The sequence below is a fragment of the Aegilops tauschii genome, chromosome 1 (assembly GCF_002575655.3).
Source record: "Aegilops tauschii subsp. strangulata cultivar AL8/78 chromosome 1, Aet v6.0, whole genome shotgun sequence".
Classification (NCBI taxonomy): domain Eukaryota; kingdom Viridiplantae; phylum Streptophyta; class Magnoliopsida; order Poales; family Poaceae; genus Aegilops; species Aegilops tauschii.
In genome coordinates, this window is record NC_053035.3 from 106,909,850 (window position 1) to 106,981,938 (window position 72,089).

Below are 72,089 nucleotides of genomic sequence, written 5' to 3' on the forward strand. Positions count from 1 at the left end.
CAAACACACAACCACAACCATATATTCAATATAAAAACAACCATGCCAAACACAGTACAAACACAAAGCAAAAGTAAAGCCCCTACCTGTCAGTGAAGAAGCTAGCAAACTAATAAGACCAGAGCGTGCCTTGCCTAAAACAAAAACAATGCCTCCCTGAACAGACGACCGTGCGCTGCCTAGAATCACGAAAGTGCACATCTGAGTGCTCCCCTTAATACATCTCATCTTATACCAACTCGTAGCAAAAAATCATAGAGGAAAATATTCTTGAAGGCACCCAATCAAGAAAAACATAATGGAACGAAAATAAACTTAAATTTCCAAACTAGTCAACTCCATCCGGTTCAAAATAAAACAACCACAATTACAAATTCATCAGTCTATGTAATATTACCCCATACAATAACTATCAAATAACCAATTCATCACACAATCCATCTTGCCAGCACTTCCACCTGGACTACTCCTCAGAAACGTCCTCGCCATCTGATATCAGGAAGACAGCGACGATGCAGGATGTCCCTCATCGACAGAAACCAGCGGTATAGCTCATAGCTCACATACCCTTCCTAAAGGAAAATCAAATGAAAACATGAATATGCAAAAAAAACAAGTACTGTTCTAGCAACAAAGGCAGAAACTAACGAAAATGAAATCTTCACTTACAGTACCTCCATATTTCAGGTGATCAAAAGTAAGTGGCTTCCAATCCCAGTAGTGACGAAGAAGTTCTGGAAAATATGACTCCAGCTTCGAATAAGATTCGTCAATGATGGCTCCTGCTAAGTCCTCCATGGAGTCCCTTTCTTCGCCGCCTTTGATCATAAACTTCTCTTGGATGTCGATGTGGTACCCTTCTGGAATTCTGATGAAATCTTGAAAAAGAGCATCTCTAATATTCCTGACGCCCACACTAGAGAAAGTTATACCTCTATTCTCAAGGAAATCCTTCAGGGCAGGGCACTCCGTCCTGGCCCTGCAGAAGTGATAGAGCAAAACATGATTCCGCATAGCCAGTTGCATGACAACGACTTTTCTACACCCGTAACAATCCTTTCGCGTGAACTCCATGCCGAGACCAACAAACTTGTGCTTCTCCTCGCGCATCCAGTCCTCGTACAAGCCAATGATCTCCTCCACCTTGCCAGGCTCGTTGGTGTACCACACGTCGAGCTTCGTGTTACCATCGGCAACTATAGGATGGTACTCGGTGGTGTTCAAAAAGTCGTCCATGGCAACGAGCAGCAAGGTGCCAATGGAGATTCCTAAGACCCTGCGACAAGGTTGGGGAGTGGCGAGGAGGGTGGGAACTGACTGATGTTCTGTGGAAACAATACGACGTGAAGACCTCACAAACACGACCACTATTTAACCTTGGCGAGGGGCCTTTGAGTTACAATGCACATTAACGTGTGAACTAGGAACATCGAATAGACGGTTGTGCTTCCGAAGCTCATAAAACCATGCACTTCGTAAAGTCACGGTTGTGCACAAATATTTGATGCCGTGGAGAAATCGAGGAGCCTCTAACTTTATTTTACGGTAACTGACACACTGAATAGTCACATTGAACAGCCGACACATCGGTCACCAATTCCTCCTTTGAACAAAGACCATCAACGGAAGAATCCAATGAAGCAAAAAAACAGCCAGCCGTACACCTTAGATTCGAAGGCCAAAACTCATCCGTGCCTCATCTAGCTAGATTCTCTACATCTGTCCCTCGATAGTCAAGGCTGGTTTCAGGTGAGGCCCGGGTATGCAGGCACAAAACGCACATACGTGTCTATCAGGCACGGGTATGCAGGCACACGATGCACATACGTGTCTATTCCACAGGCACGGGTATCACCACAGGCACGTAGAGATACAGGCAGCAACTCGCCGGAAACACGTGAATGCAGGCAACAAAGGCACGGAAACGTAGCCTCTACAGGCATGTGCTTCGGCTTGGCAAGGCACGAATACGGCCTTGCAATTAACGTTCTCGAGCCACGGCTAGACACCCTCTGCGTACAGACATGGAATTGCAGCTTCTCCGACGCACAAGCACGGTTTTCGAATTGGCATTCTCGAGGCACAGATACAAATCCTCTGCATACAAATCCTCTGGATGCAAAAAAGAGAGGTGGCAGAGGCATCGGTAAGAACACTCTGTTCGAGAGGCACGGTTGCAAGCTCTCAAGAGGGACAGCCATGTGACACCGCAGACACATAGACACGCGACGTGTATCACATGAGGATACATCAAATACAAGCAGCGAATCAACGGTAGAAGTGAAAGAGCCACAGTTTTAAAGTGTCTAGAGGCACAGGCGTGTAGAAGCACAGACACGACGAGTCACAGCCACCGCATCCCCTCACGGACAGGCATCTGGCACCACAGGCACGTAGAGTCACAACCAGCGTGTCTCCTGAGACAAGCGAATGTAGGTACAGGACGCACGGAACTGCAGCGTATACAGGCACGGAATTGCGACTTTTGTCGCACAGGTATTTCGAATTGGCGTTCTCGAGGCACAGGTACAAACCACCTGGATGCACAAAAGAGTGGTGGCAGAGGCACGGTTGTGTAGTCTGAAGAGAAACTGTCGTGTGACACCACCACATAGAGACATCGCGTGTGTCACGTGAGGTACATGAATAGCGGAAAAGAAGCCACGGAAGTGAAGCCTCCACAGACACGGATGCGGGCTTCTAGAGGCACGGTCCCGAAGAACACAAAGACAAGAAACTGAAAAATGTTGCCTCGTATGTTACCAGACGTGCCTCTCTTGTGCGAATGTGTAAAACACAACAATACAAACACAAACAAATAGCGGTGAATATAAGCCAAACAAAAAACACGCTTCTCCCAAACAATACATATGCGTCCCCTCACGGACGGGCGTCTGGCACCAAAGGCACGTAGATTCACAGCCAGCATGACGCCTGAGACATGCAAATGCACATATAGGAGACACCGAATTAAAGCGTATACAGGCACGGAATTGCGGCTTCTCATAGTTATCGAAGCACGGGTACAAACAACCTGGACGCACAAAAGAGTGGTGGCAAAGGCACGGTTTTGTAGTGTCAAGAGGAACTGCCGTGTGAAACCAGCACGTTACAGACATGGCGTGTGTCACGGATGTACATGCATAGATGGAAAGAAGCCACGGAAGTGAAGCCTGAACATACACGGATGCCCGGATTCTCGAGGCACGGTCCTAAAGCACGCAAAGACACAAAACTAAAATGTTGCCTCGTACGTTAGCAGACGTGCCTCTCTTGTGCGAACGTGTAAAAGACAACAATACAAACACAAACAAACGACACTGAATAAAAGCCAAACACAAAACGCGCTTCTCCCAAACAATACATATGCGCCACTTCAACAGGTTCTCTAAATATACATGAACTCGCGCAAACGTCAACAATGAACTTGTAACATGAAAAAACATAAGAAATTATATTCACATAACATGAGACGGTACTCCATAGGATTGAACTAAAAGTACTCATTAATTATACAAAAAAAGAAATGAAAGTCTTCCAGGAGTCCATTCTGCTCAAACCACCAGGACCATTCTACTCAATTGGAGTTCTGCTCAAAAGCATCAACGGCATCCGGGGTCGAGAAGACAACGAGGATGCATCATGTCCTTCATAGACAGAACTCGGCGGTAGAGCTCGTAGCTGACATACCCATCCTAAAATAAAAAGCGGATGAGAATGAAGATATACGTAAAGGGGAAAAAGTACTATCGTTGCAATAAAACAAAAATATAAAGACGAAATTTTCACTTACAATTGCCGCATATTTCAGGTGTTCAAGGGAAAGCGGCTTCCATTCCCATTAGTCATGCAGACCTTGTGGAAAAGACGACTTCATACTCAAGTAAGATTTGTTTATGACGGCTCCTGCCAAATCTTCCATTGAATCCCTTAGATTGCCTCCTTTGATCATGAGCTCCTCTTGAAGGTCGATGTGACACTCTCTTGGGATTTTGAGGTAACTGTTTGCGAGAACATCCCTATCGTTCCTGACGTCGACACTAGCGAAAATTATACCTTTGTTTCGAAGGAAATCCTTCAGAGTAGCGCACTTCGTCCTGGCCTTGCACAAGTGATAAACAAGAACATGCTTGCGCATCGCCAGTTGCATAACGACAACTTTTCTACTACGATCAAAATAATCCTCTCGTGTGTACTCCAGATCAAGACCAACAAACTTGTATCTATCCTCACGCAGCCATTCCTCATAGAGAGTAAGAATCTCCTCCACCTTGTGGGGCTCATTGGTGTACAACACATCGAGCTTGCTATTACCATCAGCATCTATAAAGAGACGCTCAGTAGTGTTCCTGAAGTCGTCCATGGAACCGAGGCTGAGACGACAATGGAGTTTGACTGTGCTTCTCGTACGAGGCGAGGATGACTGGGGCTACCTGCACTTCTCTGGAGGGAATAAGACGCGATAACCTCCAGGAATAGACCACTACTTAACCTTTGGGGAGAGACGACTCAGTTACCATGCGCCCATTTAATTGCTAAGGAAACGGTGAATGGACGATTGTGCTTCTGCAGCTCGTGAAACCATGCACTTCAAAAGTCACGACTGCCACGCTGTAATCGAGGAGCCTCTAGGATAACTCTAGCACGGTATCTGGCACAATTAATACTAACAATAAATAGCCATCCCATCGGTCACCAGCACATCTTTTGACCGAGAGAACAATGCGAAGAGGCAAACGAGATGACCCTGTCGTACAAATTCTACACTGGGAGTGAACAAAAATAGAAGCACGGTTTGCCAAAACAAAAGCCACACGCGTGCATCCACTTTGGTTAAAGACAAACCTCACTGACATCAACGCACCATGTCTGCGTACCACCAGAAACATTGACAAAACAAAAGCACGTCCATGCTTCTGACATACATATAACCGTGGGCTATCATACATATTCCCGCCTGAAGCCAGCGTACATAAAAACAGTGACTCCCCTGGGTCAACGACTGCCTGAAAAAAAATTGCAATACCAAAGTCACGAACCGTGACTCGATTTCAGATGCAAACGTGCCTCTCATTAGCAACCATCATGCCTCCCGTCAATTTGCATCCCCCGACATATCGACCATGCCTCTCCTGTTACAACAACCGTGCATCTAATAACATCATCACCGGTCCTCTCCTAAAGAAACACCTAACCATATCTGATTAAACATGTGATTAAAAAAACACAGAAGCACGAGCATGCTTTTCAGCATGTATAACCGTGCCTCACAGAAAGTATGTGAGGCAGGATAGGCACGTAAAAGACTCCGCTCGGAGGCAGCACAGCTGGACAACCATAATGGGAGGCAGCTGGACGAGTCAAACATCTCGTGTCCCCATAACACCTCGGAATGCACGCACACCATCTACAACCAGCATTCATTCCATTTCGCACAATAAAAAATAAAACAAGAAGCACTCATTACTACTCTTGCTCTCTCCCATCTCCTTTATATTTCAATAAGCTCCGACTCCCTCAGCCACAACACAACTCATTTGCCTTCTCTGTCGCCTGCTTCTAGGGTTCGTGCTTCTTCTCCGTTTCCTGCTTCTAGGGTTCATGCTTCTAACCCGCACACAATCCCTAAGCTTCCCATCACAACCCATCTGCCTTATCTGTCCGCCTACTTCTAAGGTTCGTGCTTCTTCCCCGCACACAGTCTCATTTCAAACAAGTTATTGCAGAGTTTTTATTGGGTCTCTTGATTAACTTCCAAGCCGTGCTTCTCTCGTAGATTTTGCTAGCCGTGTGCGCTTGCCCTAAGCTTCCCCTACCCAACTCTCCGTTCGTCAACCCTCGTTCTTCTTCTGTCCCAGGTAAAAAGCATATGCATAAGCAGCATGCTCCGACCCGTATTTACGTTTTATGTTTAGGTTTTTCATTTGATAGTTACTGAAGCATCAGATCCGGTACAGCGACTTCATTCTCTAAAGGAATATAAAAACCATTTGAAAATCTAAACAAGTGTTATAAACTCTGTCATACTGTTTTTCTCGAAGGAGTAGATGAGAAGATTTATGGTAAATTTGTAGTTGTTGCCTGCCTTCAATATGGCTAACATATTTGAAGCTAGTCGTTGTCTACCTTCCACGTTGAAGCTTGTTTTTAAATTGTTATGATATTCTTGTTTTTTTAACATAGTTTTTCTGAATTATTTAGGTATGATTTGCCCTACCTGCCGCCAACCAGGCGACCCTTGCGAACCACACCCTGAAGTTCTCCAGGAGTTTGAGGTTATTCTTGATGAAAATTGCTGGAGCCGCATGGTTAGTAAGCATCACTAACAAATTAGTTGCTTACAACACAGTAAAAATCATCACTGTCACTCATACCCCCTTGCAGCTACACTAGGTTCCCCTGCTGCCACTTCTTCGCAACTGCCTTGTGTTTTCATTTTCCATTAGTTTGCTTGCCTATGCCCTGATTAATATAGTCCATTAGTTTTGCCTGCCTATGCCTTGATTACTATAATGCATCTTCAGTTCTAATTAAAATTAGTCAACATATGCCAAAAATCGGTGTCCATTAATTTATAATACAATTATGTTGTTATCTGTAATTCTTATCAAAAATTCATATCCAATTTAAGAAAACTTTTAACATTAATAGTACGTGAGTTCAAATTTATACTTACAGGTTGTTATTTGCACTATTTTTTCCAGTATGTACCTTGTAATGTCAGAGCTTTTCTCGTTGAATACATTGAAGAGAAGAAGAAAGAAGCAAGAAAATTGCGTAAACAGCAGGTAGAGCCAGCCCTTCTTACACATGAAGGAAGGTCTTACAATGCTTTATTTAAGCATAGGGCGAACTACACAAAGTTCTGCGGTGGTGAGTGGAACATCTTTGCGGCTGATTATGAACTTTGTGCTGGAGACCGAATAGAATTTGAACTACCAGACGAGGGTCTCAATCTCGAAATACAAACATATCGAGATAACAAAAGGCTGCTTCCATTACCCCATGTTGGTAGGTATTTAAAATTACAAACATTACAAACTTATCTTCTTTCGTTATATTTTTATATTACAAACTTATCTTCTTTCGCTGTAATTTTATATGCATGAATCGAACTGAATAATATTAACCCCGTGTTGGATATAACTTTATCTAACTTTAAAAGCTTTTTCTTTTTCTAGCTCTCAACGAACTTTCTTCTGACGATTTCGACCATGTTCACTGCTGTGTCTACTCTAAGGATATTGAGCTTACCTACGACCAGACACGATTCTTTCTACAACGCCTTTTCGGAGATACTTTCATCTGTTGCCGTCCATTTGTCCATGTCTTGACTCACACTAACACCAAAGACTACGTCATGGTTGGTTACAACTGTCCTTGTTAAAATACCAAACGTATTTTGCTCATATGTAATATAAACAATACTGACGTAATATTGCTTATATGTAAAATTATAAAGAACCTATTTATTCAAACCTAAAACAACAAAACTTCCGTTGTCCTCTTAATATGTTGTTTTACCTGTTTACACACAAACCTGAACATGCCAGGAACTATATTACTTCCAATATGGAATTTCTTAATGTTTGTGCACTCACCATATTCAGACATTCTTTTATTTATTGTCCAAGTGGCAAATCAACGGTTTTAATTTCTATTTAATTTCGATTTTCTTCTAGAAAATTCCGAGGAGTGTTGCCTCAACACTAAAGAGATGGGTGGACATGCCAACCAATGGCAGGGTAACCCTTGAAGCTCCTGATGAACCTACACATGTCATCACTCCTTCATCGTACTACATCTCCAAAAACGACGGCAGGATGGTAATAGAAAAGTCTTCTTTCAGAGACTTCATATCAGCTGCATCCTTCGTTGAAAAGAACGTTGTTATAATCACTTTCAAAGAGCGCCATGACCGTTCTGTGTCCATCATCATTCAGCGCATTATGTAGATTCCGTCGGAACCAGCACCTAAAATGGAAGCAAACAGTGTATCTCCTAGAATGTTCAACGCTCGTTTCATGATGATGCCTCCAGGAGCAAAACACTGATTACTATAATTTTGCTAGTTAGGATGGTAGAGTAATTTAATTATTATGGACCATGTGCTTGCTTGAACTATCGGAATGATCTTTTGCAACTTATGTAGCTCTTACGGACACTCAACTTGCTGTTTCAACCATCGGAATGATCCTTTGAAACAAATGCTGTTTGAACTATCGAAATGATTCATTCGAAAAAATGTAGTTCTTATCCTTTGAAAAGTTCACAATTCAAAAAACCAAAAAACAAAAAGATTCATTTTCAAAAATCAAACGAAACAAGAATCAATTTGTGATTCAAAACCTCTACCAATGCCATGTTATCAAACTTATTCAAACCATCTAGTGAAACATATCTCAATTAAAAACCAAACAGGACTCCGTTTTCAAGTCCAAACTATATTTACTTCAACTTTTCCTAAACACACACTTGTGCACCGAATAACATAAAAACCGTGCCTCCCTAACCAAGGAAGATTATTAATTGAAAAAAAACGTTTTCACAACAAAGGCACGACCATGCATCTGCTGAGTGTTCTACCGTTTACACGACTACTTTCACAGCCAAAGATGGATCACGCAGGCAGCACGCAACGAATAAAAAAATTCAATGAACAAGACAAGTGAAAATCTAAAAAAAACAGATAAAACAAACCCCTGTTTCCGAAATTCTACGCCTGGAACCGCCGCGTGACTAGCAACTGCTCTTTAGCGATTTCCTTTTTTGCACGACAAAATAACCCTTTAACTTTTCCGACTCCATTTCATCCTCTTCCTCGAAAGTTTCTCGCCGGCCGCAGTTCACCACCGCACACCTCCAGCCATGGACGACGGGAAACTAACAACACTCACCGAACACATCACTACCCATGGTATAACCGTGCTCGAGGTGGTGTACACCAACGACCCAAGGACCGTGGAGCGGATCATCAAAAAGTACGAAGAATGGCTAAAGGAGGAGAAGAACAAGTTCGTCGGCCTCGACCTCGAGTACACACGTAAGAGCAGTTACATACGACAAGGGATCGTCGTCGTCCAACTTGCCATGCGCGAGCATGTCCTTGTATACCACTACTGCAGATCCGAGCGCTCCCAGGCGTTAGTTGACTTCCTGCAACGGAAAGCGGTAACTTTCACTAGCGTCGACACCAGGAACGACAAGACCATGCTTGCCCGTGCATGGATCAAAATTCCAGACGAGCACCACGTCGACATCCAGAGGCTATTCTGCATCAAGGGTGGTGGAGAAAGGGACTCCATGGCTGACCTTGCAGCGGCCATCATCGACCCCTCATACAAGAACATGAAGAAATCATTCCCAAAGGAGAAGCACCAGTTCTGGGAGTGGAAGCCACTTTCACCGATACACCTTGAGTACGCGGCAAAGGACGGGTATGTTAGCTACAAGTTGTACCGTAGAATCCTAATCATCAAGAACGGGCTACGTCACCTGCACCAACAACCAATGAAAGAAAGACTCCGCCCACATAAGAGCAATGACGAGGGATCTTCCAGCGGCTGGAAGCGCCGGAAGGGAAACAGTGGTTGGTAAATTGCGAGAAAATGGATGTCTACATTAAACTAGTAGGAACTACTATTATCATAATTTAGATTGTATGAACCTATGTTGTAAATATGTTTGTTATTGCTCAAAGATGCTGTGTGTATTGTATTACTATTTTACGTTTGAACTTTGAACACAGTGGTGTGCTCATGTACAAATGCATACTACGTTTTGCATGTCTCAATGCAATTAGTAAGTTATGTCCCAGTACTGAGCAAGCATATATTGTATCCATGGTTATAGAATGAGAGATATCTCGCACGATATTGTATTATAATTTTCATACTCAACCTTTACAAGATGCATCGTGCATTTACAAGAATATGTGATGATATCGTTGTAAACTTTCAGTACAATGCTTATTAAACATTGGCGTGAAAAATTCATAAATATTGCAGAAGATCATTCGGTACACAGTCACAAGCGACGAGAACTTTGTTACTTTAACCACATTGAAAAAAAAATCCTTGCCTCCATTTCACATCAAACACCGCTCCGTCCATTCAGAACATCCTTGCTATTGCACACAGGTTCCTCTCCGTACACCAGTTCTGCACGATGCCACAAGACTACACTACTGTGTGCAACTGACCTATGTACAAGCGTGACTCACTAAGTGTCTACTCAATCCATGCCTGTGGTGCCACGCACCCGTGACCCTAGAGAATACACACATGTGCCTCATTAACTGAGCCCCTCTAACCAGATATTCGGACCGATGCCTCTACTGTCGTACATCCGTGCCTCTAGAATCTTGACAGCAGCAAGAGGGTTCAAAACCGTGCCTCCACACAACCGTGCTTGTACTGACTGCACTTTCGTGCCTCTGTTTGCTTGATCAACATGCCTCACATGAAACCCACAGTAACTCTACGTGCTCCGCACGCGTGATCGCCAATGCAACTTTGGTGCTGCACAGACGCGTCTCTCAGTATACCCGTACCTCCACAACCGTGCTTGTACTGACTATAATTCCATGCCTCCGTTTTGCTCAATCCACGTGCCTCACATAAAACCAACAGTAACTCTACGTACTACACACACACGTGCCTCTCGCATGAAACCCATAGTATCTCGCCCGTACAACTTTGGCGCTGCACACACGTACCTCTCAGTATACCCGTGCCTCCTCATGACCATGCCTGCACTAACTTCAATTCCGTGCCTTCATTTGCTTAATCCACGTGCCTCGCATAAAAGAGATGCACAGCCGTGCCTCAGAGTAAACAACACACGTGCCTCTACTGTATTGATAACTATGACCCCGATTAAATAACATCCGTCCAAAAAACATATTTAAAAGAGATGCACAGCCATACCTCTTCTACAAACATACAACAGCAATGAACACTTAGGTTCATATCGTTTCATGTATCTAGACAACATTAAACCGTAGCATAGATTTTTAAACAAAATCCATTTATGTTCAAAGGCTATAACTAACATCACTGCGGCAGAAGATTGAAGATAACAACAAGCCTACCATCACGCTCTTTGAAAGTTATCAGCACCAAGCTGTTTACTTCAATAGACGATGCCTGGAGAAAATCACTGAAACCTTCCTGTTTGAACACCATTCTACTACCCAAGCCAATGAAGTAGGAGCATGGAGTGCTCACATATATATCATCATCACCAGATTCCAAAGTAACTTCAAGGGTTAAAACGCCAGTCCTAGGAAAAGTCACAAACTCCTTCAAACTCCTCACAACAATACCAGGAATAACCTGACAAAAAACATCAAGCTATCAGAAATAGAAAAAAATTCAAAACTATAAATAGAAGAGATAATAAAAATAAATAAATAAACAGAAACAAAGAAAAAACAGTGGAAAAAAATCTGACCATATGATGACCATTAACATTCATGGAATCAATCCTGTGAACAAAAGGACAACACGGTATGTAGACATCATCAAAGAGTTGACACCTCCTGAAATACATCTGCTGATAATTAAGAAAAACACCACGGGTGTAATAACAACTCCCAACAAGTTCCATCTCAGAGTCGCTCAAACCATCAAGAGCTACAAAATATAATTACACGGGCTCAAGGGAACAGAAAAATCATCATCTGCAATAAAACAAGCTAAAAACTTCCTTAAAAATAAACCTTGCCAACAGACGGTAAAGGAGACAACGCATCTCCACGACCAACACAATAAAAATCAATACCAATCCATGTTCCATAATGTTCAAGCCTAATGGTCATTATATCACGAGGACGAACACCATAATCACTGACCAATCGTTCCCGGGAAGGACCATGGAATTTGCTCCTCAACCGACCATGACTAAACAGAACACCATACAAATAACCCTCATTGCACTGAAAAGCAAGATCAGTATCTTCGTCACCCCTCCTTATGGCTAAAGCCCTACACTCCTCGATGTAACGAGCAAGATGAGCTCTAACACTACACGAAACATACTGCACAACAAATCAAAACAAGGATCATAATCAAAACCTAAACAGCATGAGCAGCACCAAAAGAAATAAGCGTGTGTGCCAAAAATTGAACAATTATAAAATGATATTCTTACAACACGCCTCCAACAACGCCGATCCAGGACCACACTGAACCCATCTACAGAAGAATCAACAGAAGAACACGGGCCACCAGGCATACGGCAAAAAGGACAAGCCATAACTGCAAGGAACACAATGATTATCAAGAACTAATCCCACAAAACCCAGTTGAAACTTGACATCTGATAGTGTTGGTAGTCCCCACCCGTAACTACCCCATAAATCTCCATATCCCGGAAATATAATGGGAACAAAAAGAGAAACGAGAAAGGGAAACAGGGAACCCACGAAGGCAACCAGTAGGGAACGGCGATCACGCGAACGGGGAAGCACGGTCGACGCTAAAGAAGGACCACCGTAAGAGCAGGCAACAAGCGCGGCGGCCGGGACAGGGGCCGCCGTAACCACGCGACAAGAGCGGCGGCCGCGACGGGCGGAGACGACGGCAAAGAAAGAACAGTGCTCCACGACGGTTTGCCCACACCAGAGAGAAACAGATCTCAAAACAGATCAAAAGGTTTTACAAAACATTAAAAGTATAAGGACTAAAGTGAAAAAAGGAAAAACCAGAAAGGGAAACCGGAAACCGGAAAACACGGGAGACGCCGTGCGCGCGACAAGTGTCGCGTGCGGAGCGCCTCAGAAAAGTCTCCCGACCGCTCCGCGCGTGACACTTGGCGCGCAGGGAGCGCTCCCTGACTAATCGTTGCGAGGAGCGCTCCTCAATTAGTGATTTCGACTAACATGCCAAGCTGGCCATCGTGGAAAACAAAAAGGCCCTGTTAGTTATAGACGAATCCACGCAGGGACGATTCTAAGGGGGGACGAGGGGGGTGAGACCCCCCTAACGATCGAGTGCTCCCTCGATAACGATTAGCGATCCACTAATTTTTCTGCTTGCCTCCATGTACGTAACCTGCTTCGGCCCCCCTATCCTCAGCCCATGTGTACAGCCCATTAGATTTTTTTTGAGTTGGTAGAGCCCATTAGATATGGAGCACTAACATGCCAAGCTGGCCATCGTGGAAACAAAAGGCCCTGTTAGTTACAGACGAATCCACGTATCGCTAGTAGTCCTCGCCAGCTGAGGCCAACGATTGCTTTGTGCAGCTGAGGAGAAGGGTTTCTTCCCCTCTCGTTAGGGTTTCTTCCTCCTCTCGGGCGACGGCGGTGCCCTCCCATAGAGATCTGCTTCTTCCCCGGCCTCCCCTGCTCCGCCGGTGACTGCCGGGGCTCTCGGGCCTTGGTGGCAGTGCGGAGCTAGGGTTCGATCGGGAACGTACCGCCCGCGGATCACAACACCTCGGGCTAGAGAACATGGATAAAGCGGCGTCGAGTTCGGGAACGGCTACTTATGATCTCGAGGCTATGATGGAGGAACTAGGGTTGAAGGAGAGCGATCTCCAGGACGTGGTGGTGGATGATAGCAAGCTGTCAACGGAGGCAATCCGCTGGATGGCCCTGGCTAGGGTTCATACCGACAAACCTTACAGCCAATACTGGTTCTGTAGGAACATGAGAGTGGCCTGGGATCTGGCGCAAGAGGTGAAAATCCGCCCCCTCGAAGATAACCTATACTCTTTGCAGTTTTCTTGCCTTGGTGACTGGGAACGAGTGATGGATGAAGGACCTTGGAACTTCAAGGGGAAAGCGGTGGTCATGTCACCATATGACGGGTTCACCAAGCCATCTACTATTGAGCTCAACAAAATTGATATCTAGATGCAGATTCATGACCTCCCTGATGGATACTTCTCCAAAATTAAGGCTTTGCCAGCGACTGTTGGCGATTTCATATATGCCCAAGTCACAAGACTTTGAAGGAAATTTCGCACGTGTTCGTGTGAAGATAGATGTCACCAAACCTCTGAAGAACGCTGTTTCTTTGGTGTTCAGGAGGAAGGAAACGCTCGAAAGAGTAATCTTCAGAGTCAAATATGAAAGGTTGTCAGATTGGTGCGCTGTGTGTGGTTATCTCGGTCATCAGTTTAAGGAATGTGGAGACGGGATTCATCCTCCCAAAGCTCTAGTCTTCAAAGATCTGAAAGCAAGTTGGTCAAGAGGACCTGGCAATGGACCGGGTGAAGGCAGCGGGTCCAGAGGAGGACGAGGCAGAGGCCGCGCTGGTAGAGGTGGGGGACGTGCAAGAGGACAGAACAACGTCTATACCAACCAGAGCCGCGACGATATTGCTGCCATGGAGAATGACGTAGCGATGCATGAAGTAGATGGAAATAGGAAGAGGGCTGCCATAGTATCAGGTGTGACTCAGAAGGCGCCATCTAACACAACTCAAGCAAACAAACCATTGCTGTTGACGGCGCCGGAGACCCCGATCAGCCCTTCCTCCAAGCAAGAGCCGAAGAGGAACAAGCCAAGTTCATCAACGCATGAACCAAATCTGCATCTGCTACCAACAAAAATTCTGATGCCCGACTGGCGGGCCCCCTAGCGGGGTACTGCCCAGCGCAATGAGTCTCTTATGCTAGAACTGTCGCGGAATTGGCAAGGCCGCGACAGTTCGAGAGCTTCGCGATTTAGCGAGGCAATTTGCCCCTTCTATTCTTTGCATTCTTGAAACACAAATAGAGGGTTCGAGAGTTGAGAATTTGGTAGGAACTTTGGGTTATGATAAAAGCTATGTTGTAAGCAGTTCTGGTAGGAGTGGGGGACTTGGTATTTTTTGGAAAGATGAAATAAAGGTTGAAGTTATTGGTTATTCCAAGTATCACATTGATGTGTTAATTGACGAGATGATTGATATACAGGTCAGGGTGACATTTGTTTATGGTGAAGCCCAGGTGCCAGAGAGATACAAAACATGGGATACCCTCCGAGGCATCTCTGAAACACAAGGACGACCATGGGCGGTGCTTGGTGACTTTAATGAAGTATTACACATACACGAGCATGATGGAATCGGTAATCGGAGTCAAGCCCAAATGGATGGGTTTAGAGATGCAATTGACACTTGCGGATTAACTGACATAGGATATACAGGGACAGATTGGACTTTTGAGAAGAAAGTTGTGGGAGGCACCTACACGAGGGTTAGACTTGACAGGTGCTTGGTTAACCCGGAGTGGTCGCTAGCCTTACCCTCAACAAACCTTGCTCACAAAACGGCTGCAAGTTCTGATCATGTTCCTATCCTATTGACGCTACGTGAAGTGCATGCATGCAATGTGGGGCCGAAGCCATTTCAGTACGAAACCATGTGGGAACGGGAGGATTCTTTATTCACGACTGTGACTGGGCGGTGGAACATGCAGGCTGCAGATTCTGTCGCTGCGCTGCGCACAAAGCTAGATGGCTTGGCGGGGGACTCTCGATGTGGGACCGTACCCAGTTTGGGTCAGTAAAGACAGAGATTCGTCAACTGAAAACTGCACTAGAGCACCTGCACTCTATCCCAGGTAGATCCGGTCCAACACATGAGGAGGCAAAAGTAGTGGATAGGCTGGTTGAGCTCTTCCACCGAGAAGAGATGTTGTGGCGCCAGAGGGCGCACTTGGATTGGCTCGTACATGGAGACAAAAATACATACTTTTTCCATTTAAGAGCTAGTAGACGGCGCCGCAAAAACCAAATTAAAATGCTTCAATTGCCGGATGGGAATATGACCGAAAATGCATTAGAGATGGAGGCTCTGGCCAACGAGTTTTATAAAGGCTTGTACACCTCGGAGGGAGTGCATAATATGGAAGAAGTGCTACAAACAGTGCCTATGAAAGTAACACCCGCTATGAATGATATTCTTAACGCACCATACACTCAGCAGGAGGTCAAGCAAGCACTGTTTCAAATGTTCCCTATCAAGGCACCTGGCCCTGACGGTTTCCCGGCTCACTTCTTTCAGCGTCATTGGGAAGTATGCGGGGAGGATGTAACCAGAGTGGTTCTCAAGATAGTTGACGGAACGGAGTCAGCTGCATGTATTAATGATACTGTGTTGGTTCTGATCCCAAAGGTAAAAAATCCCACACTCCTTTCACAGTTCCGTCCAATTAGCCTTTGCAATGTTCTGTACAAGATAGCTTCAAAGGTCATTGCCAATAGACTCAAGCAAATATTACCAGATATAGTTTCAGAAGAGCAATCTGCATTTGTCCCGGGCAGAATGATAACTGACAATATTATAACTGCTTATTAGTGTTTGCATTTTATGAAATGGAACAGGGCAAAAAAGCACCAATCGTGTGCGTTGAAGCTCGACGTGATGAAGGCTTATGATAGAGTTGAGTGGGCCTACCTCCGGGCCATCATGCTTAAGTTGGGTTTCACTGTTAACTGGGTGGACATTATTATGAGTTTGGTCACCTCTGTCAAATTTTCAGTCATGTTCAATGGGAGGAAGCTAGAGGAATTTCAGCCTTCGAGAGGGATCCGCCAAGGGGACCCGATATCTCCATACTTGTTCTTGTTAGCAGCAGAGGGCCTGTCGTGCCTTTTAAAATCAAAGAGTGAGTCATCCAACCTGAGTGCGATTCAGGTGGCGCCTTCGGCACCCCTTGTAAACCATCTCCTATTTGCTGATGACAGCCTGCTGTTCTTCAAGGCAAACGGTATGGGAGCTACCGAGGTGAACCAGGTATTGGATACCTATAGCCAAGCTTCAGGTCAGCGTATAAACTATGCAAAGTCATCTATTTTTTTCAGCAAAGGTGTCCCTGACAGTAGGCGAACTGAAATAAAAGGACTCCTCAATGTCCCAAATGAAACACTTAATGAGAAGTACCTTGGGATGCCCTCTGACATTGGGAGTTCAAAAAATGGAGCCTTCAAATACCTCAAGGACAGGTTATGGAGCAAGATCCAAGGCTGGATTGAAAGAACCTTGTCCACGGCCAGAAAGGAAGTTCTGGTGAAGTCGGTTGCACAAGCTGTACCTGTCTATCCGATGTCTTGCTTTAAACTTTCGAGAGGGCTATGTGAACACCTCAATATGCTTATAAGAAAATTCTGGTGGGGAAGTAAGAACGGGTAGCAGAAGCCTCATTAGGTCTCTTGGGAAGCAATGACGAAGCCAAAGCCTATGGGTGGACTAGGGTTCAAAGATTTTGAACTTTTCAATATGGCAATGCTGGCTAGACAGGCATGGCGCCTGCTAACAGCCAGATTCACTATGCTCCCGGTTATTAAAGAGTGTTTATTTCCCTCACTCAAACATCCTGGAGGCGCAGTTGGGTTCTCACCCGAGCCAGATATGGAGGGCCATTATCGAGGGGCGCGATACACTCAAACTAGGGCTCATCAAGCGAATTGGTAACGGAAATAGTACGAAGATATGGGAGGAGAACTGGCTGCCCAGGGAGGAAATGATGAGGCCTTACGGCTGCATCTCAGCAAACCCACCCGAGTTGGTCTCAGAACTCATAGACGCTACTATGGCCACATGGGACAAGCATAGGCTCAATGCTACCTTCCTCCCGTTCGATGCAAAGGTGATCGCGGGCATCCCGCTGTGCACCATGAACCTATCTGACTTTTGGAGCTGGGCTCACGAGAGAAGTGGACAATTCTCAGTTAAATCATCATATAACATGTTAGTCACAATCAAGTAAAGGAGGGAGGCTTGGCTGTATGGATCGGCAGGGTCCTCTAGTAATCGCCTGGAAGAGGGATCGTGGAAGCCATTGTGGAAAACCGAGCTGCCTTCTAAGGTGCGCATGTTCTTATGGAGGTTGTCGAAACAATCACTACCCACAGAGGATGTGAGGGCGCATCGCAATATGACAACATCAAGTAGCTGCGGCCTATGCGGACAACCAGATTCATGGCGCCACTCTCTTTTGGAATGCACGGTATCTAGGTGCACTTGGGCCCTAGTGGACGACGAGCTAGCTTGCACCATGGCGACGACAACAGAGACGAGAGCCAAGAGCTGGCTTTTCAATCTGCTTGACTCGCTAACCCATGATAAGTTCATCCTCTTGGCAGTCACACTTTGGGCGATCTGGTTTTCCAGGAGAAAAGCAATACACGAGGCGATCTTCCAGACTCCTCACGCAACTCATGCATTTATCACTCGCTTCATAGCTGACTTGGAGTCAGTTCGGGTGGTAAAACCCTCAACCAACACCATTGCAAGGACTATGCAACCACTTCCGAGACCTAGTGCCCCACCGGTTAGCTTCGCAAAGATTCACATCGATGCTGCTGTACGTTCTAACAGGGAGGCGCGGCTGCTGCAGTGTGCCGCGATGACCAGGGAGCGTTCCTGGGCAGTTCAGCTTTGGTCATCGAAGGAGTGTGCGATCCAGCCACACTTGAGTCCATTGCATGTCGCGAGGCTTTTGCCCTCGCGGAAGATCTTAATGTTCACCGCTTCATTGTTTCGTCCGATTGCAAGCAAGTCATTGGCGACATCGCAAAAGGAATTCAAGGTTCCTACGGAGCTATCATTAGTGAAATCAAAGCTAGGGCTGCACACTTTTCTTGTAATTTTATTCACGAAAGTCGTAGAGTTAATGTAGAAGCTCATAAGTTAGCAAAGTTTTCTACTTCGTTATCTTTGGGTCGTCATGTGTGGCTTGGCCAGCCTCATGACCAACGTTGTATCCCACCCATTGTGGAATTTGAGTAATAAAGTGGCTTTCCCCTAAAAAAACGTATCGATAGTAGTCTGTTCGTTTCCAAGCCGTCGTCCGCTGCTGAGATCGAGAGTTACCTGCTGCCTGCTGGCCGCTCAGATCAGATCTCTCCATCGCGCCACTATCGAGGAGCGGAGAAGGGTAGGGGACGCTGGGACAGGGAAGCACCGTTGCGCCGATCCACAGACACGTTGTCGGTTGCCCGTTGCCCATTGCCGGCGGCCCCGACACACGGCGGCTGAGCGGCAATCATACAAGGGGAAAAGGTAATCTGTTCTCACATCAGATTGGTTCATGCCTTGAAAAACTATAGAAGTATAATCATACAAATTATAAGCATTAATCATCAAGTATAGCATTTTCATTTATTTATTTGTGCTTGTGTAGACATGAAGAGAAAAGGAGCCGAATCTCCATACATAAATTTTTCAAACCAGTTGGTCCAAGCTATCAACCATCAAAACATTATGCTACAGTACAATCTAGTGAAGTGAACCAGCCTAGTCCTAAATAAGGCTAAAGACTTCCATTGATGCTATGAGGCAAGCAAGAATTGTTTATTTTTCAAACATTTATAATTTCTTAATACATGATCTCTAATAATTATTTTTGTTGATTGCATCAGGTGGTTAATTTTCCAAGCATGCCCCTTTAGAGAAAATGGTGAATATGATGATTCCAAGCACCAAGGTAATAGCTCGAGCATAATTTAATTTATATGCAAGCTCCTAATAAAAAATTGTCACTAATAAAATTTGACGAATCTACATCTCTTGTGTCGTTGTCTTTCTATTAGTACTCAGATTTTCTCTCTTTTTCCTCTTATCACTTTAATAGGCTGGTTAATTCTATTAAGAAATTAGTGGAAAGCGTGTTAACCTAAAAAAATCTCTAGTGTCGTTGTCTTTGCCCCCCCTATGGTCAAATCCTGGCTCCGTCCCTGAATCCACGTATTGCTAGTAGTCTGTTCGTTTCCAAGCCGTCGTCCGCTGCTGAGATCGAGAGTTACCTGCTGCCTGCTGGCCGCTCAGATCAGATCTCTCCATCGCGCCACTATCGAGGAGCGGAGAAGGGTAGGGGACGCTGGGACAGGGAAGTGTCGTTGCGCCGATCCACAGACACGTTGCCGGTTACCCCGTTGCCCATTGCCGGCGGCCCCGACACACGGCGGCTGAGCGACAATCATACAAGGGAAAAGGTAATCTGTTCTCATATCAGATTGGTTCATGCCTTTAAAAACTATAGAAGTATAATCATACAAATTATAAGCATTAATCATCAAGTATAGCATTTTCATTTATTTATTTGTGCTTGTGTAGACATGAAAAGAAAAAGAGCCGAATCTCCATACATAAATTTTTCAAACCAGTTGGTTCAAGCTATCAACCATCAGAACATGATGCTACAGTACAATCTAGTGAAGTGAACCAGCCTAATCCTAAATAAGGCTAAAGACTTCCATTGATGCTATGAGGCAAGCAAGAATTGTTTATTTTTCAAACATTTATAATTTCTTAATACATGATCTCTAATAATTATTTTTGTTGATTGCATCAGGTGGTTAATTTTCCAAGCATGCCCCTTTAGAGAAAATGGTGAATATGATGATTCCAAGCACCAAGGTAATAGCTCGAGCATAATTTAATTGATATGCAAGCTCCTAATAAAAAAATGTCACTAATAAAATTTGACGAATCTACATCTCTTGTGTTGTTGTCTTTCTATTAGTACTCAGATTTTCTCTCTTTTTCCTCTTATCACTTTAACAGGCTGGTTAATTCTGTTAAGAAATTAGTGGAAAGCGTGTTAACCTAAAAAAATCTCTAGTGTCGTTGTCTTTGCCCCCCTATGGTCAAATCCTGGCTCCGTCCCTGAATCCACGTATCGCTAGTAGTCTGTTCGTTTCCAAGCCGTCGTCCGCTGCTGAGATCGAGAGTTACCTGCTGCCTGCTGGCCGCTCAGATCAGATCTCTCCATCGCGCCACTATCGAGGAGCGGAGAAGGGTAGGGGACGATGGGACAGGGAAGCGCCGTTGCGCCGATCCACAGACACGTTGCCGGTTGCCCGTTGCCCATTGACGGCGGCCCCGACACACGGCGGCTGAGCGACAATCATACAAGGGGAAAAGGTAATCTGTTCTCATATCAGATTGGTTCATGCCTTTAAAAACTATAGAAGTATAATCATACAAATTATAAGCATTAATCATCAAGTATAGCATTTTCATTCATTTATTTATGCTTGTGTAGACATGAAAAGAAAAAGAGCCAAATCTCCATACATAAATTTTTCAAGCCAGTTGGTTCAAGCTATCAACCATCAGAACATGATGCTACAGTACAATCTAGTGAAGTGAACCAGCCTAGTCCTAAATAAGGCTAAAGACTTCCATTGATGCTATGAGGCAAGCAATATTTGTTTATTTTTCAAACATTTATAATTTCTTAATACATGATCTCTAATAATTATTTTTGTTGATTGCATCAGGTGGTTAATTTTCCAAGCATGCCCCTTTAGAGAAAATGGTGAATATGATGATTCCAAGCACCAAGGTAATAGCTCGAGCATAATTTAATTGATATGCAAGCTCCTAATAAAAAAATGTCACTAATAAAATTTGACGAATCTACGTCTCTTGTGTCGTTGTCTTTCTATTAGTACTCAGATTTTCTCTCTTTTTCCTCTTATCACTTTAACAGGCTGGTTAATTCTGTTAAGAAATTAGTGGAAAGCGTGTTAACCTAAAAAAAACTCTAGTGTCGTTGTCTTTGCCCTCCTATGGTCAAATCCTGGCTCCGTCCCTGGTCGGCATTCGGCACACCTATTAAGGACGTGGAGAGAGGATGGGGGCGCCGTTGCCGTGCTCGTCCTCCTCTTCTGGCCACGGTTCTCACCATGGAGGCAGCGGTGGGATGGGAGCCAGGCGTAGGCAGGATGGGGCACGGGCGCCCCGGTGGATTTCCTGTGGTTTTTTTAGGCGTTAAATTTTGGATTAGCGCTAATTTCAAGGTGCGATTAGGTGGGCGGTTAGCGATAATTGAGGGTGGGATTACGTGGTTGCCGATTGAATATCTCGTCTGCTTGTTGGCAGAGTTTTCGTCCGCCCGAGCATATGTTCTCTTGTTTAATAGTAGTAGAGAAGTAGAGATTCTCTTGTTTAATAGTAGTAGAGATTTGGCGTCCAGCAGCTAACACTGTAATCAGCGTAGCCAATTTGGTGGGAAAATAAGAAAAGGCTGGTTAGCCAAATGATAAATCAGAGAGATAAAGAAGCAAGATTAACATAATCCACAGGTGCCAAACACAGCCTCACCGTGATGGTACTCTGCTGAAGGCCTAGAGACGATCATCCATACTGCATTTAGAAGTCATGCCTTAAGAGTGACAATTTGCTACACCACGAGCTTATTTCTAAGGCGGGTTTGCACTCGAATTAAGTCCGAAACTAAAGTAAACATTAACCATTCATCACCTCATACAATTCTCCCAGTCTAGAGGTTATTATTGGCAACGATAGTCTTCTGCTTGGCCATCCAGGTCCAGGCAGGCAGCAAGACGCGCGAACCCGGAATTCAAACTCAGAGGTGCTTGAAGATGAGGCCGCCGTGCGCGGCGAAGAATGGCGCGAAGACGAGCGCCTCGACGGCCATGAGCTTTATGAGGATGTTGAGCGACGGGCCGGAGGTGTCCTTGAGCGGGTCGCCGATGGTGTCGCCGATGACCGCCGCCTTGTGCGCGTCCGACCCCTTGGGCCCCAGCGCCCGCGCCTCCGCCGACGCGCCGGCCTCGATGTACTTCTTGGCGTTGTCCCACGCGCCGCCGCTGTTGGACGCCGAGATCGCCACCTGGACCCCCGACACCAGCGCGCCGGCGAGGAGCCCGGCCAGCGTCTCGGTGCCGAACAGCGTGCCGGCGACCAGCGGGCTGAGCATGACGAGCGCGCCGGGCGCCAGCATCTTCTTGAGCGACGCGTCGGTGGAGATCTTGACGCAGGTGGCGTAGTCCGGCTTCGCCGTGCCCTCCATGAGCCCCGGGATGCTGTCGAACTGCCGCCGCACCTCCTCCACCATCGCCAGCGCCGCGCTCCCCACGCTCCGCATGGTCATCGCCGAGAACCAGTAGGGCAGCATGGCCCCCACCAGCAGCCCCGCGAACACCCGAGGGCTCAGCACGTCCACCGCCGCGACCCCGGCGCGGCTCACGTAGGCGCCGAACAGCGCCAGCGACACCAGCGCTGCCGACCCGATCGCGAACCCTTTGCCGATGGCGGCGGTGGTGTTGCCGGCGGCGTCGAGCGCATCCGTGCGCTCGCGGACCACGTGAGGCATGCCGGACATCTCGGCGATGCCGCCGGCGTTGTCGCTGATGGGGCCGTAGGCGTCGATGCTGAGCCCCGTGGCGATGGTGCTGAGCATGCCCAGCGCCGCCAGCGCGATGCCGTACATGGCGGCGAGGCGGAAGCTGGCGTAGATGGCCGTCGCGATGGCGAAGATGGGCACGATCACCGACTTGTATCCCACCGCCAGCCCGAAGATGACGTTCGTCGCCGCGCCCGTGCGGCACGAGTTCGCCACCGCCTGCACCGGCCTACGCACGTCGCCACACAAACCAAACACTAATTAATAACCATTATGCCGGTTCATCTAAAATTCGTGCAATTTTAGCTAGTTATACTCAAGTTCTATAATTTTTGATTTCTTTTACCTGTAAGCGTTGCTTGTGAAGTACTCTGTGACATAGCCGATTACAAGACCTGCCCACAAACCGGCCGACACACAGATGAACAGGTACCTGCATTTTGCGAAATCATACAAAACCAAATGTCAAATCTATCAATAACTAGTCATGAATCTGAAAATGGCGTAGTATGACGATTGAGTTGGCGTGTAGCGGCGTACCAGTTCTTCACGAGCTTGCGCCTGCCGAAGTCGAAGAGGGTGAAGCTGTGCGGCAGGACGAGGAAGCTGACGATGGCGATGCCGACGGTCATGAGCACGGTGGAGATGAGGATCTGCCGCTTGAGCGCCGGCCCGATCTCCTCGACGGTCTTCACCTCGGCGACGTCGGTGGCGACGACCGTGGTGGCCAAGCACACCACGATGCCCATGGCGCTGATGAGCAGCGGGTACATCATCGCCGCGAAGTTGTGCTCCGTCCCGAACGAGGAGATGGACGCCACGAACAGCGCCGCGCACGACGACTCCGCGTACGACCCGAACAGGTCGGACCCCATCCCGGCGATGTCGCCGACGTTGTCCCCCACGTTGTCAGCGATCACCTGCATGCGCACATCATCGATCGTCTAAGGGTCAGGGACATGGAAGACATAACTTTTTTCCAACTTTGCCAGTGATTCTCAGTACGTACCGCGGGGTTGCGAGGGTCATCCTCGGGGATGTTGCGCTCCACCTTGCCGACGAGGTCGGCGCCGACGTCGGCGGCCTTGGTGTAGATGCCGCCGCCGACGCGGCCAAAGAGGGCCATGGACGAGCCGCCGAGGCCGTAGCCGGTGATGGACTCGTAGAGCCCGCCCCAGTCGTCGCCGTAGTAGACGCCGAAGAGGTTGATGGCGACGTAGAGGACGAACAGCGCGCTGGACGCGAGGAGGAAGCCCATGGCGGCGCCAGACCGGAACGCCACGACGAAGGCTCGCCTCACGCCGCGGCGGGCCTCGAGCGCCGTGCGCGCGTTCGCGAACGTCGCCACGCGCATCCCGAGGTACCCGGACATCACGGAGGTGAGCGCGCCCAGGAGGAACGCGATCATGCTGAAGGTCGCGTTCGCTAGCGCCGGCCGGCACATGCGCGCCGGGTCGTACGTGCACGGCTCCGGCCGCGTGCTGAAACGCTGCGCCGACCCTAAGAACATGAAGATCACCACCGCGAACCCAGCCATGAACACGGCGAGGTACCTGAATTCAATAGGATATTTTTTTTGACTATCTGTCAAAATATTCGCTTGACACACGAGTTCAAGCCAGACTCAATACAATTCTTATTTTAATGAATTTCTTCAAACTTCGGTAGGAATCCACCCATTTCAAGTGAAAATCTAGTTCATCACCCGGTAATATTTCTTGGGCATGCTTAGATGCTGGCCAATTCAATACCCATCATACCATTTTTTCGACAAATGTTTTTGCTTGTTTGGATGTTTGCAATTTTTTGGTACAGGCCAATCCTTCTTTTCTTTCTTGTAAATGTTGGCCGACAGCGGCAAGCAAAATCTTGATGAATTTTTTTTCTGGCTAAATATTTGTTAGGAGAACGTTTGCTAAGACAAACATATACCCCTGGAAGTACGGCATTTATTAGTGTTTTTTATGGCAAGTTCTTCAAACACACATGGCAAATTCTGGTAAACAAAGAATTTTGCTGTGAAATTGCCATGTTCGCTTGAAGAATTGCCATGCTACCAACACATAAATTGCCGCGAAAGACGTTTGTTTGGTCATGCACCCCCTGTGACCGTTCGCTGAATAACATTACCCAAACATTTTATTAGTATTTTCTGCAAATAATATATCTTTTGTCATTGTACCTTGATTTCAGTTATTCATATAGTATTTTTTTAAAGTTTAACCACCACATAAGATAAAAAAACATGCAAATGTTAATTGCTAAAAATAACAATAAGAGAAAAATATTATATTACACTCCTTCTGTTTATAGTGCCAAAAAACGTCTTATATTTTGTTAGAGTACTATATACTAGAAGCCAAACAATTTTTTGGCATTTTCCGCAAAAAGTGTTTTTTTGTTGCATTGTACCATGATTTTTGTTAGTCATCTGTAATTATTTAAGTTGAATCAGCACGCAACCTAAAAAACATGCCAATATTACTTGCTAAAAATAATACTAATAGTAATAAAGAGAAACAATATATTATTATGTAGCGCGTGTTTTTTTATTCTTCATCTCTATGCAAGTGGCACCCGAAGCATTTCGGAAAGCAGGTGTGTATACCTGTACTCCGTGAAGAGGAAGGACGTGGCGCCGATGGAGATGGCGTGCTGGATCTCGGCGCACCGGGCTTCCACCTGCCGGTAGTCCACGCCGTCCTCCGCGCTCTCATCGTGCCCGCTGCGGCCTTTCTGGGCGGCGCCGCCGCCGCCATCCTCGCCGTCGTGGGACGGGACCGGCACCTTGGCCACCACGTACCACTGGAACACCGCGAACGCAATGCCGATCACCGCCGCCAGCGGTATCAGCACCTCCGCCCCCACCGTCCCGATGACGGCCATCCGAACAGCCTTTGGTGGACTAGTGGCTACAGGCTTTTGCTCCTGAGCTCCAATGGCAGGAAAGAGTTCAGGCGAGAGCAGTGGCTTTGGTGGCTGAGATGAAGATGCGAGCCCCCGTTAAAAACAGGGAGCGAGTCCAGAAACTGCAACCAGAACCCTCACTTCACCGCTTACCACACATTGGTCATCGACTCACTGTATATCTGCTAGCGCGAGGGCGGGCCGAGGATGGTTGATACCTGCGAGGGCTGGGACGAAAAGTTGCCGCGCGCCTTACCTCATGCTCTGCATGCATGCATGACGATCACGCAGAAGCCATGCACGTACGTCCAAGCATGCACATGTGTGCTCATGTCCACCTCTGCCGTTGCTTTGCTGTGCAGTGCACAGCTAGCTAAGGCTGTGGGTCCGCCGGCCATCTGGCTCATGTCCTGCTCGGCCGCCGTTGTGCTGTGCACAACAGCTAGCTGAAGCTATGGGTTCGCCGGCCACGTATATACGTTGCTCACGTCCTGCTCGGCCATTTATTGTCGTGAACAGCTAGCTAAAGCTCTGGCGTCGCCGTCGGCCACCGTAGATGCATGGGTGTGCATGCTTCACGGCGTGTCAATTTTGGCAAATGTGTGTTGTTTTCGCAACGTATTTTGTCACTGCCTTCCGCTTTATGGGAAGAGCATCCAAAGACTCCCAACTGAAAGCACCCAGAGACGTCCAAGAAAAAAAGGGTATCCAAAGACTCCAGGCCAGCAGAGGATGTGGCCAGCGGTCTAGAGTTCTCTGTTGTCGCTTTGGGCCGGATATACGATGGTGCGTCGGCGATGAGGTGTCCTGCCAAGGGCGGGCATGAACGGGCGATGGAGAGACCGATGGCGTGGCCGGAGGGAAAATGCAGGCAGGCATATGTTCATCCAAGAAGAGGTGCCGTCGAGGCCGATAGCTTGCATGGGGTCACGTTTCTTTTTGCCCGGTCCAAGGAACTATATTGGAGCCAGATGCAGTTTAATTGTCTGCTTCCTCTTTCTTTTGAAGAGCTTGTGAAAAAGAAACACGCTGGGAAGATCATGATGAAAATGTGAACGATGATGCTATTCAGTGAACGTTCGCAGAATATTCATGTCAAAAGTCAAGGTTTTTTTTTTTTGCAGTGTTGGGAGTATGGCAATTCCTTCAAGTGAATATGGCAGTTTTCGCAGCAAGCGCTCTGTTTGCCGGAATTTGTCATGTGGTTTGGAAGAAATTGCCATAAAAAAAGTTCATAATTGCCATGCCCTCCTCTCAACGAACGTTCGCTGCTATTGGGGTCTTGACTAATTAACCTTAGGATGAGGAGATAAGGCTGAACCATAATAATTAACAATAGCACATCCTCTGCATAGGCGTCGGCCCCATGCCGTTATCCCATCTTTTGTTTTCCTTTTCTTTTCTTTTTGCAACCCCCTCCCCCTCCCTCAATACTTTGAAATGGGTGTCGGTACGATAGTTGGCGGTCACACACAATTCCAAAGATGCTGAAAGCTTAAAGATTTGACAAAGTCCTTTTGTATTTCATCTTAGATTTTACTATAAGGAATCTTTTAAAGACAAGTATACTGTGAGGCACAAGGACCGAAAACTCAGAAACCACCGGTGCATCATCATCACTGGACCCAAGTTCATTCAACACCAGTGGACACGAACTTGATACATACTTCTATAAGCAACATAGCCTTATACAAAAATGTTACTATTGTCACTCGAAACTGCTCCAACGCGCCCCTATGACGACAACCACTCCGGCCCTGCCGCACACCTCCACTTTTGATGTGGTCGCGCTTGCCATCCGCAAATCCGATCCTGCCATTGGAGGATGGATGGTGGGACACTCGCTCCTTCCCTAGGCTGCAAAGGCACCAACTCTGGACCCACTACCCTAGCCAGTGCCTCCTCCGGCCTACTACAACTCCCCCTTCATCGATCCCTTTAGGTGCAGTCCAGTGACGACCCGTCTTCCTCCACCACCCTTGCCCGTTCCATATTGGGAGGAGCTAGACCCGATCATTGTGTTGCCGCTGCCATGTCTGGAAATGGGGTGGACGCCGAGCTCTGCCCCCTCACAATATATAGGTACATGTGTGTCAACTCCTAGGAGGCTTGGGTCCGCGCTGCCACCTCTGCATGGGCGCCCCTACCGGCCCCGCGACCTACCTCCTCTGGCGTTGGCTACCCCAGTTGCCGCACCACATTTGGAGGCCGCCTCCGCCGCCTCAGGAGGGACGTGCCCCTGACCAGATTGAGCAGGTGCTTGGGTCTCCACCACCTTCTACGCCTGGCCATCCACGCCGACCCCACGTCTGGCTTCCCTCAGCGATGACAACTCGGCCTCAACGCTGACCACTCCTCGAACGTTGTTGCCACCTCCTACATCGGTCGTCCTCACAAGTTTGTCGCGCGCCATTGCTGAATGTGACATGTTCACCCTGGTGGCCTCTCCCATGCGCCTAGGTTAGGGTGGAGGGTGTAGTTGTATCAACCGAGACATGAAGCCTGCTACTTACTTGTGTTGCGATCCAACACGTCGTGGGGAACTGTTGGGGACTAGCACCTCGTCAAGGCAAGGCGTCATGGCTCACCACCTTCACCGGCCTTCCACCGTCCTGCTTGCAATGCGTAGCTGGCTCCTCTGACGTGGATGAGGGACCAACGCTTTTGGTGCCTCTCAAAAGGTCGTTGAGCCTGCTCCCGCAGGGGCGCAATTCGGTGCATGAACTACCTATGACTCGGTGACATCGTCCGATTTGGCCATGCAAAGCTCTTCATCAACCTAAATACACAGCTTCGATGTGTTGCACTACCGCTTCCCACAATGCCTAGATGTACCATTGCAGACCGTCCTCATGCAACAAGCGAGCTGCAAGGCTGCCTAGTGAGAGTTCGGAGGATTTTGGTGAGTCGCAGGCTCTTCTTGGCAGGCTCCTAGTTGTGCCTCTGCTGGACTAGCTCTTGGGTTCCGCGAGTGAGGGGAAAACATACCTCTATGGTTGTTTCTCACCTTGTTCAGGCCTTGAAGTCACCGTCTGTTGTGCCGTCTGCCTCTGGAATTGAGGCCATCGTCGGGTCGTTGCTCCGGTTTCGCAAACCATGTTAGAACTTCAGCAACTACGTGGGGTGGCTGATTTGCCTCTTTTGATGGTGCATCTAGGGCCAGTCTTGCTTGAGACCTCAGCGCACACACCGCCATTACCGGAACCCAACCAACCTCTCGCCTTCATGGAGCGTGTAGGTTCGGATGTTGTTATCTTTCACTTGCTGGAGTCCGTCGGGTAAGTGGTTCAGAGGGTCACGAGGTCATTGCGTCCGGTGCATTTGCACCTACTCGCAAGGCTCTTTTCACATTAAAGCTTTACGACTTTATTGCCAGCTTGGAGGCCGCTAGCCCTAAATTTGGCAAGACAATTGGTTGGTTCCTAACCGTTGGGGCAATTGAGAAGAGGCGCGCTGGCTGATCCGCAGCCTGAAGTAGAAGTATTTTAGGATCAAAAGCAAGAAGAATGGCGGTATTAGGAAGGCGTTTGCGTCTGCTTGATGGATGCAACGTCGATATTAGGAAGGCGTCTATGGCTGGTTGATGAATGCACCGTCCATTTGGTGTTGTCCGATGCCTTGGTCTATGTATTTTCGTTGGGTGTACGTTTGGTGATGTCGTGATCCATGTGTCAGGGCTTTCCCGCACCTCCCGGGTCGCCTCCACTTGGGCAATTCCGGAGGCTCCACCTGAACATAGACAAGCCTTCCCAGCCCGATTCCCCTGGCCGCTGCCGCCGCCGGCGCCCGGCTCGACGAAGGTGGAGGGCAGAGGAGGCACGCTATTGTGGTGCATCTATGCGGGGATGCACGACGACAGATGCACGTGCGAGGTGGTCTGTGGAGATGAAGACGAGGTGCGGCGGCGCTGGGTGACTCCGGAGACAGCGAATCAGACGTGGCCGGCGCACGGCGGCGTGATCTGCCATGGTGTGTGACCGCGGCGGCAGGCCTGTTCAGGGTCCGATCTGGGCCGACGGGCCACGGCCATTGCGCCCTTTGGACGGGCGGACGACTGTCGACAAGTCAGTGTGCTGCACTAGCACGATGCGGCGCAGCCGCGCTCGGGATGCGGCAGCGCTGGCCCTGTTTGGGTCTGATCTGGGTCCAACGGGCGGTGGCTGCCACTCGCGCAACGCCGGATGACCAGCACGGTCGGCGCGTTCGTCTTCTCCTCTGCAGCCGGCCGGTGGCATGGGGGCTGCTGGCTCGGCCAGAATAACGCTGGTTTGGCCCTGCCGATCTTCGAGTGCCAAGTCTTCGATCTGCTTCATGCTGGCCTTCTCGATCTGCACGCCGACGAGTTCTGATCTTCCTCTCGAAGATTTCCGCTATTTGACGCATGGCGCCGCTGGATATCTAGATCGGAGTCGATCTGGTCGTGTGCTCCCTTATCTTCGGCCAGAAAGGCTTCATGAGGGTGTGACGCAAAGCTTTGCTATCTTTCCGGTGCCATGGGACATGTCTAAGCATAGATTTCCATGCATTGATAGTGGTGAGGAAAGTCATGGCGGCTGCGATCGGAGGCTTGTAATGGTGGAGAGGAGTTTTGGTCACGATGAAGACTTGGGGCACAGGAGTTTCCTGTGTGTCGGGTGTTGAGTACTTGCAGCAGCGGCCTTGGCAGAAGGGGGCGGTAACACAGGTGGAAAGCATTTCTGGTGGTGCTCTCAACTACCGAGCCGCGATTTCCAGGGTGAAAGCCCAAGGTCTGGCCTTCATTAGTTGTACCTGGCAACGGCCCTGCCAAAGACATTGTTTTGGGACCTCGGTCTTTCTTCAGGGTGAAAACTCAAAATCCTTGATCCGGCGACTACAACGCTTGTGCATTGTTTCCTTCTTAGAGGCGTTGCTTTTGAAGAACCACTTTTGCGGTCCGAGTGTTGTCTTTGGTAGTGGTTAGAGTGTTGTTGTTGCGAGTGTCGCATCACTGCGACAGTGCCTTTATTTTTATATTTCTCTTTTTTTTATTTTGCTCTTGGCTATGTGCATCCTGGATGCCTTTCGATTTCTTGTTGGTGCAGAGGCTGGGTGTAATTGGTATCCTCGCGATATTATTATATTCCTCTTTTTAAAAAAAATGCGTCGGGGCTTTCCGATTGTAGCATGTTTCAGATTAAGATACAAGGAATTGAGAGTGCCCTAAAAATATTGGAATGCAAAATTAATTGTACATTTAGTATTCCCCAAAGTTGGATGTCGGGTTGATTAGCTACCAAGCTTTCCTTTATTTATTATATGACAAAAAATCACGGTATCTATTCGTATTGACTCAATTTTAGCATAAAATAATTATTTGCATGTATGCAAGTTTGCACTATAGCCAAATATATGTTTTTTTAGCGGGACAAAAGATATGGACTTGATCTTCTGAAGCATTGTCAAGTCTTTCCGATTCTAGACTTAGCAGATTAGCGTATGGGCACTTAGTTGCAGTCGGGAGTTTGTTCCCTAGAAGCTTCTGAAAGAGCAAAATAGGGTAGCAAATTGTTGGGCATTATATTATCGTGATGAGCGGTGTGTGGCTTGGTCAAGGACCTCCTTGTATAGAGCAATTACTGCCTCTGAATTGTAACCCTATCAATATATGGAATAAAACTTCCTTTTTCCTCGCAAAAAAAGCCATAAGTAGCACGATTTTAATGCATTCACACATAATGCACAAATGTTGCGCGTCCTGCCTAGTCCGTTTGAGCCAAAGATTTGTTTTTTTCTTTTCCTTTTTGCGTTCGAGCTGACTTCAGTCAAAGATTGAAACAATTAGCAACACACCGCCTTGGCATTATCAAGCACGGATTAATTACCCTATGCCTATATATTCACCTCTCTCCGTCAACTAAAACATACCACCAGTTCAGTAGAAGTGACATATCACTGGAAAAAAGAAAAGAAGAAGTGACATACACACTGGTGGTTACCATGGGGAAATTGCTCACTTTTTTGCTCTGCATTTCGCTGTTTGAAGGTTTGTTTTCCCAAGTTCATTTTACCACAGTTTGTATTTCCAACACCAGGGAAGTTCCTTGCGGTTTGCTGTGTGAAGTTTCCACCGATTGCACATTGGAAGATATACTAATGATGTATACGTATGTAGGGTGGATGGTCCAGTCGGTTCCCTATGATTATACCGCGAGCATTAAGGCAAGTACCATTTTTCCTGCCAATTACTGGATATATTGTTGGATTTGTGTTCCTTCTTCTTGTCTTGCAACTAAAGGATGTTGTTTTCATCTTGTTATCCAGTGCTTGAGCAGCCCGATACGAGCTCTGTACAAGGGCGGCATTATCGAGAACAGCGAGTTCAACAGCGGCCTGACGGGCTGGTCGGTGCCGTGGGGCGTGACGGCCAACGTGAGCAGCTCGCCGTCCGGCAACAACTTCGCGTTGGCGTCGGCGAGCAACAATGGCCAGCCGTCGCGCAGCGTCTACCAGAAGATCCAGATGGAAACCGCCCACCACTACTCCCTCTCGGGTATGCAAACTCAAGCATACGTACTGCACCATCGTCATTTACTTGTGATCTTGTGATATACTGTTGCTCATATATGGCTCCATGCATGCATGCAGCATGGTTGCAGGTTTCGTCCGGCACGGCGGTGGTGAGAGCCGTCTTCAAGGATCCCAACGGCGCGTTCATCGCCGGTGGAGCCACCGTCGCCAGGTCCGGCTGTTGGAGCATGCTCAAGGGCGGCATGACCGCCTTTGCTTCCGGCCCAGGCGAGCTCTTCTTCGAGGTAGATCGAATGATTACACATGAATTAATTGTTCGACGCCAAAAAGGGAAACTTATAAGTTTGCATGTACAGGCCGATGGTAGGGTGGACATCTGGGTGGACAGCGTGTCTCTGCAGCCCTTCTCCTTCCCCGAGTGGGAAGAGCACCGTCGTCTGTCGGCCGGCAAGGCCCGCCGGAGCGTCGTCAAGGTGGTCGCCCGGGCCGCCGACGGCGTCCCACTGCCGAACGCCAACGTGAGCGTCAAGCTCCTCCGGCCCGGGTTCCCGTTCGGCAACGCCATGACCAAGGAGATCCTCGACATCCCGGCCTACGAGCAGTGGTTCGCGTCCCGGTTCACCGTGGCCAGCTTCGAGAACGAGATGAAGTGGTACAGCACGGAGTGGATGGAGAACCACGAGGACTACACCGTCGCGGACGCCATGCTGCGGCTCGCCCAGAAGCACGGCATCGCGGTGCGCGGCCACAACGTGCTCTGGGACACCAACGACACGCAGGTGTCGTGGGTGAAGCCGCTGGACGCGCAGCGGCTGAAGGCGGCCCTGCAGAAGCGGATCAGCTCCGTGGTGTCGCGGTACGCCGGCAAGGTCATCGCGTGGGACGTGGTGAACGAGAACCTCCACGGGCAGTTCTTCGAGAGCAGGCTCGGCCGCAACGCGTCGTCCGAGGTGTACCAGCGGGTGGCGCGGATCGACCGGACGGCGAGGCTGTTCATGAACGAGTTCGGCACGCTGGAGGAGCCGCTGGACGCGGCTGCCATCTCCAGCAAGTACGTCGCCAAGCTGAAGCAGATACGCTCCTACCCCGGCAACCGCGGCATCAAGCTCGCCGTCGGCCTCGAGAGCCACTTCGGCACGCCCAACATCCCCTACATGAGGGCGACGCTGGACATGCTGGCGCAGCTCAGGGTCCCCATCTGGCTCACCGAGGTCGACGTCGGCCCGAAGGGCGCCCCCTACGTGCCGGTCTACCTGGAGGAGGTGCTGAGGGAAGGCTACGGGCACCCCAACGTGGAGGGCATGGTGATGTGGGCGGCCTGGCACGCGCAGGGCTGTTGGGTCATGTGCCTCACGGACAACAACTTCAACAATCTCCCCGCCGGCGACCGCGTCGACAAGCTCATCGCTGAATGGAGGGCACACCCAGAGGGCGCCACCATGGACGCCAACGGCGTGACCGAGCTGGACCTCGTCCACGGCGAGTACAACTTCACGGTGACTCACCCGTCGCTTGGCTCGCCTGCCGTGCGCACTTTGACGGTGGACGCGTCGTCGTCTGCGGTGGAGCACACTATAGACATCAAGGTGTAGGGACTAGGGAACGACACATACACAATACACAGCAGCTTAGTTTCATCTGCTATGTAAACTAAGCTATCTTCAGAAATATACAAATAAAAAGTTATCTTCAGAAATATCATCGCCACGGATGATTACCTCTTTGATGGGGAGAACAGTTAGATGAGCCGTTGCGTGGTTGGCATAGAGACCCACTGCAGCACGAAAGTTAAGGGAAGTATTTAAATCTGCAACTAAGAAGTTAAGCAACACTGTGGGCAGCATGCCTAACAAATGTCTGCTATATAAATCACCCCCTAAGGACATTAGCATGAATAATTAAGAATACATATATCTAAACAATATAAATGAATCAGATGTGAATGAACGAATCAAAGCTAAAATATAAGCCCAAAAATAGCGCGAAACAATCTATGAACAAATTTGAAGGATATTTTTTGTGAATTACCTGCAACTGAATATGTTCGTATTACATTTACTAACGGCCGACAACGATGACCGTTTCCTATGTTTTCTCTATCAGAATTGTTGCCCATGTCTTTCTTTGGCGTGAGTACTCCGTTACGTTCTTGAGGACATGGGATAAACTTTATTGCTAGTAATCTTGTGAAGTTGAATCTCATTTAATATTTTGATATTATGTTGTGGTGTAATTCTCTAATAGTGGTATGCGAACATCGATTTCAGATAACTTCACCGGTGGGTGCCAAACGGGTGGCCCGGACGTATTTATTGAGCCCGGTTGGGCGTGGTCGGCGCGCCGTCTTCAGAGACTGGGCAAGCCAGTTAGCATTTCGCCATCCATTATTTTACGATTGCTTCTATTTATGCGAGACAAAAAGGTAACCAACATAGTTCACCTACCTTTCGAAGATGCATCTACGAAGTTAATACTCCGCCTTTGTGCCAAGGCCGGTCAGCACCGACCCGCACACACCGAGTATTCTTATTGTTGTCCTGATCCTAGCCAGTATGTCCCTCCAATTACGAAGGATAGCTTTTTGAAATACTACCTTTGTTCCTATACCTAAAACATTTTGGTGGTTCAACATGCCATGGTGTATTGTTTGTTTGGCATGCCATCACATAAGTTAACTCAGGGACCTGTTGATCAAAAAAAAAACATAAGTTAACTCTGTAGTTGGAGCAGATTCGTACTCACCGTTGCTTTGCTTTGTGCCTGCAGTTGGTCTTTCCGCAATGCCGCAATGGGGTTGCCTAACTTCAGTCGGTGCTAGCTGGCTATTATGTTGATTTGTTGGATAGATGCGTTCTCTGTGTTGCGTGTCTGTTTCTGATGCTCAGGTCATTTGTCGCCTGGGTGTGCTTGATACGTCTCCGACGTATCTATAATTTATGAAGTATTCATGCTATTATATTATCCATCTTAGATGTTTTATATGTATTTATATGATATTTTATATGATTTTTGGGACTAACCTATTAACCTAGAGCCCAGTGCCAGTTTATGTTTTTTCCTTGTTTTTGAGTTTCACAGAAAAGGAATACCAAACGGGGTCCAATTGACGTGCCAATTTTGATGATTTTTATGGACCAAAAGAAGACCCCGGAGTAAAAGAGTTGGGCCAGAAGAGTCCCGGGCCGTCCACGAGGGTGGGGGGCGCGCCCACCCCCTGGGCGCGTGGGCCTACCTCGTGGACGACTCGGGAACCTCCTTGACGTGAAACCAACGCCAAAAATTCCTATAAATACAGAAACCCCCCAAAAATAACCTAGATCGGAAGTTCCACCACCGCAAGCCTCTGTAGCCACGAGAAATCAATCTAGGCCTCTCTGGCACCCTCCCGGAGGGGGCCATCATCACCGGAGGCCATGGAGGAGGATCCCGGAGGGGCCATCATCACCGGAGGCCATGGAGGAGGATCCCGGAGGGGCCATCATCGCCATGAAGGCCAAGGACTAGAGGGAGAACCTCTCCCCATCCAGGGAGGAGGCCATGGAGGAGGAAGCACAAGGGGGAGAACCTCTCCTCCTCTCTCCCGGTGGCGCCGGAGTGCCATCGGGAGGGGAATCATCACTGCGGTGATCGTCTTCATCAACATCACCATCATCATCTATTTTACACGGTCCACTCTCCCGCACCCCGCTGTAATCCCTACTTGAACATGGTGCTTTATGCCACATATTATGATCCAATGATGTGTTGCCATCCTATGATGTTTTGAGTAGATATCCTTTATCTTTGGGTTTATTGATGATCTGATTGGTACGAGTTGTATGTTTTATTTTGGTGCTGTCCTATTGTGCCCTCCGTGTCGCGCAAGCGTGAGGGGTTCCCGCTGTAGGGTGTTGCAATACGTTCATGATTCGCTTATAGTGGGTTGCTTGAGTGACAGAAGCATAAACCCGAGTAAGGGGGTTGTTGCATATGGGATAAATGGGACTTGATGCTTTAATGCTATGGTTGGGTTTTACCTTAATGATCTTTGGTAGTTGCGGGTGCTTGATAGAGTTCCAATCATAAGTGCATATGATTCAAGAAGAGAAAGTATGTTAGCTTATGCCTTTCCCTCATATGAAATTGCAATGACGACTACCGGTCTTGTTAACAATTGCCTAGGATAATTCCGCACACCGACCCATCATTTTTCCACACTCGCTATTTATAATACTTAGTAATATATTCTAACTTTATGATAACAACACCTACTTTTATGTTTTAGCTCTCCGATATCATGCAAAGTTATCCTCTTCATACCCACAACATAGTTTTATTTCTCGTTTCTAGTTGGAAGCAAACGTTCGGTGTACGTAGAGTCGTATCAGTGGCAGATAGGGCTTGAGAGAATATTGATCTTACCTTTTGCTCCTTGTGGGTTCGACACTCCATACTTATCACTTCCACCTTTGGAAATTGCTACGATGATTCCCTACACTTGGGGATTATCAAGCTCTTTTCTGGCGCCGTTGCCGGGGAGCAATAGTGTGGGGTTGATATTCTCGTGTGTGCTTGTTTGCTTTCTTCACTAAGTAGATTTTGTTTTTCTTTTTTGTTTCTATTTAGTTGTGGGTGAAATATACAATTTTTTTAAAGAATGAAAATACAAAAAAAAATATTTGCCTCTCATGCCTAAAAAGTTTTTTAAAAAGAGAAGTGATTGGAAAGTTATGCATTGAAGAAGTGAGGGTCGACCTTGAGCACTTGTGTTCATGCTCACGGAAACAATGTAGAATTTTTCATTGAAGTTTCTCTGTAAATAATTATCCCCTTGTGTATATCCATTGTATTATAAAAATAATGTGCCAAGCTTTGGTTTTAGGATGATTAGATTGCTTGTTTACTATGTGCAGAACAAAAACAGAAACTTTGGCTGTAGTGCGTGATTTTACATTTTTTTAATGGAAGGTCAAATGGGTCTGAAACTTTTTGCACATTACTTCTGTACAAATTTTTCTAATTGTCAAATTTATTTCATAATTTTGGGATTTACAGAAGTTTACTAAACTTCCAGATTACTACAGACTGTCCTGTTTTTGACAGATTCTGTTTTTCGCGTATTGTTTGCTTATTTTGATGAATCTATGGCTAGTATCGGGGGTATGAACCATAGAAAAACTGGAATACAGTAGGTTTAACACCAATATAAATAAAGAATGAGTTCATTACAGTACCTTAAAGTGGTAGTTTGCTTTATTACACTAACGGATCTCACAAAATTTTTGTTAAAGTTTTGTGTGGATGAAGTGTTCGAAGATCGAGGAGCTATCAATATGAGAAGAATAAAGAGAGGCAAAGAGTTCAAGCTTGGGGATCCCCAAGGCATCCCAAGTAAATATTTCAAAGGATACTCAAGCATCTAAGCTTGGGGATGCCCCGGTTGGCATCCCATCTTTCTTCTTCAACAAATATCGGTATACCTCGGTTTTTTTTGTTCACATGATTTGTGTCCTTTGTGTTTTTGTTTTTCCTTTAAGAACCATGCTAGCATGAGATAGCCCTTCATAAATTTGTAGAATGATTCATGTGCTTCACTTATATCTTTTAAATATGATCTTATAGAATTGCTCTTTGTGCTTCACTTAAATCTTTTGAGTATGGTTTTATAGAATGCTTCGTGTGCTTCACTTACATATTTTGAGCTTGGATATTGGTTAGTCTATATTAATTGTAGAATGCTACATGAACTTCACTTATATTTTTTGGAGTATGAATAATACTATCATCTAAAGTGGATTTGGAAGAGTGTCAACTTTAGGAATTAGTGATCCCACTATTCCGAATGAGATATTTTTTGCTTATATGGAGAGTAGAAAAATTTCTATGCTTGTAGATCATGAAAAGAATGCTTTATGTGATGGTTATATTGTTGAATTCATTCATGATGCTACTGAAAAATATTGTGAGGGAGGAATATATGCTTGTAGGAGTTGCAATGATATCAAGCTTCCTCTCTATGTGCTTAAAGTTTTGAAGTTATACTTGTTTTGCCTTCCTATGCTAGTTGATTCTTGTTCTTATAAATTATGTGCTCACAAAATCCCTAGGCATAGGAAGTGGGTTAGATTTAAATGTGCTAGCCATATTCTTCATGATGCTCTCTTTATGTTTCAATTTTTTTTCTTTTATGTGAGCATCATTGGAATCATCATGCCTAGCTAAAAGGCACTAAAGAAAAGCGCTTGTTGGGAGACAACCCAATATTTACCCTTACTGTTTTTGTGTGTTTACATGATTAAGCTACTGTAGTAATCATGTTTTATAGCTTGTGTTTCAATAAAGTGCCAAGTAAGACCTTTGGGAAGACTTGGGTGAAAGTTAATGTGATCTTGCTGTAAAAAACAGAAACTTTGCGCTCACGGGATTAGCTACCATTTTTGTTACAGAAGAGTGATTTTGAGTTTATTCTTTTTGAAGAAGATTAATAGAAAAATTACTCACGTCCACCAATTTATTTCATAATTTTTGGAGCAGCATAAGTATGGTTTATGTTCAGATCATTACAGACTGTTCTGTTTCTGACAAATTCTGTTTTCATTGCATAGTTTGCTTGTTTTCTAGTTTCTATGGCATATATTTCTCAATATAAATTATAGAAATGATATGGTACAGTAGGCATTGTGTGAGAACAATTATGAACCTTGTCTTTGACAGTACCAAAGTGAATGATTTACTCTTTATCATACTAACCTATCTCACGAAGTTTCGTTAAGTTTTGTGTGATTGAAGTTTTCAAGCTTTGGGTGAGATATCGATATGAGGAGAATAAGGAGTGGAAAGACCCTAAGCTTGGGGATGTCCAAGGCACCGGAAGGTAATATTCAAGGAAGACTCAAGCGCCTAAGCTTGGGGATGCCCCGGAAGACATCCCCTCTTTCGTCTTCAAAACTATCGGTATACCTTACTCGGAGCTATATTTTTATTCGTCACATATATGATATGTGTTTTGCTTGGAGCGTATTTTCAATTTTATTTGTTGTGTGAATAAAATCATTGGATCTGAAATCTTGAATGAAAAAGAATCCTCCCATGGCTAGTTAATTATTTGACTACTCAGTGTTCTTCACTTTTATCTTTTGGAGTACTTTGTCATTTACTCACGTGCTTCACGTATATCCTATGAGTAAATGGTTGAATAAATTGAATATCATAAATCTGAATTTATATATGTTTCATATGCTTATAACATGAGGATTAATGACTTCACATAATAAGTATAGGTACTAAACTTATTGAAAGTTAGCAAACGTAGAATTGGTCACTTGAACAATTCATGAAAGAATACTGAAGGAAGAGAGATTTCACATATAAATATACTATCTTGGACATCTTTTGTAACTGTGAGCACTCATTAAAATATGACATGCTAAAAGGTTGATGTTGGACAAGGAAGACAACGTAATGGGTTATGTTTTCTTATATTCGAAATAAAGTATATTGTCTTGGATCATCCAACATGCTGAGCTTGCCTTTCCCCCTGATGCTAGCCAAATTCTTTGCACCAAGTAGAGATACTACTTGTGCTTCCGAATATCCCTTAAACTAGTTTTGCCATGAGAGTCCACCATACCTACCTATGGATTGAGTAAGATCCTTCAAGTAAGTTGTCATCTGTGCAGGCAATAAAAATTGCTCTCTAAACATGTATGATCTATTAGTGCGAAGAAAATAAGCTTTATACGAACTTGTGATAGGGAAGAAATAAAAGCGACGGACTGCATAATAAAGGTCTCTATCATAAGATGCAATATAAAGTGACGTTCTTTTGCATTAAGATTTTGTGCATCCAACCATAAAAGCGCATGACAACCTCTGCTTCCCTCTGCGAAGGGCCTATCTTTTACTTTTATTCTTCTACCTTATGCAAGAGTCATGGTGATCTTCATCGTTCCTTTGTACATTTTATCCTTTGGCAAGCACATTGTGTTGGAAAGATCCTGATATATATATCCAATTGGATGTAAGTTATCATGAACTATTATTGTTGACATTACCCTTGAGGTAAAAGGTTGGGAGGCGAATCTATAAGCCCCTATCTTTCTCTGTGTCCGATTAAAACTTTGAACCCATAAATATCACGTGAGTGTTAGCAATTGTGAAAGATTAAATGATAGTTGAGTATGTGGAGTTTGCTGAATCAAAGCTCTGACATAGACCCTTCCGGAAAATAAGATGAATTGCAATTGTTTGATGACTAAGAATATAGTTTGTTAGTTTCAAGAAAGTTTATGATCTATACTTTAACATGTGAATAGCTTGTTACTTGATCATGAAAAGTTTTATGAGATGAGCTACTGTTATGACATATAATGATGCTAGAAAAGGTGATTGAAATTATCATTGATCAAACTTGTGCACCTGCTAGCATTCACACTTCATAAATTACTTCTTTTATCATTTACCTACTCGAGGACGAGCATGAATTAAGCTTGGGGATGCTGATACGTCTCCAACGTATCTATAACTTATGAAGTATTCATGCTATTATATTATTCATCTTAGATGTTTTATATGCTATTTTATATGATTTTTTTGGACTAACCTATTAACCTAGAGCCCAGTGCCAGTTTTCGTTTTTTCCTTGTTTTTGAGTTTTACAGAAAAGGAATACCAAACGGAGTCCAATTGACGTGCCAATTTTTGATGATTTTTTATGGACCAAAAGAAGACCCCGGAGTAAAAGAGTTGGGCCAGAAGAGTCCCGGGCCGTCCACGAGGGTGGGGGGCGCGCCCACCCCCTGGGCGTGTGGGCCTGCCTCGTGGATGACTCGGGAACCTCCTTGACGTGAAACCAATGCCAAAAATTCCTATAAATACAGAAACCCCCAGAAAATAACCTAGATCGGAAGTTCCGCCACCGCAAGCCTCTGTAGCCACGAGAAATCAATCTAGGCCCTCTCTGGCACCCTGCCGGAGGGGGCCATCATCACCGGAGGCCATGGAGGAGGATCCCGGAGGGGCCATCATCGCCATGAAGGCCTAGGACCAGAGGGAGAACCTCTCCCCATCCAGGGGGAGGCCATGGAAGAGGAAGCACAAGGGGGGAGAACCTCTCCTCCTCTCACCCGGTGGCGCCGGGGTGCCATCGGGAGGGGAATCATCACCACGGTGATTGTCTTCATCAACATCACCATCATCATCACCATCCTCATCTATTTTACGCGGTCCACTCTCCCGCACCCCGCTGTAATCCCTACTTGAACATGGTGCTTTATGCCACATATTATGATCCAATGATGTGTTGCCATCCTATGATGTTTTGAGTAGATATCCTTTGTCTTTGGGTTGATTGATGATCTAGATTGGTACGAGTTGTATGTTTTATTTTGGTGCTGTCCTATTGTGCCCTCCGTGTCGTGCAAGCGTGAGGGATTCCCGCTGTAGGGTGTTGCAATACGTTCATGATTCGCTTATAGTGGGTTGGTGAGTGACTGAAACACAAACCCGAGTAAGGGGGTTGTTGCGTATGGGAATAAAAAGGACTTGATGCTTTAATGCTATGGTTGGGTTTTACCTTAATGATCTTTAGTAGTTGCAGATGCTTGCTAGAGTTCCAATCATAAGTGCATATGATCCAAGAAGAGAAAGTATGTTAGCTTATGCCTCTCCCTCATATGAAATTGCAATGACGACTACGGTCTTGTTAACGATTGCCTAGGATAATTCCGCACACCAATCCTCCATTATTCCACACTCGCTATTTATAATACTTAGTAATATATTCTAACTTTATGATAACAACACCTACTTTTATATTTTAGCTCTCCGATATCATGCAAAGTTATCCTCTTCATACCCACAACATAGTTTTATTTCTCGTTTCTAGTTGGAAGCAAACGTTCGGTGTATGTAGAGTCGTATCAGTGGCAGATAGGGCTTGAGAGAATATTGATCTTACCTTTAGCTCCTTGTGGGTTCGACACTCCATACTTATCACTTCCACCTTTGGAAATTGCTACGATGATTCCCTACATTCAAAAGAAATCTTCCCACCATCCTGTTCGATCACCATCAAGGCAAATACAGGCGTAGCGCGAACATAACATTTGCAGACAATCGAGGAAAACAATTATTCAAATGGTTCATTCAGTTCAAATAGTTCACTTAACTTCCCATGAAAATATAGGACTCATGGATGCGTCTCTGTTCCACATTCTCGCTGATCTACGCAAGAGCACGATCGAATAACTTTTGAGCAAATACCAATGATCGACCGCTAAATACGAGGGTCAGTGATGAAAATTACCACATGCCAGTTAAGTAGGACGGAGCAAAGCACATGACGGTCGTGCAGAGCCGTCCTTGAACAGCATGGGGGCCATTTCCCGGGTCCGCTTCGTCTTGCTTTACGATGAGCTTGTGCCGAATAAGCTCGATCCTGGTCTGCTGATACGTCTCAGATGTATCTATAATTTTTAACCATTCCATGCTATTATATTATCACCATTTATACTTCTTATAGCAATTTATATTATTTTTCCAAACTAACCTATTAATATACTGCCAGTTGTCACAGCCTTAGAAAGTTGCTTGTAAATAGTTGTATCTGAGCATCATGCATCATGTTTAAATTCAAGAAATTGGGATTGAGGGAATTTTCAAAGCCTCAAATTAAATAAAAGGGAAAAACACCCTAAAAGTTGCATTCAATGATTCCATAAATTCCTTCATTGCTGTTTGATAATTTTGGCAAGGGTTTTGATCCAAACCAAAAATAGTGAATTTTTTTAAGGAATTAACCAGGCTTTGAATTTAAATCAATATTCTATTTGTGTTTGGATTTATATTCATAATAATTACAATATATATTCAAAATTCCTTGAAATAATTTATGTGCGTTTGGCTAGGTCCATTGTGGCAACATAAGTATTTCAGAGAAGTTTGGCACTGGTTTTGAATCTTGTTTGATTTTAAAACAGTGGCAAAAGAAAGAAAGAAAAAAACAAAACAAAAATAAAATAGGAAACAAAACGAACCTCCACTTAACCTGACTGGCCCAGTTGGCCCAGCCCATCAACCCACCTTGCCAGTCGTCTCCTAGCTCCTGCCAGGAGGACGACGCCGTGTCGACGCGCGCACAACCGAGCTCCACCTGCTGCTTCCACCTCCTGCTTCCCTCTCGTCCCATCCACTGCGCCATGGAGACGACAGAGACCCCCTCAACCTCTCCCCTCTCTCTCTGCACTCTATCTCCCTCTATGACTCTCTCTCTCTCTCTCTCTCTCTCTCTCTCTCTCTCTCTCTCTCTCTCTCTCTCTCTCTCACAGCTACCCGAGAGCAACGCAGAACACATCATCGTCGCACCGTGGCCATCGTCCACCTCTCACCTCTCCGACATGTCCAGCAGCTGCACGTCACCATCCTCATACCCTACGCCGAGCCACGGAACATGAGGATCCCTGCATCGCCATCACCCTCGCCGTCTTCCACCTCAGATCCACCGACCACTGTTGTCGATTCGCCGCCGCAGAAGCCTCCCCGAGCCCACTGCCTACTCAGCGTGTTCGTTGTGAGCCCTCGCGTCGTTTCCCCCTTCTTCTCTAGTCGCTCTTGTTCTTTAACCCGCTGAGCCACCATGACCGAGAGCTTTGCTCTTCCGGCCATGTCACCGCCGCAGCCACGCTCCGCAACTCGCGTCCGAGCACATGGTTGTGCTCCTGAAGGCCCCTACCTGCAGTTCCACCGCTAGCTTGGCTCGCCCGTGCGCTCTAACGCAGTCGCAGCACACATCCGAGCCCCTGCCGCCGCCTCCGTCATTGCCGTGCTTCGTTCTAGCCACCCCGCGACCAGCCATTCGCCCTGCTGGATGCGCCACTCTGCCAGCTCCCGAACGCAACCACCTGCGTGTCAAATAGCCGCCGGAGTAGCGATGCCCGCGAATCTCCGCTGTCTGTGGTGGTCACCGGCATCGATCAGCTGGCCTGGGTCACTGCCATGTGGCCTAGGTCGTCAGGTGATTAGCTTAGAGCATCTCCAATAGGCGCGTGAAATTAGCGGCGCGCTGGAAAAACCGCCAGTTTGATGCGCGAGAGGCCGCACGGCGCGCTCCAGCAGGCGCACGGAATTTTGGCGCGCGAAATAAATTGGCATGCGCGGTAAAAAGCGGCAGCGCGCACGGTAGTTTTGGCGCGCGACGCCCAACACGCTGGTTAAAAGCCGCGTGTCTGCGCCCGCCAACCGCCAAAAGGCCCCCCACGCGCGCCTTCTTTCCCCGCCTCTTCTAGCGCCCCGCCACCGCCGCACATTCTCCCCCCATTGGTTCCAGTGCCCCGCCATGCCGCCGCACGCCTAGAGCAGCTCGGGCTATCGCAGCGTCCGCCTCTCTAGCGTGTATTACGCGGAGATCCGCTCTAGCGATACATGCCTCGGGCTCGGAACATTCGACACCGACCACGAGGACGCCCGCGAGTACGACGCGGCTTCGTGGTGCCTCCGGCGACCGTGCTCGCAGATGAATTTCTCCGACGTGCGGACGCGTGAGCAGGATCAGGATCTCACCCCCCCCCCCCCCCGCGACTAATCATCGACAAGGATCGCCGCCTCCAGCGGAGGCAGGAGCGCCACCTCCTCATTGCTGAGGCGGAGGAGCGCGCCATGGCGGTGTGACTCGAGCGCTTCCCGCAGGATGTCGCCTCCGAGAACGAGTTCTGGGCGCAGAGGAAGGCGGAGCGAGCCGTGCGTCGGGCGGACAAGCGTGCGTGGAAAAGGAGCTGGCGGAAGCCCTGATCGAGCTGACCTGCGTCGACCTGGGATGATGAAGATCCTCGGTGACTTGACGCGTTTACATCGTCGGACTACACCACCAAGGAGGATGAGGAGTAGTCTAGCATCATTTTTTATGTATTTTTATTTAGCATTGTATGAACTGACTTGTGGTTTGGGGCTATGAATTTGAACTATGCGTTGTTTCATATTTTTTCGTATGTGCTGTTACATATTTTTTTTCCAGCGTCGGCTAGTCGTGCATGCTGGATTTTACCACGCCTGGTGAAGCGTTACAACGGCGCACTAAATTTTGCAGCGCCTGGTAAAGCAACCACCCTCGTGCGTGCACTAAATGCTATTTCGATGTTGCAAATTTGTTTAGCGCGCCGCGCAATCACGTGCCTGTTTGAGATGCTCTTTGGGCTAATCACCGTATCTAATTAACCACTAACCCGCTGACAAGTGGGCCCGGCCCCGCTAACAGTTTTTAGTTTAGGTTAATTAACCATGTTAGTTATCTGAGTCAATGACAGGTAGGCCCTGTCGGTGTCAAAACCGGCAGATCTCAGGTAGGGGGTCCTGATGTCTACTACACAACCTTCTTCATGTAGACTCGTGTTGGGCCTCCAAGCGCAGAGTTTTGTAGGACAGTAGCAAATTTCCGTCAAGTGATGACCTAAGGTTTATCAATTCGTGGGAGGCGTAGGATGAAGATGGTCTCTCTCAAACAACCCTGCAACCAAATAACGTAGAGTCTCTCGTGTCCCCAACACAACCAATACAATGGTAAATTGTATAGGTGCACTAGTTCGGCGAAGAGATGGTGATACAAGAGTAATATGGATGGTAGATATAGGTTTTTTAATATGAAAATATAAAAACAACAAGGTAGCAAGTAATAAAAGTGAGCAAAAACGGTATTGCAATGCTTGAAAACAAGGCCTGGGGTTCATACTTTCACTAGTGCAAAGTATCTCAACAATGATAATATAATTAAATCATATGGCAATCCCTCAACATGTGACAAAGAATCACTCCAAAGTTTCTATCGGAGAACGTAGGACGAAAATGTGCATCAACCCCTATGCATAGATTACCCCAATGTCACCTCGGGAATCAACGAGTTGAGTGGCAAAACATACATCAAGTGAATCAACAGAACATCCCATTGTTACCACAGATATCCCATCACAATACATACATCAAGTGTTCTCAAATCTAATACTCAATCCAACATAACAAAACCTCAGAGAGCAAGACTCAATTCATCACAAGAAGGTAAAGGGGGAGAAACACCATATGATCCAACTATAATAACAAAGCTCGTGGTACATCAAGATCGTGCCAAACCAAGAACGTGAGGGAGAGAGAGAGAGAGAGAGAGAGATCAAACACATAGCTACTGGTACATACCCTCAACCCCGAGGGTAAACTACTCCCTCCTCGTTATGGAGACCGTCGGGATGATGAAGATGGCCTCCGGTGATGGTTTCCCCCTCTGGCAGGGTACCAGAACGGGCTCCTGGTTGGTTTTTCGTGGCTATAGAAGCTTTCGGCGGCGGAACTTCCGATCTAGGTTTCTTTCTGGAGGTTTCTCTATTTATAGGAATTTTTGGCATCAGTTTCATGCCAGGGGGGTTCCCGAGGGACCCACAAGCCAGGGGGCGCGCACTAGGGGGGCGCCCCTACCCTTGTGGTCGCCTCGGGACTCTCCTGGCACATCTTCGGTGCTCCATGGGTCACTTTTGGTCCATAAAAAATCACCATAAATTTTCAGCTCGTTTGGACTCCGTTTGATATTCCTTTTCCGTGAAACTCAAAACAAGGAAAAAACAGAAACTGGCACTGGGCTCTGGGTTAATAAGTTAGTCCCAAAAATAATATAAAATAGCATATTAATGCATATAAAACATCCAAAACACATAATATAATAGCATGGAACAATAAAAAATTATAGATACGTTGGAGACGTATCAAGCATCCCCAAGCTTAATCCTGCTCGTCCTCGAGTAGGTAGATGATAAAAAACAGAATTTTTGATGTGGAATGCTACCTAACATATTTATCCATGTAATTTTTTTTGTGGCATGAATATTCAGATCCATAAGATTCAAAACAAAAGTTTAATATTGACATAAAAATAATAATACTTCAAGCATACTAATAAAGCAATCATATCTTCTCAAAATAACATGGCCAAAGAAAGTTATCCCTACAAAATCATATAGTCTGGCTATGCACCATCTTCATCACACAAAGTATTAAATCATGTACATCCCCTATGACAAGCCAAGCAATTGTTTCATACTTTTTATGTTCTCAAACTTTTTCAACTTTCACGCAATACATGAGCATGAGCCATGGATATAACACTATAGGTGGAATAGAATATGGTGGTTGTGGAGAAGACAAAAAGAAGGAGATAGTCTCACATCAACTAGGCGTATCAACGGGCTATGGAGATGCCCATCAATAGATACCAATGTGAGTGAGTAGGGATTGCCTTCAACGGATGCACTAGAGCTGTAAGTGTATGAAAGCTCAAAAAGAAACTAAGTGGGTGTGCATCCAACTCGCTTGCTCACGAAGACCTAGGGCAATTTGAGGAAGCCCGTCATTGGAATATACAAGCCAAGTTCTATAATGAAAATTTCCCACTAGTATATGAAAGTGACAAAATAGGAGACTCTCTATCATGAAGATCATGGTGCTACTTTGAAGCACAAGTGTGGAAAAAGGATAGTAGCATTGCCCCCTCTCTCTTTTCTCTTTTTTATATTTTGGGCTCTTTGGCCTCTTTTTTTTTTTTAATTTTTTTCGTCCAGAATCTCATCCCGACTTGTGGGGGAATCATAGTCTTCATCATCCTTTCCTCGTCGCGCCTGCGGCATTTTCGCCAGACGGTCTTTGCCAGTAGTGCCACGTGGTGGTGCTTCAGGATTCCAATGTACTGCGTCCAGGATCAGAACGAGCTTGCCGGCGGACCACTGCCGTCCCATTCTTTAGTGAGCTGGGACAATGCTATAATAATGATGATCATCACACTTTTATTTACTTTACAACTCGATACTAGAACAAATATATGACTCTATATGAATGCCTCCGGCAGTGTCCCGGGATGTGCAATGACTCAAGAGTGACATGTATAAACGACATGAATGGTGGCTTTGCCACAAATACGATGTCAAACTACATGATCATGCAAAGCAATATGACAATGATGAAGCGTGTCACAATAAACGGAACGATGGAAGTTTCATGGCAATATATCTCGGAATGGCTATGGAAATGCCATAACAGGTAGGTATGGTGGCTATTTTGAGGAAGGTAAATGGTGGGTGTAATGCACCGGCGAATGTTGCGCGCTACTGGAGAGGCTAGCAATGGTGGAAGGGTGAGAGTGCGTATAATCCATGGACTCAACATTAGTCATAAAGAACTCACATACTTATTGCAAAAGTCTAGAAGTCATCGAAAAAACTATTAGACGCATGCCCCTAGGGGAAGGGTTGGTAGGAGTTAACCATCGTGCGATCTCGACCTCCACACAAAGATGGCGATCAAAAAATAAATCATGCTCCGACTTCATAACATAACGGTTCACCATACGTGCATGCTACGGGAATCACAAACTTTAACACAAGTATTTCTACCAATCCACAATTACTCACTAGCATGACTCTAATATTACCATCTTTATATCTCAAAACAATCATAAGGAGTCAAACTTCTCATAGTATTCAATGCACTTAATATGAAAGTTTTTATTATATCCCTCTTGGATGCCCATCATATTAGGACTAAATTCATAACCTAAGCAAATTACCATGTTGTTTAAAGACTCTCAAAATAATATAAGTGAAGCATGAGAGTTCATCAATTTCTTCAAAATAAAAACCACTGCCGTGCTCTATAAGTGAAGCACTAGAGCAAATGACAAACTACTCCAAAAGATATAAGTGAAGGTCAATAAGTAGTTGAATAATTATGTAACTATGAGAAGACTCTCTCTCATTTAAAAATTTCAGATCTTGGAATATTATTCAAACAACAAGCAAAATAAAATTAAATGACATTGCAAGGATAGCCATATTATGTGAAGAAGGAAAAACTTATGCTCAAGCAAAACTGACCGATCATTGATGAAGAAGAAAGGTGGGATGCCAACCGGGGCATCCCAAGCTTAGATGATTGAGACTTCTTGAAATATTAACTTGGGATGCCTTGGGCATCCCCAAGCTTGAGATTTTGTGTCTCCTTAATTCATTTTATATCACGGTTTCCCTAAATCTTAAAAACTTCATCCACACAAAACTCAACAAGAACTTGTGAGATAAGTTAGTATAAATCAATGCAAAACCTTATCATTCTCTACTGTAGAAAATCACTAAAATTATAATTTGAAATTGCATACTAAATGCCTCTGCATATTTAATACCCATATCCTCAAATAGAATCATTAAACAAGCAAACATATGCAAACAATGCAAACATAACAGTAATTTGTCTAAACAGAACAGTCTATAAAGAATGCAAGAACATTCATACTTCTATAACTCCAAAAATTCTGAAAAATTACCACACTGTAGATAATTTGTTGTTTCTTATAGTGTAAAAATTTCAATATTTTATCATGTTCTGACTATTCACCTATATTCAAAACATAACAAAAAACTTTCTGTTTTCAAAACAGCAACATATAGACTTGAAAAATAAGCATGGCAAAGGCTATACTTGACACTTTTATTGAAATAAAAGATACAAAACCTTATTATAAATAACAGTAATAAAATACAAATAAAATAAAATGACGCTCCAAGCAAAACTCATATCATGTGATGAATAAAAATATAGCTCCAAGTGAGGTTACCGATAATGTTGAAGACGAAAGAGGGGATGCCTTCCGGGGCATCCCCAAGCTTAGTTTCTTGGATCTTCCTTGAATATCACCTTGGGGTGCCTTGGGCATCCCCAAGCTTAGTGTCTTGTCACTCCTTATTCTCTTCATATCGATATCTCACCCAAAACTTTAAAACTTCAATCACACAAAACTTAACAAAACTTTCCGAGATGGGTTAGTATGATAAAGACAAATCATTCACTTTGGTACTGCCAAGACAAGATTCATAATTTTTCTCACACAATTCCTACTGTACCTTATCATTTTCACAATTTATATAACTTAATATAAGCTATGGAAACACAAAAACAAGCAAACTATGCATTGAAAATAGAATCTGTCAAAAACAGAACTGTCTATAATAATCTGGACAACCACCATACTTCTGTAACTCTAAAAATTCTGAAAAATTAGGGCAACATAGAAAATTTGTATATCAATCATGTGTCAAAACTTCAGGATTTTATCAAGTTCCAGTGAATTTTTGAAATTCCACTACTGGACGCAAAAGTTTCTATTTTTGCACGAATCAAGTCAACTATCACCCACACTATCCCAAAGGCTTTACTTGGCACTTTATTGAAACAAAAGCTATAAAAATGATTAATACAGTAGCTTAATCATGTGGACACACAAAAACAATAGGTAATAGTGTTGGGTTGTCTCCCAACAAGCGCTTTTATTTAATGCCTTTTACCTAGGCATGATGATTTCAATTATGCTCACATAAAAGATAAGAATTGAAACATAACGGGAGCATCATGAAGCATATGACTAGCAAATTTAAGTCTAACCCACTTACTATGCATAGGGATTTTGTGAGCAAACAATCTATGGGAGCAAGAATCAACTAGCATAGGAAGGTAAAACAAGCAATATTTCAATACTTTCAACATAAAGAGAGGAAACTTGATATTATCGAGATATGTAAAAGCACTCATAATAACTTTCAGTAACATCATGAATGAATTCAAAAATATAACTATCACATAAAGCATTCTTTTCATGATTCATAAGCATAGAATTTTTAGTGCTCTCCACATAAGCAAATTAATTCTCATGAATAGTAGTGGGAGCAAACTCAACAAAATAACTATCATGTGAGGCATAATCCAATTGAAAATTAAAATCATGATGACAAGTTTTATGGTTATCATTATTCTTTGTAGCATACATGTCATCACAATAATCATCATAGATAGCAACTTTGTTCTCATAATCAATTGGAACCTCTTCCAAAATTGTGGATTCATCACTAAATAAAGTCATGACTTCTCAAATCCACTTTTATCAATATTGTGAAAAGATTCAACACCCTCCAAAATAGTGGGATCATTAGTACCTAGAGTTGAAACTCTTCCAAACCCACTTTCATCAATATAATCATCATAAATAGGAGGCATGCTATCATCATAATAAATTTGCACATCAAAACTTGGGGGACCAAAAATATCATCTTCATCAAACATAGGATCCACAAGCTTATGTCTTTGCATATCATTAGCATCATGGATATTCAAAGTATTCATATTAACAACATTGCAATCATGCTCCATTCAAATATTTTATGCCAAACATTTTATTGACTTCTTCTTCTAACACTTGAGCACAATTTTCCTTTCCATCATTTTTGCGAAAGACATTAAAAAGATGAAGCATATGAGGCAACCTCAATTCCATTTTTTTGTAGTTTTCTTTTATAGAATAAACTAGTGATAAAACAAGAAACTAAAAGATTCAATTGCAAGATCTAAAGATATACCTTCAAGCACTCACCTCCCCGCAATGGCGCCAGAAAAGAGCTTGATGTCTACTACGCAACCTTCTTCTTGTAGACTCGTGTCGGGCCTCCAAGCGCAGAGTTTTGTAGGACAGTAGCAAATTTCCCTCTGGATGACCTAAGGTTTATCAATCCGTGGGAGGCGTAGGATGAAGATGGTCTCTCTCAAACAACATTGCAACCAAATAACTAAGAGTCTCTTGTGTCCCCAACACACCCAATACAATGGTAAATTGTATAGGTGCACTAGTTCGGCGAAGAGATGGTGATACAAGTGTAATATGGATGGTAGATATAGGTTTTTGTAATCTAAAAATATAAAAACAGCAAGGTAGCAAGTAATAAAAGTGAGCGAAAACGGCATTGCAATGATTGAAAACAAGGCCTAGGGTTCATACTTTCACTAGTGCAAAGTATCTCAACAATGATAACATAATTAAATCATATGGCAATCCCTCAACATGTGACAAAGAATCACTCCGAAGTTTATATCGGAGAACGTAGGAAGAAAACATCCATCAACCCCTATGCATAGATTACCCCAATGTCACCTCGGGAATCCGCGAGTTGAGGCCAAAACATACATCAAGTGAATCAACAGAACATCCCATTGTCTCCACAGATATCACATCGCAAGACATTACATCAAGTGTTCTCAAATCGAATACTCAATCCAACATAACGAAACCTCAAAGAGCAAGACTCAATTCATCACAAGAAGGTAGAGGGGGAGAAACACCATATGATCCAACTATAATAACAAAGCTCGCGGTACATCAAGATCGTGCTACAAGAACATGAGAGAGAGAGAGAGAGATCAAACACATAGCTACTGGTACATACCCTGAGCCCCGAGGGTGAACTACTCCCTCCTCGTCATGGAGACGTCGGGATGATGAAGATGGCCTCCGGTGATGGTTTCCCCCTCTGGAAGGGTGCCGGAACGGTCTCCCAATTGGTTTTTCTTGGCTACAGAGGCTTTCTGCGGCGAACTTCCGATCCAGGTTTCTTTCTGGAGGTTTCTCTATTTATAGGATTTTTTGGCGTTGGTTTCACGTCAGGGGGGTTCCCGAGGGACCCACAAGCCAGGGGGCGCCCCTACCCTTGTGGTCGCCTCGGGACTCTCCTGGCACATCTCCAATGCTCTGTGGGTCTCTTCTGGTCCATAAAAAATCACTGTAAATTTTCAGCTCATTTGGACTCTTTTTGATATTCCTTTTCCGCAAAACTCAAAAACAAGGAAAAAACAGAAACTGGCACTAGGTTCTGGGTTAATAAGTTAGTCCCAAAAATAATATAAAGTAGCATATTAAAGCATATAAAACATCCAAAACAGATAATATAATAGCATGGAACAACCAAAAGTTATAGATACTTTGGAGATGTATCAGGTCCCGAGCTGTGGATCTAGGATCAATGGGGAACAAGGGACGATGAACACAACATTTACCCAGGTTCGGGCCCTCTCAAAGAGGTAAAACCCTATGTCCTGCTTGATTGTATTGGATGTATGATATGGTTACAGAGTAGATCTACCTCAAAATTAGGTGAGCTAAACCCTAAGGTGGTGAGGTGATGGATGTAGCTCTAGGTCTAAAGCCCTAAACCCTTTGGTTTACATAGACACCAGTAGGGTTAGGGTTACATGCGATCGGTTACAATGAAGGAAAGATCACGCTAATCTTGACTTGGTGGGCACACCACGACTCCGAAGATTTCCTGTTCGGTCACGGGTCCGCATTCTAGCTTGGCCCCATAGTAGCCCATCAGTCTGGCCCATATGTAATTGGTCAACGACCCGGGGACCCCTTATTCCAGGACTCCCTCAGGCCCCACAGGTCAGGTTTGACCTGGACCGGCCCTTTGACTTGCTGACATAGTGCTGATGTCACTCTAACGTCATAAAGTTTTTCTAAAATATAACATAAATCTAAAAAGGATTTATGAATTTAAGAAATGTCCTAAACTTCTAAAATTCATATAAATTCAATCATAACTCCAAATGAAATAATTTATATATGAAAATTATTAGAAAAATATGGAGAAAATATGTTTATGGCATTTTTCATGCATGTTTGAACAACTTAAAGTTGTTGTATATGACAATTTGAATAAATGGCATTTGAATTGCCTTACATGAAGTTTGAATTTGAACCTTGGATTCAAAACAACTTCATTTAAATCGTTGATAGTTGCATAAGCCCAAATCACAACATGTTGCCAAGTCCTGATCATGCATCATATTGCTGCATTGCATTGATTGTGTTTATTCTCTGTTTGCCGGTGTTTGTTTCTTCTCGGTAGAAGACTGTTTCGACGCAGTGATCGTTGACACGGATGAAAAGCTAATAGCTATACTATCTTCAGAAGTGCCAGGAAAGCAACCCCCCTTGATCACTACGATACAATCCCACACTCTCACTCCTGCTCTCTTTAATTGCATTAGGACAACAATGATTCAACTGTTACATGTTGCGGTAGTTGAACCCATTCCTTTGCATGACCTCTCTTTGCTACAGTAAATAGTAAAACCCACTAGCATGAGTAGGAATTTCTTGAGCCATGTTGTGACTACTCATCTATGCTCACTTGTTATGCCTCCTATGCTTAGAGTTGTGTCTGGTCTAATCTATCTGGGCGATGAGCTGGAATGGTTGTGTTCATGTCCTACTGTGTGAGAGCTAAGTGTGTGAATATGATTTGGTAAAGGTAGCGATGAGAGGCCATGTAGGAGTATATGGTGGGTTGTCTCATTGAAATCGTCCTCAAGAACTGAGTTATGTGTATGTTATCCAAGACTAGCTACTACCACACATTGGGATCCTTAATTTACTCCCTCGACTTATTTATCACCTTGATCTCTGTCACGAGTTGCAACTAGTTTCTAGTGTTTGTAGGATGTGCCGGGGGCCATACTTAGCGCTGACCGGAGGGGTAGGCATTTTTACGGTAGCCACCATGGCATAGTGTACCAAGCGCAGTACCATCCGTCGAGCTGGACTTGGGAACCTGATACGTCTCCAATGTATCTATAATTTTTTATTGTTCCATGCTATTATATTATCAATCTTGGATGTTTTATATGTCTTCATCGTATCTATAATTTTTGATTGTTTTATGCCAATATTCTACAACTTGCATATACTTTTGGCAACTTTTTATACTATTTTTGGGACTAACATATTGATCCAGTGCCCAGTGCCAGTTCCTGTTTGTTGCATGTTTTTTGTTTCGCAGAATATCCATACCAAAAATAGTCCAAACTTGATAAAAACTTACAGAGATTTTTTTCAGAATATATGTGATTTTTGGGAATTGGAATCAACACGAGACGGCGCACTAGGGGCCCACAAGAACTTGAGGCGTGCCCCCTACCCTGGGCGCGGCCAGGGGCTTGTGGCCACCTCGTAAGGAGGTTGGTGCCCTTCTTTAGTCGCAAGAAAGCTAATATCTAGATAAAAATCGTGTTAAAATTTCAGCCCAATCGGAGTTACAAATCTCCGGGAATTTAAGAAACGGTGAAAGGCTAGAATCTGGGAAGACAGAAAGAGAAGGAAACAGAGAGAGAGAGAGAGAGAGAGAGAGAGAGAGAGAGAGAGAGAGAGAGAGATCCAATCTCGGAGGGGCTCCCGCTCCTCCACTGCCATGGAGCCCATGGACCAGAGGGGAAACCCTCCTCCCATCTAGGGGGGAGGCCAAGGAAGAGAAGGAGGGGGGCTCTCTCCCCCTCTCTCCCGGTGGCGCCGGAACACCGCCGGGGTAATCATCGTGTGACGGAGATCTACACCAACACCTCCATCATCTTCGCCAACATCTTCATCACCTTCCCCCATCTATATTCAGTGGTCCACTCTCCCGCAACCCGTTGAACCCTCTACTTGAACATGGTGCTTTATGCTTCATATTATTATCCAATGATGTATTGCCATCCTATGATGCTTGAGTAGATTTTTGTTGTCCTATCGGTGATTGGTGAAATTGCTATGATTGGTTTAATTTGCTTGTGGTTATGTTGCCGTCCTTTGGTGCCCATCATATGAGTGCGCGTGTGGATCACACCATAGGGTTAGTTGTATGTTGATAGGACTAGGTATTGGAGGGCAAGGGTGACAGCAGCTTCAGCCTAGCATAGAAATTGATGCATACGGGATTGAAGGGGGACCAATATATCTTAATGTTGTGGTTGGGCTTTACCTTAATGAACGTTAGTAGTTGCAAATGCTTGCTAATAGTTCCAATCATAAGTGCATAGAATTCCAAGTAAGGTATGACATGCTAGCAGTGGCCTCTCCCACATAAAACTTGCTATCAGTCTAGTAACGTAGTCAATCGCTTAGGGACAATTCCGCAACTCCTACCACCACTTTTCCGCACTCGCTATACTAACTTAATTGTTTATTTATCTAAACAACCCCTAGTTTTTACTTACGTGCTCTTTATTATCTTGCAAACCTATTCTACAACACCTACAAAGTACTTCTAGTTTCATACTTGTTCTAGGTAAAGCGAACGTTAAGCGTGCGTAGATTTGTATCAGTGGTTGATAGAACTTGAGGGAATATTTGTTCTACCTTTAGCTCCTCGTTGGGTTCGACACTCTTACTTATCGAAAGAGGCTACAACTGATCCCCTATACTTGTGGGTTATCAAGACCTTTTTCTGGCACCGTTGCCGGGGAGCAATAGCGTGGGGTGAATATTCTCGTGTGTGCTTGTTTGCTTTATTACTAAGTAGATTTTATTTGCTGTTCTTAGTTGTTTTATATCTTTAGTTATGGATATGGAACACGAAAGACCAAAAAAAATAGGTGTACATGCTACTCATGGAGATGGGGAACCTCCTAAAACCCTCGATTCTCATTATGTGGAAAATATTAAACACTACTTTGATAATCCTGAGAAAATCCCGTTCAACTTGATAATGGGAGACACGTTGGATCAACGTGAATACTTTAGGGATTATCGCTTGACTCTAAAAGGGAAACTATTATGGGATCAAATTCATATGTTGCATTGGTATACTCGGAATTTATGCTTGGGATATGATTATACTTGTTGCTCTAGGATGAAGGCTCCATACCTTCCCTTTTCATGTAAATTTAATGATAATGAAACCTTGGCTTCTTATGCTAATGGTATATATGATTACTATGACGTGGAACGAATAGAAGAATTCGTTGTTTTTAAGGGTGCTTATGAAATTGAATCTTTGTTTGAAAAGTGTGAAAATATTGATGATGCTGTTTACAGACCTGAAAATTATGCGATACTTAAATACTCCTATGAGAATTGTGAATATAATGTCGATATTAATAAGTTTATTGAGAAAGTCTCCGCTGTCCAAGAAGAGACTAATATTTTGCAGGAATCTATGGAAGAAATTGATGACACTGTGAGCTCATTAGATGAAAAGATGAGGAGGAGAGCGAAGAACAAAAGGAGGAAGAGCGGATTGATCACCCGTGCCCACCTTCTAATGAGAGTAACTCTTCAACTCATACATTGTTTAATTTCCCTTCGTGCTTACCGAAGGATGATTGCTATGATAATTGCTATGATCCCTTGGATTCGTTTGAAATATCCCTTTTTGATGAAATTGATGCTTGCTATGCTTGTGGCCATGATGCCAATTTGAATTATGCTTATGGATATGAACTTGCTATAGTTCCTTATTTTAAGAATGAAATTGTTGCTATTGCACCCACGCATGATAGTCCTATTATCTTTTTGAATTCTCCCAGCTACTCTATATCGAAGAAGTTTGCGCTTATTAAGGATTATATTGATGGGGTGCATTCTACTATGGCACATGATGATTTTGGTAGATATAATATGCATGTGCTTGTTGATCCTACTTGCAATTATTATAAGAGAGGAACTACATCTCCGCCTCTCTATGTTTCAATACGATAAAATTGCAAAAAACTGTTTATGCTATGTATCGGCCTTTACTATGTGTGCATGAATTGTTATTTTATGACATGCCGATGCATAGGAAGAGAGTTAGACTTCGTTGTTGCATGCTATATATTACTTTGTGCTCAATACTAAATTACAAATCATTGTTAATTAAAATTGGCTTTGATATACCTTGGGATCCGGGTGGACTTGAGCACTTTATGCCTAGCTTAATGGCTTTAAAGAAAGTGCTGCCAGGGAGACAACCCGGAAGTTTTAGAGTGTTATTTTATTCCATTGTATGCTTTTATAAAGTTTAAAAACAAAAAATATAGAGGGGAACCTAAAACTTTTCAAAAAAGAAAAGCGAAAGTGAGAAAGACGAGCATTATTAAACTGGGAGCTACCCTTGAACTTTCTTCATGCCCATGGAAACTTTGTGAACCTTGATTACAGAAACTTTTCAACAAAAATAATTATCCCCTTGTACAAATCCATAGTATTACAAAAACAATGTGCCAAGATTTTCCTTTAGGATGATTTAATTACTTGTTTGGTATGTGCAGTGCAAAAACAAAAACTTTGGCTGTAGTGCGTGAATTTACATTTTCTACTGGGACGTCAAAAGCTTCTGAAACTTTTTGCACAGTATTGATATACAATTTTTTTATTTTTTCCTACTTTTTCAGAATTGTTAGTGTCGGTGCAACAAACCCTGGGTCTGTTGCCCAGACTATGCACAGGCACGGGAACGAGATTGAAGCACCAGCCCAAATCAGACTACAAGGACCAAGAGATTCAAAGGACCAGCATATAGACCAGACAGACCAAGATCAAGCCAGTGAAATAGAATATCGACAAGAGAAAGGCCTCGTTTGCCGGGCAGGCGAGCCCGGCAAGGGGCGAGGCCACCCCCAGAAGCAGACGAACAAGACACCCTGGCAGGACCTGCCGGGGCTCGCGGAGGCAAAACCACCTCACCAACCACTCCAACCACGACCCACGTCATCGATCAATGCGGTGTCAAGCCGCAAAGTGATTAAGTGGCAGCCATTCGCCACATGGTAGCCATTTCCTACAGAAGAAACCCACAGATGACACCCACCCTACAACGCGTCAAGAGAACAGGCGCGGAGCTGGTAAGATAGCCCAGCAAGCCTTGCTGGGCAACCAGTGATGTGACACTAAGCGGTGCATTTAATGGGCCCTGTCAGCCCGCAGAGTTAGGTATGATAGCACTGTTTGCTATCATATCAGTGCATAATGACTACTTTGCCATTGTGGTGGCCCCTTGATCTATAAAAGGAGGCCCATGGCACCCGTAGGAAGGGTTGGAAAGTTGATGAACCCACACCCCATACACGCGTAGTCGCTACTGCCCTAAGGCAACCCCTGCCGGGAAAGTGAACTATGCTTCACCACCTCCATTCCACCATCAATCCACCAAAGCAGGAGTAGGGTTTTACGCCTCGTGGCGGCCCGAACCTGGGTAAATTGCTTGTGTGCTCTCTGTCATGCTGCCGTACGCTGGTCTGCTCTTTGTGCAACGCGACGTCCCCCTGCCGAACCAGCAAGGGGCCTCCTGGTCCCATAGGTGGCCGCGTATATCCTGCGACATCTTTGGCGCGCCAGGTAAGGGGGTCGCTTGCGCGAACCTAAAAGTGTGTGCAGCGCGTCATCTTCATCTTCGACGACGCCATCGACCATGGCGCCCAAGAAGAAGTCCTGTACTTCGGCCCATCCATCCACCTCAAAGGCTCCGCCGCCCGCGGCCTCTAATGCCGCGGGGGATGAGGAGGCAAGCGAGGACGTGAACGCTGCTGGGGACATGGTTGGAGCAGGTGGCGCCATCACCACTTCCCCCGCGGAAGGAACGGAGGCAGGAGGTATCGAAGGAGAACAACATCAGCAGCGACTTGACGGTCACGCTCCACAAGGTGCAGGCGAGGGGTTCACTCTGTCCGCACCCCCTCTTCCCACCGACAGGCCCAGCCGCAGCAACGGCGCTCGGTCCGAGGTAGGCCATCGCCCTCGGGCCGCCCCCACCACGGGAGCAACTGCGGCGCATGCACCTCCTCCCAGACGAGCCAACCAAACCGCTGCGCTTGACGGAGCCGCTGACCTCGAGCACCACCGCCGCGCAACCCCGCTGCCCAGGTGGTCATCCCACAGCAGCATGGGCGCGGCACCGCCTCCGCCGCCGCCGCTGGCACCGTCAGGAGCCAAGCGACGGTGCGGTCAACGTCATCAACATCTATGCCAAGCACAGCAATGGAGGCTATGGCGCGAGCTCAGCTGCTATTGAGGTTTCCGCCGGCCGCCGAGAAGATGGATGAATGGCGTGCCACCATCCAAAGCCTGCTCGGTTTCGCCAAAGCTGGGGGCTCACGACGAGCTGGCCCACCGCAACCTCCCCAAGCGACAACAACCGCCCGTACTGCTGGCCGAACAGAGGGGTCCGTCCTCATGGTACAGTCCCCACCACGGCAGTCGGCGCGAGCGTAGCAGAATCAAGACCCCGACGACGTCTTGATGGCCTCTTCTGACCCTCGAGCACGTCCAGGCCAACATCGAGCCCCGGAGGATAGGCGGTGGGGAGACACGCGCATCATCGTAGATCGACGCCGTGACGACCTCTGCCACACCAACGGGTGCGACGGCCTCAACGTCGACGAGCCTGCGCTCGGTGTTGGCGGGTGCCAACCTTTCGAGGTCGGCTTCCCTGCCTTTACACGAGAGCTGCGGCAAGTCCGTTGGCCATCCGTTCGCACATTCAAGCCAGAGATACCTGAGAAGTACGACAGGAGGCTGAACCCGGCAGAGTTCCTGAGCATCTACACCATCGCTGTTCAGGCTGCCGGGGGAAGAGATGAGAAGGTGTTCGCCAACTACTTCCCTTTGGCCCTCAAGTCCAATGTGAGGTCTTGGCTGATGCACATGCCGGAGAACTCCATTTCGTCATGGGCAGACCTGTGCCACGAGTTCATCGGTGCCTTCACCGGTGGCCACCAAGAGCTCGGCAGGCCCAGCGACCTGCAACTTCTCCAGCAGAAGGAAGGAGAAACTCTCCGTAAGTATTTACAGAGATTCAGTAAAGTTCATAGAAATATTCCAAATATCCATCCAGCAGCCGTTAGAGCAGCTTTCCATTCCAATGTGCGCAACCGTCACATTCATTCCAAGATGAACGTGCGGTTGCCCAAGACTGTGAAGGAGCTATACACACTGGTGGACAAGTGTGCTCGGATGGAGGAAGGAAGGAAGTTGCCCGGAGAGGAAGATTGCACCAATGTTGATTCAGAGGATGAGGATGAACCAACCAGTCAGAGAAAGGGCAAGAAGCGCAGTAAGAAGCCAAGAGATAAGGCAGTGATGACCATGGAAGGTTCGAGCACACCTAGTAACGACAAGAAGGCCAAGGCTGAGGCCCTCGGTAAGGAAGCTGCCACTTGCACTGCCTGCCGGGAAGCCGCCGCCGCCGAGAAAGCTGGGAAAGGCGATGGGCCATACTGCAAGATCCATCGGACCAAGGGTCATGATCTTCAGGAGTGTTACCAGGTTGAGCAGCTTGTCAAGAAACAGAGGGCAGAATATGATAAGCGTGACAAGGAAAAACGTCAGAATGCCGCTGGCGGTAAGGGCCGAGGCGGCGAAGCGAATCATCCCGGCAAACCCTTTTGGAACCAAGGAAATCCCAACAGGGGTCAAGAGAAGGAAATCTGTGATGATGTGAGTGGTGGAGGGGATGAAGAGGGAACCAGTGAGCAGGAGTTTCAGAAGGCCACTGACGCCCTATGCATTGATGGGGGTGCATCTTTGCACGCCTCTCACCACCAGCTCAAGCGATGGGCATGGGAGATCAATGCCGTGGAGCCAGCACCAGAGGCCTGGAAGCCGCTCAAATGGTCCCGCACACCCATCATCTTTGACGAGGAGGATCACCATGGCGGCACCACTGCGGTAGGATCTTTGCCATTGTTGGTCTCCCCAACAATTCGCAACCTCAAGGTCACAAAGATGCTGGTGGATGGCGGGGCCGGGTTGAATCTGATTTCCACAACAGTCATCAGCAATTGAACATCGCATTGCAGAATTGAACCAAATAGTTAACTAAACACCACAACAAATGAACCAAACGTTAACTGAGCACCACATCGCACAATATAACATACTCCTAATAGAAGATCAGACAGTTAACCAAACCAAGCATGCTTAACAACTTGGAAATATATCAATTGTATTTGTTTCTCATGTATTTAGTACAACCAAATTCGATTTACTGGTCACATGGTATACAATAACAGTATGCACCCACAACTATTGAATATCGCATTGCAGAATTGAACCAAACTGTTAACTAAACACCACAACAAATGAACCAAACATTAACTGAGCACCACATTGCACAATGTATAACCAAACCAAGCATGCTTGACAACTTGGAAATATATCAATTGTATTCGTTTCTCGTGTATTTTGTAAAGATAAATTCGATTTATTTCTCACATGGAAGACAATACAAAATTGCAGCCTAAAGAATTGAACATCACATTTGCAGAATTGAACCAAACAGTTAACTGAAGATGACAACTAATTAACCAAACAGTTAATAAGTGAGCACCACACTGCAAGACATATAGAACATATACACTAGAGAAACAGATTGCATGGTAAAATTAGATAACACAATTCCCTAGAATTTGTTAAGGAAAGGCAGGAGCAGCACACGCAATAGGTAAACCGAGCATGCTTACCGGCATAGCTAGAAAATGGCAAGGTGCTCCTCCAAGATCTGGGGGTCGGCACAAATGGCAGCCATCGCGACCTCATTCGCGCGTGCGGCCGCAATTTGCTTCTCCGCTGCCAAATGCTCCTTGAGCTCCTGGCTATACTGCATGCACCCTGGCTTAGGGCGGCGCTTATTTGGTGGAGGGGTCGGTGATTTGGGTGGACGGTGTCGCGCCAGCGGCCGGGGCACCTGGGATGTGGAAGGAGGAGGAGGATGGGGTCGGGTGTCGATTACCTTCCTGGATAGACTAGGCCGAGTAGCGTGAAGGAGGGTCACCAGTGAGGAGGTGGTGCTACAAGCAAGGAGTGAAGGTTTCAACTTGGAAAGGAAGGCGGAAATAGGGAAAATGTGGCTTTTGGTAAGGGGGAGGGGGCGGGGAGGTAGATATTTGCGTGATAGCCGAAAATTTGGAATCAGTTCGGCGAAAAAACTGGCGCGCAAAGTGTCATCAGACACGGTCCCTTATTCAAAACTGTGTACGATATGTGAACATCACAAACGATTCAGATAGCTTAACCCGTGTGTGATGAGTTTGAACGTCAAAAATTTTGGTTCGAATTTCCCTAGTTACAGTGGTCATCCAAAACTCGTCTAAAATTCATGAAACTTGGCATGTTATCATGGAGCGGCATCAACATGTCGTGGTAAAGTTTTTGTCCCATTTGGGATAGGTTTGGGTATAAGCTTCTCACAAACCAGAGCTTCTCACAACAAGCCTGATAGTTTCGATAGGGAACGTGCCACCTTTGGGGACGAAACGATATCCGTTTCCTCTTATTTCTTTCAAAAAAATTCTAGTGTCAACATAGAACAACAGGAGTGTTGTGTTAAATTTTGGAATTTTTCGGGGTTCGTTTGGACATTTTTATACATTAACTGGGTTTTCTAGGCATTTTATGTGCATAATTCAAATTTTAACTACATACACATGCTTGAGTGCATACAGATTGGTTGAAAAATCAAATATGTGTCCTTCGTTGCATGCTTAGGTCCCATGCAAGAAATGGGAATGAATGTCAAACACCCTGCCGCCGTCACTCGGCCGCAAATATTGAGATACATGGTTTTTAAATTTAGTAAATCCAAAGCTCGTCTGAAATTCATGAAACTTGGCATGCAATCATGGAGCGGCATCAACATGCCGTGGTAATTTTCCCCCATTTGGGGCAGGTTTGGGTATAAGCTTCTCACAAACCAGAGCTTCTCACAACAAGCCTGATGGTTTCGGTAGGGAACGTGCCAACTTCGGGGACGAAACGATATCTGTTGCCTCTTATTGCTTTCAAAAAATTTCTAGTGTCAACATAGAACAACATGAGTGTTGTGTTAAATTTTGGAATTTTTCAGGGTTCGTTCGGACATTTTTATACATTAACTAGGTTTTCTAGCCATTTTATGTGCATAATTCAAATTTTAACTACATGCACATGCTCTGGTGCATATAAATTGGTTGAAAAATCAAATCTGTGTCCTTGGTTGCATGCTTAGGTCCCATGCAAGAAATGGGAATGAATGTCAAACACCCTGCCATCGTCACTCGGCCGCAAACATTGAGATACCTGGTTTTTAAATTCTAGTAAATCCAAAACTCGTCTGAAATTCATGGAACTTGGCATGCTATCATGGAGCGGCATCAACATGCCATGGTAAATTTTTTGTCCCATTTGGGGCAGGTTTGGGTACAAGCTTCTCACAAACTAGAGCTTCTCACAACAAGCCTGATGGTTTCGGTAGGGAACGTCCCACCTTTGGGGACGAAATGATATCCGTTGCCTCTTATTGCTTTCAAAAAATTTCTTGTGTCAACATAGAACAACAGGAGTGTTGTGTTAAATTTTGGAATTTTTCGGGGTTTGTTTGGACATTTTTATACATTAACTGGGTTTTCTAGGCATTTTATGTGCATAATTCAAATTTGAACTACATGCACATGCTCCAGTGCATATAAATTGGTTGAAAAATCAAATCTGTGTCCTTGGGTGCATGCTTAGGTCCCATGCAAGAAATGGGAATGAATTTCAAACACCAGGGCACTGTTGATTGCCGGCAAAACGTTGAGATACTTCATTTTTAAATTCTAGTAAATCCAAAACTCGTCTGAAATTCATGAAACTTGGCATGCTATCATGGAATGGCACCCGACATGCTGTGGTATTTTTCGTGTCCATTTTGAGAGAAGGCGCACTCGAATAACAGCCAACAAAGGCATCTTGAAACAAATAGCTGCCACTGTAACATCTCAAACATTTTCTATAATTTAAATCGTGTGCGTTCTGTTAACCATTCACGTGACGCCACGCCTCACTCTTTTAATGGCTAGGAGGTGCTGTGCGGACAGATGCTTGACTAAACAGGAGGCGTGCAAGCTGTACTCCAATGCGCAGGCTCACCGGGAAGGTGCAAGCTGTACGCCATGCAGGCTCACCGGGAAGCGAGCTCTTTGACTTCCATGGCGCCCAACTTGCTCGCATAATCTCCATTAATGGCACCCAAGCCACAGTTTAATATGGTTTTTAAATATAAAACACTCATCGCAAATGTTTTAGTTAGAACACCCGTATGCAAGCCGACAGCTTCCCCAGGAAGCCAAGGGAAAATGTGCCGAGCAGGATTTGTGCAACTCTTGATCGCAAACGTTTTAGTTAGAACACTCATATGCAACAAACCGATAGCTTCCCTAGGAACCAAGAGAAAATGTGCCGAGCAGGATTTGTACATCCCTTCAATGCAAACGGTTGTTTTGGATGACCCGTGTGCAACCACGTACAAATAATTTGGTAAGATTTGCATCTGTCATATTGGGTATGTTGCTATTTGTCAAACTGGAAAGATTGACATTTGTTGATCTAGTAACATTGCCATTTGTCAATCCTTGTAACACTACGATTTGTCAAAATATGCAGCTAAAAATCACTATACTATCTAATTTTTGCAACTAAAATTTAGTAATTAAGCATAGATTTCATTCATAGATTAAGCAGTCGTTCTTAATAATTTACACAAACAGTTCAACTCGACAGCTGAACCGACCAAAATTTTCCACAGTTGTTGCCAACAACGTACTGAAATAGCTAGTTCAACTATATATACTAGCTAATTTTAAGTACGGTGTACAGTTCCACCACATCTATAGTCAGATGAACTGAACAAAATAGGCCCTAAATACTACTACTACGGAGGGGCTTTGTACTACTTCTGGCAGCCTCTCCTCTGCCGAGCACTCTTAGTAAGAGGAAGAGGAGGAGGAGCCTACCGACGAGCTGGACAACTGCAATATGGTGCCTGCCGCTGCTGCACGTTCAGCGACGCTCACCAGCTCGAACACCCTCTGCCGCTCTAGACAACCCCTCTCGAAGCAGCCGGACTGCTCGTAGATCTCCTGATTCCTTGCTGCGGACACGGTCGCGGTAAGGCTCTTTGCATGCTCGATGAGGCGCTCCTCCTCCTCCCGCAGGAACTCGATGTAGCACGCAAGGTCGCTGAAGCACGTGCGGGCCTCCACCTCCGCCTTCCTCCTTCGGGCGGCGGTGGCGGAGCGGGTGATGATCCCGGCGGTCGACGGTGGGCTGGCGGCCACGGCGGCCGACGATGGGGTGGCGGCCATGATCACCACCTCCCGCCTTCAGGCCGCGGTGGCGGAGCGGGTGATGGCCACGGTGGCTGGCAGTGGGGTGGCGGCTGTCGGTGTAAAAACCGGTGGATCTCGGGTAGGGAGTCCCGAACTGTGCGTCTAGGATCGATGGTAACAGGAGACGGGGGACACGATGTTTACCCAGGTTCGGGCCCTCTCTATGGAGGTAATACCCTACTTCCTGCTTGATTGATCTTGATGAATATGAGTGTTACAAGAGTTGATCTACCACGAGGTCGTAATGGCTAAACCCTATAAGCCTAGCCTATGCGTATATGGTAATGAATGTGTCCTATCCGGACTATGCCCCCCGGTTTATATAGACACTAGAGAGATCTAGGGTTACATGGGGTCGGTTACATAAGAAGGAATCTTCATAGTCGGTTGCCAAGCTTGCCCTCCACGCCAAGTAAAGTCCAATCCGGACATGGGTATAGTCTTCGGCCTTCGTATCTTCATAGCTCCTCAGTCCGGCCCAATGAATAACAGGCCGGACGCCCGCGGACCCCTTAGTCCATGACTCCCTCAGTAGCCCCTGAACCTGGCTTCAATGACGAGGAGTCCGGCGCGCAGATTGTCTTCGGCATTGCAAGGTGGGTTCCCCTTTTTTCGAACTCCAAGATAGTCTTCGGACGCGATGATTGTATCCGGACCTGTTATACACCACACACAACCGCAGAGAGAATATAATATTTGCACGGATCTAATCTGTTGACAGCTTCTTTACAACACGACATCGCGTCTGTCCGGTTATAATTTTGAACCGTTTTTCTTCTGCCATCCCACGTCTCGAGACGCGGTTGCTATTGGCATGTCATGTCGAAGCAGAGATCGTGTCCCCTTATTGCGGGATTCTCATCAATGCGGGCATGGGTAACCCAACCGTGCCGTTTGCACAGCCCTTGGGAATAGGCGAATCTTAAGGCGAGTGAGGAGGCATTTAATGTTTGCTGCCTTTATAAGAGGATAATGATCCCCTCTTCCTCTTCTCACGCTTTCTCTCTGTCTCCGCCTTCCCGATCTCGAGCTCCAGCGCCCAAGTTCTCATCTCCTTTCCACTCAAGCAACCATGTCCGGATCCGGTGGTCAGGGCAAGTGGATGGTCTCCTCCGTCAAGGAGGAGGACATTACTGAGCTCCGAGCGACCGGATATCTGGCGAAGGGCATAGCCCACTGCTTGCCGGCCGAGGGACAAATCGTCCTAACGCCGGAGCCCGACGAGAGGGTAGTATTCCTTCCTCATTTCTTCCGCGGGCTGGGGTTTCCACTCCATCCTTTCGTCCGTGGGCTGATGTATTATTACGGGATAGATTTCCATGATCTTCCCCCGAATTCCTTCCTCAACACTCGGCGTTTATCGTCGTGTGCGAGGCCTTCCTCCGCATCCATCCCCACTTCGGGCTGTGGCTCAAAGTCTTCAACATGAAGCCGAAGGTGGTGGATGGCTAGCACGCGGAGTGCGGAGGAGCCATGGTGAGCAAGCTATCCAACGTCTCCTGGCCCAAAGGCACTTTTGTGGAGACAGTAAAGGAATGGTAGAAGCAGTGGTTCTACATCACAGAACCTCGCGGCACCACCTGGGCCGCGGCTGCCAAATTCCGCTCCGGTGCTCCCATGCGACTCACCTCCTGGGTCGAGAAGAGTCCGGACTGGTGTTCACCTGACGAGCTGATAGCGCTGCAGACGCGCATTCAAAGCATGGTGACCAAGAACGTCAAGCTCGTTGACGTCATCCAGGTGATGCTGGTCCGCCGGATTCTTCCGTGCCAGCGCTGAAGCCGCCCTTTGTGGGAGTTCAATTCGAAGAAGCACCAGACCTTGGTGAGGCTCTTCGAGACTACTCACGAAGGCGCCTGGAAGTTGCTTTTTAAGGGCAACGAGAAGCCACCGGCCACGGATTCAGACCGTGGCCATGATTGTACACAGCCCGCCAGCAAGGTATGTTATTTCTGACGTATCCCCAACCTCATTGTTTCGAGGATGACGTCTGAGCTTTTATTATGGTTCCTTTAGGACTGGGTGGAGAGGGCGAAGCGGATCTAGTGTCCGGCTGCACTGCCCGAAGAACCAGTCATCCCGCGCCTAGTGGAGATGCTGGTGCCGGCGCCATACAAGGCGCCGGAGAAGAAGGCCAAGAAGAAGGCCAAGGGGGCCAAGAGTGGCCCCCGTCGCAAGGGCACTTCGGACGCGACGTCCGAAGACGACGAGGCCCATTCCTCTGTCCCTGAGGATAATGAGGAGGAGGAGGAGGGGAACAACCCTCCTTCCGAGGAGAAGAAGAAGAAGAGGGCGGCCTCGGCACATCCGAAGGCGACAGCACCCAAAAAGGGGAAGGGCGCCCCAGCGGTCAACACCGCGTGGGACGTTGACAGTAGTCTGGAACGGCGCCCCCGCACCAAGTCCCAAGCCGCATCGTAAGTGACGGGGCTCGCTCGTGCGCATATCTAGCCCTTTCTCTCCAGTATCTTGATGTAGTTAACTGTACTATTGTAGTCCGGCCCGCGACCTAATCCAGCGATCCTCGTCTGGAGGTTCGTTGGCTCCGTCGGAGATGGCGAGCCAGTCGCCACCGCCTGCTTACTCCCCTGGGGCCAGGGATGACACCGAAGTGCTGTCCCGGAGGGCCGATCCGAACCGGGGAGGAGCCCAGGACGCTGTCGAGGAGGCGCCACGAGGCGAAGCTTCCACTGCCGGACACATGGAGGAGACGATCCCCATGGAAACTAGCGAAGAGGGCCGCATCCAGTTTGGCCCTCAACCGAATATGATTCTGGAGACCCATATGGCTCCAGAGTCGGGCGAGCAGCCCCCTTTGAAGGAGCGGGTGCGCTGCTTCCACCGGTGGTCCCTGTCCATCCAGGGGCGCCGGACAACCTGATGGAGGCGCTGCGAGGCGCCTCCGTTATGGTCGAGCACCGTGTCCTTATGGGCGTGGTGATTGAGAAGGTTCAGTCCGCCAAGAGTGGACTGAACGAGGCCTGCAGCAACCCGTTGACAGGTTTCAAGGTAAGTGACATAGAAAGAGAAAAAAACCCTATAGTCAGTAGCCTCTAAGACACTGTCCGGTGAGAAGAACCGGACAGAGGATCTATTGTAGGAGACTAACATAGCATGTATGCATAAGCAGGCGTCGCTGTTGGCCGCAACCTCGCATGCTACCGAAGTCACTGAATTGAAGCAGAGGCTGGAGCGGACCGAGAACGAGCTCGGCGAGGTTAGGGTTCGGCTCCAGGAGATGCAAGGTAAATAACGACTTATTGTATGTTCAGAAAGCGTAGGCGATGTATATTGACTGTAGTGTCGTAATATGTGCAGGAGCCGCGACCGAGGTCGAGGCCCTGAGGAAGGCCCTGGGCGAGGCCGAGGAGAAAGCTGTCCAGCAGCAAGCTGCCCGTAAGAAGCTCGAGGCCCGGGTCAAGGGAATCCAGCAGGAGCTCCAGGATACGGTGAAAAAATGTGAGACCTTGGAGAATGATGCGTCGGCTCAAGAGGCCGAGCTCACCAAGGCTCGTCAGAGCGCGGAGACCGCACAGAATGAGGCCCAGGCCGCCCTCCAGGAGATCCAGGAGGCCAAGAAGATCACGGCGGGTAAGGCATTTAAGATGCAAAGCAAGTATGCGGAGAAGCAATACCTTTTACTAACCCGGGTTCGCAGTTCCCCAGGGGCTTTTGCGGATCTACCACGCAGCGTATCAGAAGCTGCAGAGTTCTACCGAGCCAAAGGAGGAGGTTCTACGGAGAAGCTATTCTGGTCGCAGTACGCGACGCCAGAGCATCCCATGTCCTTCACCGATCAGCTGAAGTAGCTGGTGGAGCTGCACAGGATGGCTGAACTAGCAATGAAGGATTTGACAATCCGGCTATGGCCAGCCGAAGCTATGCCCGGCAGCTACTTCGGACTCGTGAGGCATCTGGTGGAGGCCTGTCCGTAGCTGGACGTCATCAAGCGGTCCGCCTGTATTGAAGGTGCCCGTATGGCCTTCGCTCGCTGCAAGATGTGGTGGGCAAAGATGAACGCTGTTGAAGTTGCCAGCGGGCCGCTGGAGGGCAAGGAGCACCGCACACCCGAGCGATATTTCGCGGATGTCATAGAGGGGTCTCGACTTGTGGCGGCGCAATGTTCGCAGGACATTGTATTTGAATAAATGTATTTATGTTGCCTTTGCCTTCTATGGAACAAAGACGGTGTTTGTAAAATAATTTTATTATGCTGTGAATTGTTTCCTCCTGTGCGGCCGTGTTATTTGTAATCTGAGGGTTGGCCAGTCATTGGCTTCTGCCCTCACTTAGGTAGTACGGAGGTGTTCGGGATGGATTCTAAACAATATTGATCCAATTATATGGTCCTTTGGAGGAGTTGTTTAGCGCAACGAACAAGGCAATCAGACTGTACGGCTTGAACGCACTCACTTAGCCATAGGAGTTCTATAATTAAGCAAGTGTGCAGCCCCTGGTCCAGGCCAGGGTGCTGTCAGCATCTGATCGGGAAGTGCCGATCCTTCGCGTGACGCGGAAAAAATCTCCAACGATTTTGTAACCCTCGAACAGCTGACCGGCTCTCGCCGTATCATGACAGTCATTTTTCGGCTTTCTCTACTGAGGTGCTCATCCGGTCAAGGCCAGGGCACAATCACAGTAGTTCTCCCTTTACTACCCTAGCCGATAGAGCGGAACGTAGGGTAGCAAGCACAGGAGCCGGGCAACCCAACTATTGACCAAAGACATGATTCAGAGCCAATGCATATAATGCTAAATTCGGGGTGCCGAATAATATATATAAGAAGTGTTCGGACTTTGCTGCCATATTGTGGGGCGACAAGTATCCCCTGGCGAATATGGAACGCACAGAAGAATATCGGTGCCGCAAATAAGCGGATCGAAATAAAACGAAGTAAGAAGCGAAAACCACAGAAACTGGGCCACGAACCATTTTTATTATAACTGGATGGATGCGTCAAGGCGTATCTTGTACAGATGGTGCGAGAAGTATCCGGGCTATTTGACATGCTGGGATCAGTAGGGCGCAGCGTGCGGGTCCTGAGAAATAAGTTTGAATATCGTCAAGAAGAATGTATAAAGGTTACCCTACACACATGTGCTACTTGCCTCCGTTGTATGCCAATCCTTCTAAAGGACTTGCGATCAGGCCCGTGAAAAAAGGAACCTGAAACAAGAGAAAGGTAAAAGTATGTGTGTCCGGGATCTGTCTGTCCGAACTGTAGACCCCGGGTTATCTTGTGCCTCCGTCGATGTCCATGGAATTTTGAGTGCATAATTGTGTACGCGTGGTACGAATGCCACTACCTCATTGGGACTGGGACAAAGGCCGGATTGCTAGTCGAGTTCTTGACGAGCCGCGCCGTCCTGTTGCATAGTCCGGGACCTCTTAATGATGTCCGAGGGCTCAGCAGCCGTACTATGGTGCTGCTTGAGAAGGCCGCTCTATACTTCTACTGCTAGGGCAACGGTGTGCTCCTCTGTTCGGTGGGAGCGTTCCATATTGCCATTGACTGTTATCACGCCGCGTGGACCGGGCATCTTAAGCTTGAGATAAGCATAGTGTGGCACTGCGTTGAATCTAGCAAACGCGGTTCGTCCGAGCAGTGCGTGATAGCCGCTATGGAAGGGGACGATATCGAAGATTAACTCTTCGCTTCGGAAGTTATCCGTAGAACCGAAGACCACCTCCAGCGTGATTGAGCCTGTACAGTAGGCCTCTACGCCTGGTATGGCTCCTTTAAAGGTAGTCTTTGTTGGTTTGATTTGCGAGGGGTTGATGCCCATCTTCCGCATTGTGTCCTGATAAAGCAGGTTGAGGCTGCTCCCACCGTCCATCAGGACTCGTGTTAGGTGAAACCCGT

At 46.3% G+C, this 72,089-nt stretch overlaps 3 protein-coding genes and 1 long non-coding RNA gene across 5 annotated transcripts; 2 read left to right on the forward strand and 2 right to left on the reverse strand.

The window, feature by feature from the left end:
• Positions 1–8,868: 8,868 nt before the first annotated feature.
• On the forward strand, positions 8,869–9,597 carry LOC141027751 (uncharacterized). Its single transcript, XM_073505109.1, has one exon. It carries the CDS (start codon positions 8,869–8,871, stop codon positions 9,595–9,597), a length of 729 nt encoding a protein of 242 aa, XP_073361210.1.
• Positions 9,598–10,882: 1,285 nt separating this feature from the next.
• Positions 10,883–14,672, reverse strand: LOC120973696 (uncharacterized). 2 transcript variants are annotated; one of them, XR_012203618.1, is made up of 3 exons: positions 12,154–14,668; positions 11,455–12,040; positions 10,883–11,336 (listed from the first exon to the last, which is right to left on the reverse strand). It is a non-coding gene; the product is annotated as an uncharacterized lncRNA (long non-coding RNA). The 2 variants fall into 2 exon arrangements; XR_006670220.2 differs by having other exon boundaries at positions 11,455–14,672.
• A 7,494-nt stretch (positions 14,673–22,166) lies between these two features.
• Positions 22,167–26,119, reverse strand: LOC109751043 (pyrophosphate-energized vacuolar membrane proton pump-like). The gene is made up of 5 exons (XM_020309955.3): positions 25,700–26,119; positions 24,101–24,644; positions 23,632–24,011; positions 23,438–23,524; positions 22,167–23,320 (listed from the first exon to the last, which is right to left on the reverse strand). Exons 1-5 carry the CDS (start codon positions 25,975–25,977, stop codon positions 22,312–22,314), a joined length of 2,298 nt encoding a protein of 765 aa, XP_020165544.1. The 5' UTR covers positions 25,978–26,119; the 3' UTR covers positions 22,167–22,311.
• Positions 26,120–26,281: 162 nt separating this feature from the next.
• On the forward strand, positions 26,282–34,183 carry LOC109751044 (endo-1,4-beta-xylanase 5-like). The gene is made up of 5 exons (XM_020309956.4): positions 26,282–32,002; positions 32,132–32,178; positions 32,281–32,509; positions 32,605–32,771; positions 32,844–34,183. The coding sequence occupies exons 1-5, from the start codon at positions 31,957–31,959 to the stop codon at positions 34,077–34,079; spliced, it is 1,725 nt and encodes a 574-aa protein (XP_020165545.1). The 5' UTR covers positions 26,282–31,956; the 3' UTR covers positions 34,080–34,183.
• Positions 34,184–72,089: the final 37,906 nt, after the last annotated feature.

What these genes read in the sequence shown, in the direction of transcription:
- LOC109751044 (XM_020309956.4), top strand. Translation starts at nt 31,957, where the DNA reads ATGGGGAAATTGCTCACTTTTTTGCTCTGCATTTCGCTGTTTGAAG. An exon ending in CTGCATTTCGCTGTTTGAAG is followed by an intron (nt 32,003 to 32,131) that starts GTTTGTTTTCCC and finishes ATACGTATGTAG; the next exon opens with GGTGGATGGTCCAGTCGGTT. An exon ending in ATTATACCGCGAGCATTAAG is followed by an intron (nt 32,179 to 32,280) that starts GCAAGTACCATT and finishes CTTGTTATCCAG; the next exon opens with TGCTTGAGCAGCCCGATACG.
- LOC109751043 (XM_020309955.3), bottom strand. Translation starts at nt 25,977, where the DNA reads ATGGCCGTCATCGGGACGGTGGGGGCGGAGGTGCTGATACCGCTGGCG. An exon ending in CGCAAGCTCGTGAAGAACTG is followed by an intron (nt 23,525 to 23,631) that starts GTACGCCGCTAC and finishes CGCAAAATGCAG; the next exon opens with GTACCTGTTCATCTGTGTGT. An exon ending in TTCACAAGCAACGCTTACAG is followed by an intron (nt 23,321 to 23,437) that starts GTAAAAGAAATC and finishes CGACGTGCGTAG; the next exon opens with GCCGGTGCAGGCGGTGGCGA.
- LOC141027751 (XM_073505109.1), top strand. Translation starts at nt 8,869, where the DNA reads ATGGACGACGGGAAACTAACAACACTCACCGAACACATCACTACCCAT.